Genomic DNA, 71,303 nt, shown 5'->3' with positions numbered 1-71,303 from the left:
GCGGTGGAAAACCAAGAAACCGATCACGACACGGCATAGCTTTCTTTGAAATTTCTGCGCCCGTTTTTTGTCTTTGGGGACTGATCTTGTCCTCCTACCATCACTGACAAGGAAATTGCCGCTATATTCTTTCGAGCCTTCCATTGGTAGAGAGAGAGACGTTATTTTCTCTTTTATCAAATGTTTCTGCAAGAGCCACCACCAGTTTTGAAGCTTTAAGCTGTAAGTAATGGTTGTAGTTTTGTGCTTGTTTTCTTCTCAAAAGTCTCGTGTGGGGCGTAAACCCTTTATGCGAAATTGAATGTTTTGGTTTCATGACAATCATTTCTTGTTCTGGATTTGAAAGAGAATCACTTTGTCCTATCTCTAGACTGGAGAGGAACTTTTCCTCCTCTTTTCCCTTTTCTTCTTCTTCGACTTCTCTGTTTTTGTTATGGGTTCTGTTCTGTACTTACTTTCCTGGTAAAGTTGATTCTCAATGTCTAATTGTTCCACAAAGCTTCATTGTTGACTCTATTGGCAGAATACCCATTTGCATTTGCTTCTTCTTTGGTTGGTCATGCTTGGGATTCCTGTCTGAGATAGTATAAAAGCCTATAAGATTTCAAACCTTCCCTTTATTTTGTTTTGGGTTCTTTGAGTGATTTCTTTCCCCCATTTCCTCCATCCCCATCCCCACTTTTTTTTATAGAGAACTGGAACAATGATGGAAGAAAGGGAAATTCTTAAAGCAGAGGACAGTCTTGCATTGCCACCTCCTCCACCTATAACTGTTGCAGTGGCTATCAGTGGAAGTAAACAAAGCAAATGGGTTCTCAAATGGGCACTGGAGAAGTTCATTCCCGAGGGGAGAATTTTATTCAAGCTGTTGCATGTTCGTCCAAAAGTTACGGTGATCCCTTCTCCTTGTAAGTGATATCCTTCATAGTAATTCTCCTAGAACATAAAATAAATTAATAAGTAAAAGAAGAAGAAGAAGAAGATTTTTTTTCTTTTTTGAGAGATAATCTATAGGGTCTGTTTGAAAATTTTGTTGAACTAGAAGATTAATAAACAAGGGGTTCATTAACCCAAAAAAAAAATACAGGAACTTATGGAAACAGTGACAGGTTGACCCTAGGTTTCATCACTGAAAAGGAATGTTGGATAACAAAGTCTGTACTGCACACTGAACAATTTTAGCCTGAAAGCACTCAAACTCAGATGTTGCATGTGGCAAAGATTTACAGAGTAACATAACTTTATTGCCAAGTGAAATAAGGAAACATGGGGAAATAACCAATAATCCAATTGCGTATAAAGTATAAACCATGGGAAGAATCCTCCTATGTATTGACAAAAAGAATGTTGCAGCATAATCATTTGGGATTAAGACACATTATGCTATCCACAATGATTTGGTAACATTACCTTTTTTAAGGGCATAACATATCCTATTTGTTAAAGTGTTTTGTTTGTTCTTTTGTGTGTGTGTGTGGTAGCCCATCATAAAGTTAATAAGAAGCTGCTCAGGTTCCTGTTTCTATGTACGTGCTCATACTGTTTTCTTACCAATCTCAAAGAGTAGGAATTCTACCAACATGGGTGTATTGTAAATGGATCTAAAACTGAAGTATGGCTCGGTTTCTTATCCTTAATGTTTCTCATTTGCTTCTACCATTAGGCAATCACATCTAATTGTGAACGGAGAACAGATATAATACAACAAACACAAGTCTTAGCTGTTTGTACTGTTTGACTATATTGAAAAGTTTTCAAAGAATAAGACAATTAAATTCAAATTACTTATTTCTAGTGGGGAATTTGGCAGTGGGATCCCTACTTATCTCTCAAGTACGAGAAGATGTAGCTACTGAATATAAAAAGGAAGTGGAAAGAAAAACAAGTGAGCTGCTTCTTCCCTACAAGCAAATGTGTGCAAGAAGAAAGGTTGAAATCTCTCTCCCCAACCCCCCCCCCCCAACCAAGAAAGAACGATGAATATGTGGATTTAATTTTTTTTAATCATGCTTGCAGGTGCAAGTAGATGTCATGGTGATTGAAGCAGATGATGTCGCACGTGCAGTCTCTGGAGTAGTTGCCAAGTTCACAATCAGCAAGCTTGTCATAGGAGCATCCCTTAGCTTGTTCTCAAGGTAACAACACAGGACCAGTTTGTTAGGAATTGGCCCTATTTTATGGGCTTAAGTCACTAAATGACACCAAATATGATTATCTCTATATATGTTTTTTTTTTTTTTTTTTTTTTTTTTTTTTTTTTTAAATAATATGTCTTTATTACCTTATATTTTTAAGCCACGTTATTGAACCCTCCAATCTAGATTCATTTCTCTTACTTGTTTGATCTCATCAAAAGAAAAGAAAATATTTCATAATTTGCTTCATGAGAGTTGCCTAGCCATTTTCTTGTTTTGTACCAGAGGATGTCAGAGGCTAATACTGGTTTCTGTCAGGACATGCCTTACCCAATCTTACCCCATTTTACCAACACAGAGACACCATCCATATTCTTTTATCAATTATAAACCATATCTTTTGGTGCCTCTTTATGTTTAAGTCTTTAAGTCTTTTGATGAATCATAATCGTATCCATCTTTACATAATTTTAGTGACACTTTTTTTTTATTTTAATATCAGCCTATCTCATCATTGTATTGTCTCACTTCCCCTTAGTCTACATATTTTGCTCGTAACAGTAAATATGATTTTGGGGGTTGGGGAGCATTAAAGAAAATTTGTTGGTTTTTAGAATCTAGGAAGGCGGAAGGATAAGTATGGAAGAATTGGTTAGGTTTTAGACTCTAGGAAGGCGAAAGGATAAATATGGAAGAATTGGCATTTAGGGTATCTTATTTTATAAAACTTTGTTAGGTCAGTCGAGATTGCAATTCGTGTTACTTCCAGTATATCTTCACAGAACTAACACAAAAGATGTTGCTCGCTACCACTGTCTAGAGAAGTTAGCCGAAAGTATTATTTATAGATCATATTGAAACAGAAAGCATACAAATATTTACTTTTGGTGGTTTTTGTGACAAGTTGAGCATGATTAGCATCCCCATTCCCCACTTATGCTTGAGGAGAGCATTATCCAGTCTGCCGTATATGTTAGGGATATTTTTGTATGTTGTTGATTATTATTTTTTTTTTTTGGGTCCTATTTCTCTTTACAACTTACATGTCTTTAAACAGTATTTGCTAATGGTATATAAGATGGGCTAGGGACATAGGATGGATTTTATTCCTTAATTCTTGATTTCACCCTTTGCTTTTCTAACGACAGTTGTCCTATTATAGATATAAAGTTCTAAACTTCTTATCTGTGAAGCTCTGATGATTCTATATGCCTTATTCTCTTACTTTCATGAAAAAAAATGTTTACAGGAAATTTAAGGGTCATGATTCATCCTCAAAAATCTCGGAATGCACTCCCACATTTTGTACAGTCTACGTTGTATCAAAAGGAAATTTGGCATTTGTGCGTCCATCAACTTCAGTGTCAAACGTGGGTACTGAAAGTGAAATTAGTGATTCAAGTGAATCTGACAACAGTTCAAGTTATGCTTCCAGCTTAATGACAGGTATGTATCTCTTCCACTTAATGTCTTCATATTAGATAAACCAAATATAATTTTGTTAGTTCTCATTATACATACGTACGTGCATCTGTATTCTTGGTATCTTTGCATAATGCATGTCGATTGTCTTTGTTGTAGCTACCAGAAAGTGTTCCTTAGCACATTTGAAACCTTAACATCCTCGCTTTCATTTGGTTATAGATTGTGTTCAGACACACTCAGACATCACCTTTGGTTTGTTTATACATAGATGATAAGGTTCATAACATAGTTTGAAGGATGGGTTTTTTCCCTAGGATGTTTATGAGGAAATCTTCCTGTTTTCCCTATCATCCTCGACACCGTAAAGGAGTTCCAGAATTACAGTGTTCAGAATATTTGTGGTGGGAAATACATCATCATCAATTTCTTGGCTTAACTTGCTGTTATGAATGAGAATTCTTTATTCAGTTATGAAGATATGTCCCCTCTGGTGCCTTGCTGTTAACATACATTAACTTTTGTTCAAAATTATAAACAACTTATTTAAGTTGGTTTGTGTTTAAGAATGTTTGTTACCAAGCTGGAAAAAAATAACAGAATAAATGTTAAGCTGATTTAATGCATTGCTGCAAACTTGCTTTAGCATTTCTCTACTCTTTTGATATTTGGCATGGGAAGATACCAGTCTTCTTTTTGTCATATTTTTCATTCCTGTCTTCCTTTTCTACAAAATAGAGGTTTCAAGCCTTTTCAACTATTAACCAGATCAAACTCTGTACAGGATCAACTCCAGACCATTCTAGAGGTTCATCTCTGGATACTAATGATGTGGACATTATGAGTTCATATTCGAATGACGCAGATATTCGAAATGATGGAAATAGATTTTCTAGTTATGAAAGCTTTCGGGCAGATAATGATTCACAGATTTCTGCTCGTGCATCCACCTCAGAAGTTCTGAAAGATTTTCATTCATCAGGAGCCCAGGTAATTTTATTCTATGTATGAAAATTCTTTGCAACAGTATTAACCAGAGAAGACATTAAGAAAGAGTAGGCCTTATCTTTCTTACCCATCTTATCAATGAGAGACAGGTGTATGAAAATGATTAATGGGATAATCATAACTCGCTCGCTCTTCTTCCTGCATTTATAATCAAAGTTCAATGAAAAAATTTCTTATCTATGTGCAGGTTGATATTAATCTTGAGTTAGAAAGGCTGAGAATTGAACTCAGAAATCTTAAGGGAATGTATGCAGTGGCTCAAACTGAGAAAATTGATGCTTCTCAGAAGGTAAGCTCAGGTCCCTATGGTGAAAGAACTGAAAAGGAATTTAATTTGAATCTCTAGAAATCTGGACAATGAATGAGAAAGAATCAGTCATTAGTCTTACTTATAATTATGCTCATGTTTATGATTTGTATCAGCTAAATGACCTGCATAAACGCCAGTTGGAAGAAGCTGTTAAGCTAAAGGAGATCACCTCCAAGGAGGAGGAAGCTAGAGAATTGGCAAGACAAGAGAAAGAGAAACATAAAGAAGCAAGGAAGGAAGCTGAGTACATAAAGAAACGTGCTGAAAGAGAAGCTTCACAAAGGAAGCAAGAAGAGATTAAAGCCAATCGCGATGCCACAGAGAAAAAAAAGCTTGAGAAGGCCCTTGCAAGTCCTGTTCAGCCATACCTGATATTCACATGGGAAGAGATTGTATCAGCAACATCATCATTCTCTGAGAATCTGAGGATTGGAATGGGAGCATATGGTACTGTTTACAAGTGTAGTTTGAATTATACAACAGCAGCTGTGAAAGTCCTTCACTCCAAAGAGAGTCGGTGGACCAAGCAATTCGAACAAGAGGTAGTGCAATTATTTTCAGAAAGCCCCAAATTGACCTATTTCTTCTATTATAATTATTTGATGTTTCTTGAGGTCATTTTGTCTGACACCATCATGTCTGTTTCAGTTGCAGACTCTTTTATCTTCCAAATTTAAGTGTATATTCAATGTTTTAAGTAGAATAGTAAAACTTTGAGTGGTGACAATTCAATTTGAATTATCTAGCGAATATGATTTTTTACCCAAAAAAAAAACTAATAATAGGAGGTTGTCAAGAAAAGGCTTGAATTGATAAGTACATGGGAAAGGTGGTCATATCAAGGTCGTTAATTCCTTAAACGACGTAGTGTTTACTATTTGATTCAACATTCTGAAACCACATATAAGCTAGTTAACTGTAACCACATATAAGCTAGATAAAAGTTTTCAATTCTTTTACTTCACATATTGTGGCTCAAAGTCATAAGATTCATCAATATTAAAGTTATAAATTCATAGTTTCAAGACAGAGCATCAGAGGATCATCTAAAGGGATTCATGCACTTGAATTATTTTGGTTTTTGAGGGCTTTGCCTTTAGTGCCTTTACTTTATTCTGAACAGAGATGTTTCCATTAAGCATTTGGATAAACATTCATGTATTTTTGTTTATCTAACATTCATGTATTTTTGTTTGTCTGCTTTCAGCTTGAAATCTTGAGCAACATCCATCATCCCCATTTGCTGCTTCTTCTTGGTGCCTGTCCTGATCACAGCTGCCTAGTTTATGAGTACATGGAGAATGGGAGCCTGGAGGAGAGGTTGCTTCAAAAGGATAATACACCCCCCATCCCATGGTTCGAACGGTACCGAATAGCTTTGGAAGTAGCTTCTGCATTGACTTTCCTACACAAGTCAAAACCAAAACCAATCATCCATTGCGATCTGAAACCAGCGAACATCTTGCTTGATCATAACTTTGTTAGCAAGATTGGTGATGTAGGCCTTTCCATGTTGCTTCCTTCAGACTATTCTTCAGTAGCTACCATATACAGAGATACAGGCCTTGTTGGGACTCTTTGCTACATAGACCCTGAATATCAACGAACTGGGTTGATCTCACCCAAGTCTGATGTTTATGCATTTGGAATGGTAATCTTGCAGTTGCTAACAGCCAAACCTGCGATTGGCCTGACTGGCATAGTGGAAGAAGCTGTAGAAAATGGTCGCTTGATGGGCATTTTAGATCCGGAGGCTGGGGAGTGGCCAATTGGAGAAACACAAGAATTAGCTGTGTTGGGATTGAGATGTGCAGAACTACAACGTAGAGATAGACCTGATTTGAAGACAGAAGTCCTTCCAGTTTTGGAGAAATTGAAAAAGATTTCTGACAAGGCCAGAGATTTGGCACCAACTGTCAGATCATCCCCACCACAACATTTCATCTGCCCAATCCTTCAAGTATGCCTCTTGCATATTTCTCTCTCTCTCTCTCTCTCTCTCTCTCTCTCTCTCTCTATATATATATATATATATATTTATATATATTTGCTATTCTGCTCATTTTCATTGATTGGAGTTTGACATGGGAAATTTATTGTTTTCATACAGGATGTAATGGTTGAACCCTGTGTTGCTGCAGACGGCTACACATATGACCGCAAAGCAATTGAGATATGGCTCAAAGAGAATGAGAACTCACCCATGACTAATTTACCTTTACCCAATAAGAATCTTTTACCCAATAATGCACTTCTCTCTGCAATTATGGAGTGGAAGTCTAGAAGATAATGGCACCTGACCCTCCTTCAGCTGAAGATCCATGAGCTTTCTGTGGTCTTGAAGATTATTTTTTCTTTCCTTCAAATTTGTTGTAAATAGATAGTTGTATATAATTTTTTTTTTTTTTTATATGAGAGTTGTAAGAATATTTTGAAAGGAAAATGTGGTTTTAATACACATGTCCACCTAAAGTCTTGATAGGGCTGTGGTGCTCACTTTTCAATCTCAACTACATTTTACACATTGTGATGACTCATAAGTGGTAATGATGTATTGCTCATGGGAGCAAAGAAAAAATTTGTGAGATTTTGAAAATGCAGGTATAGACATTGTGAATTTATTGAAAAGTTAATGGAACTCAATAATCTAGTAACAACCACTTGCTGAATTTGAGTTCCTTATGGATTTTAATCATTTTGTGCATTCCTTGGCAGAAGATTTTTAAACAAAAGGCTTCAGTGAGAGGTGAGTGTAGAAAGATTCTCATCAAGAAAGAAAGAAAAAGAAAAAGAAAAAGAAAAAGAAAAAGAAAAAGAAAAAGAAAAAGAAAGAAAGAAAGAAAGAAAGAAAGAAAAAGAAAAAGAAAAAGAAAAAGACAGAAAGAAAGAAAGAAAGAAAGTAGAAAGATTGTCTTGGAAACAATTCATGGAATAATAATTATTGGATGAAGTAGTTGTTGGCTGATGTGGCAATCACATCAGCATGATAGGGGCATGGTGGTTATCCATCCATTCATGGAATAGTAATTTTATATCAAAGCTTTTGTTTGAGAGGGTTGGGAGGGCTCAACTCCTAGAGCAAATCACGAATTCTTGAACACCGGAAGCGTTCTTCCTCCCGTTATATATATGGAAAAAGATTCTTACCTGATCATGCAGTCTATGTCTAGATATAGGATTTACGAAAAGATCACCTTGCCCCTAGTTGGCACAACCCCATTTAAATTTCCTTATTGTGTCACGAGACAAAAACAATCTTTGTTAAACTGTCAAAATGTGTTGACAATATAAGGGTAAAATGGTAATGTTCCATCTCTTCTTCTTAACCACAACCTGTTACCAATCTCTTCACCAAACCAAATACCCAATAATAGAATTAACTTCCCCCATCCTCGTGGATAAAGTTTGTCCAGGGCAAGTCTTCGACCATTCCTTCCATGCAAAAAGAGGAGGCCCTTTTATTACATAATCTACTACTTTTGCTAGGTCAGCACTTGCATGGAATCTAACAATAATTCTTGTAAGGTCCAAGCAATCATTTAATATGTTAATGAACTGAATGATTGTATTCCCATAACAGCAACTAAGTCATAGGATAGAAATCAAATTTCATAACTCTGTAATGAAAGGGAACACATGTGGATATACTTTAAAACAAAGAATTAAACATTTCTATAATAATCTGTTTGATTATGCGCCTCTTACTCCTAATATGTGTGCAATTCTTATCCTCATGGCAAAGATGGAGATGCTTTCATATTTCGAAAATGCATGTGCGAAGGTACAGTTTGCTCCCTTAGAACATTTTCCAGCTGGTCGTAATTGCATAGTTAACCTTGCACGGGTCACCAAATGTATATTTTAAGCTCTTGTAACATCTTTTCACCTTGAAATAGTATATTCTGATGTCATCATTATACCTCTATCAATGGAGCCATTGATTGAATTCAAGCAATAGAAATCTTGAAAACATGATTCTCGTCTCGTGAATCAATCAACTTGTAGAGTTTGAAACACAAAAGAGAACTTCAAATCTTGAAAAGCTGAGTGAATGAAAAAAGAAAGAAATAGTAGCGTTATCAGCAAAGTACAGTACTAGTATGAAATTAACTCCAAACTAAACCTAGCCCTTTAGGCCCTTAGCCCAAGTTTGAGTTAAAGAGAAATCTAATAAATTGAAAAATTAAACAATGTGCATATAATTGCTTACCATACACTGCATAAATTTGAAGCAGTTTCTTAGTTTCTTCCAATATCTCGTATATTATATTAGAAAAATGGATAAGTAGATCCATAAACATCATGTATTTGACTCTCTTCATTTAAATCACAAGTTCGGATTTTACTTTGATGGGTTACTAAAACCATGTCTATCTTGATAACAAAGGACATACAAATGGTGATTTGGAATGGATAACGTTTATGTATATATAATGCATCTCATAATAATTTCATATTAAATGAGTTATGCATGTCCAACACGTGAGTGATCAGCTAAATTAGTTATTGATAAAGCTTCTCTCTCACTCATAGATTGAGTAAATTTTCATATTATTCTCATGCAATGTCCAAGGTGCTTTTTCATACGTGTGCGAGGAGCCGAGTGGAGTACTGTGGAGCTGAGCTGTGAAACCCAAGAATACGGCATATAACAGACTCGCCTGGGAGATCGGTGAAGTCCCCACCAAGAATACGGTAACTATCAGGGTGTTTGGAGATCGATGGGGATATGCAAACTTAAGTTCTATATCACCTAGGGGGAGATTATTGGGTTATTTGATAACCTCTAGCCTCCTTAACATGGTACAACGTGTTTTAAAGCCTTAAGGCCTATGGGCTAAAGAGGACAATATTATCTAAAGTTAATGGAATTAGTGCATTCCAAATGCTAGGACCGGGGCATACGTAAACCTGATCCAACCTCGTAATTGATGGTGAAGCTATATGGGCTGGGACTTCTATTTACATATGGGCCTTTTTTTCAGGGGGATGGCCCTTTTGGGCTCAGCTCTGTGGTACAGACGTGTCTCCACGTAAAGACGTGATCATATGTACAAGAGTGTTCTAAGGCACCAATTTAGAATCTTTTCTTTTAGATTCTAAAAGGTCAAATCCTCACCATTGAACTCCATTCCTTTAGAAGGAGTACATCCCTTCCATTGTAAGGAAACCCTACTAGTCTTAGCGTTCGCACGCTCGTACACAGCTGGAGTGAAAATACCCGGAATGAAAACATCCAAATTAACCATCCATGTGGCAGAAACATGGCAGTGGGCCGAAGCCATATAGTTGAGAATAGTAAGGGATGGGGAACTAGAGCTCCACTTTCAAATATCCATTTGCTACATGGATCTTTCAATCCAATTATCCAAATGTTCTCGGATCTGAATCGATCGGTTCTATGTATACTGAGTCCGACCATATTAGGCCGAATTATGGCGAGTCTCATTGATTCCCGGCCTATTTTGGCTGGTTCTTAGATAATTTGACTTGAAATCGAATCGAAATTGATGGAAACTGATCTCGTAACTGATTCCAAGTTTTAAAGCGTTGGGTAGTTTGGAGTCCTTTGTAGGGTCCATAACAACTCATTCAAGCGTACCACCAATGATCAACATTTCGACCGTTGGATAGGTGCACAAGAATTATATATTCTAATTCAATGGTTTGAAGTGTTGACCTTGTTCATACACAACATTGTATGAAATCTTTCACCTTAATGATTTAAGATACTTCTATATATTTTATTATGGGAAGGGTTTTCATGCACAACCACATAAGGTGGAGACAAGTTAGAAGTGTCAAATAGGGGGCTTTTAATCATTTCGACCCCCCCTCTTGTAAGAGAGGAGAACATAACCATGCACGAACCTTTCGCCTTTTATTATTGAAATAAAATGCAGGGATTAACTTTTCTCATCTAGTGAATAATGAGTGTCTTACCAAAAAAGAAAAAAAGAAAAAAAGGAACAATGAGTGGTCTCCCTCCCAAGCTGGACTAAATAATATCAAATAACTAATGGAATTAAATTATGGGATAGCAAATGCTACTTGGTCATTTCATACAAAAAAAAAAAACGAATGCTACTTGGTCGCATAGTCCTTGGACCATTGGCAGGGTGTCACATGTTTTTGACCATCAAAGTGTCACATGTATTTTACCACTAGATCGTCACATGAAGCTCATTATTCAACCACCAGAGTGTCGCATGTTTTTGACCACTAAAGTGTCACACGACATTCATTTTTCAACTTCTAGAATGTGACATGTTTTTTTTACCATTAGAGTATCACATTTTTTTTTACCATGTCATATCATATTTCATATACTTGTTTTTTGGTTAAAATATTTCACATGTTTTTGATTGCTAGAGCGTTGTTTATTTTTTTAGATCATCAGTGTCATATTCCATGTTTTTCCTTCTAGTACTCTTGGGCAAGTTTAGTTTTCCCCTAATCATTTTGACAAATGAAAAATTATTTATTTGAATTTTGATTATTTTGCAATCTCAATCAAAGATGGACATTCTATAGGCATGTCATTTTGTCACATGGAGAATAGATAGCAATGGTTAATAGTGTCTTGAGGTAATGGGAGGAAGTTTAGGGCCCGTTTGATAACGTTTCTTCCGTTTCTATTTCAAGAAACGGCAGAAACATAAATTTCCGTTTCTAGAAACAGAAACGGAATTGAAGGTGTTTGATAAGTCATGTTTTTAGAAGTCGATAATAACCAGTGAAAAAATGACCACAAGTCGTTTCTAGAAACGGCGAAACAAGCTCAACTTGTTTCGCCTGGGTCGTTTCTTGAACCATAAATAAGTAGAAATTTCTATTTCTATTTCTGAAAATAAGTGAAACGAAACAGTTTTATCAAACGTTTTTTGCTCTGTTTCTGTAAACGGAAACGGCAGAAACGCGTTTCTTGAAACGTTATCAAACGGGCCCTTAATTATAGATAAAAGAAAGGTTCCCAAGCAATCTCAATTACATTTGGGAATCACTATGGTTGAAATTACATTAATACCCTTGCATTTTATCAATTAACCATCTTTTTATCAAACTACGGAATCTTTTCCAAATTAGGGGTTAATAAACCCATTCTCAGACCAAAATTAAGTATGATGGTGTTAACGTGAAACTCATTTTATTTTGCAATTTAGGTAGATTTAATGCCATCTAATCATATTTAACCCAAGTAACCCTACACAACATTTTGGTTATTTTACCTAAATGATTCCCAACACCCTCAAAATTATGGGGAATCTTGAAAGCCACAAGATAGAACCTTCCCGTAATTCTTACATATCAGTTCGTCATCATTGTGAACACCTCTGAGGTGACAAAATGAGGTGTTTACATGATGTTTCATATTTGAGAAACTTACCATGTTCTCACAAGGCCTCTACTAGATAATTCCATCTCCCACCCTCTCATGGGGTGGTTTCTCAAGAGGGTTTCAAACTCTGGGCTCTTGGGAAAACTCTTTCCCAAAAGTAATGTTTAAAGAGTTAGGCTTATCTCTATGGACATGTGTATATAGGAAAAAAAGGATTCAGTGAGGGATTGGGGCCCTTGCGCCGGACACATGGGAAGAAATGATTGACCCGCTTCCATAAAATGGAAGATGATATCTCTATGCATTCTTTCTCATGTGCTCACATTTGCCCTTGTGCATGCACATGAACTACACTCCTCCATAGGAAACATGTCCCCATACTTTACATATAATTTTCCATGGAGATAAGCTTTTACAAACGAGTTCATTTTATTTGGTCATGCTACTCCACAAGAGGCTAGGGTTTCGAAATCTGTTATTAAGGAATTTTTATGCACCATGTATGGTCAAGCTTTCAATCTCACCAAAGCTAAAGTTCATTTCAGCCTCAATGTTTCCCTCTTCCATGAAAAGGCTTCTCTTTGAAACATTTCTCTTTCAGTCATTATCATCAGCTGCCTCCTTTTATTTGGGCATTCCGTATTTAATGGAAAGCTCAAGAAGACCCAATGTTCCAAATTGCTTAACAGAGTTAATCTCCAACTTGGCATTTGTAAAACCAAACATTTAAGCAAGGGCTTGGTTTTTTCTTCTTCTTCTTTTCCCCCAACCATTCCTTCCAATTCCCATGATTAGGGTCAATCAAGGTTAGTACGACCTGGTTCTTAAAGCGGATCAAGGTTGGATTTTCAGCCCTTGAATTAAGATTAGGTTAGATTGGGTCGAGAACCAATTAAGGAGACATAGGATTGGGCTGGGGTTTTTTGAAAACCCAACCTGACCCATAAAAAGGTCGAACAAAAAATCTGACTTTTAACACCCTTACATGGGAGTTTAAATGAAAATATATGTAATTGGCATTAAATTGGAAAATTTCATGTAATAAATTCATATCATATAGGTCAGATTCGGACTTGAAATGGAGTTGACAATGTACTTGCATTTCATTTAATTACAGAAAATTGTACATAATTAGTTTAAGACATATAGAATTAGAATAATTTCTCATACCATAACATAGTACTCGTACTATTATTGAAGCTATAAATTTGATTAGCCATCTCTTTGAGTATATTAAATTTAAAGTAATGATTGAAATCATTTGTAAGTACTAGAATACCATCACATGGCTAGCTAAGTTAGAGGTCTAAACTAGCCTTCTTACTCATTGCACATGGTTATTATTACATATTTAAGTACTAATAAATAGAAGAGATGTCTACAAGCAGTCTTAATTAATGACTAATTAAATGTTAGTATTGAAATATGAATTGGGTTATGTTGAAAGGAAGCTTCGTAGCAAGAGACATGGAAGCTTCCTTAATTCTAACCATATCTTTAAGTACAAATGCATTAAAATCCCATATGCCACTCTCAAAGCTTTTGCCATTTATTGCCTCTTAACACTCGGAACCACATGTGCGGAATTGCGTGTACATGTGCATTTGCATGTGCATGTCTTAGGTTTTGATTTCATTATAGTTTTCTTATCCCTTTGTGCGTGCACTCATGCACGTTTAAGTTATATAATTTTCTTATCTTAATTATCAATCATTTACTTATTTGTGTGTCGGACGATATAGTTGAAAAATCAGGTTTTAACTTGGACAAATCATTTGAGCCAAGTAAAAAAGTATATATATGAAATCTGCTCTAAAGTCACGAAGACTCGTCTAAATTAAAAAAAAATGATTAGATCAAGATTGATTCAGTTCGAATTTTTATTGACTCGATGTTTTTGCCCAAACAATGTGAAACTTGGTGAGTCTGAATTTTTATTTTTATTTTGATTGGGTTATATATTTTTCATAGACCATAATTTGATTTACTACTAAACAACACCCTAGAATTTTTGTTTGTTATCTTTAATAGTAATCCCCTTTTTTTCTTCTCTTTTGTGACAACCATAATATTAGTCGGTACATTCTCATTTGCATAAGGTGAAGAAAGAAGATACTAAAAAAAAAAAAAAAAAGACTTAGACTAACACACCAGGTTTTGAAAAATGGTGAAGTAGTCATAAAACTTGGGGTTTCAACTAGATCTTATCAAACACTGCTATATTAAGTCCTCTTTCAAAAAATAAAAAACAAAAAAAAGGGAACATGGACTTTGTTTGGGAACATATAATCTGTATCCAAACCCTAGTTACAAAAAACACATTTAAAACATGTTTTTCATATACTTCCCAAAGCACTAGGAAATTAGCAAACGCCAACCATTCCCGTTTTGAACACGTTTAAAACATATTTTCGTTTTATTTATTTATTTTTTTTACATTTTTTTAAGACTTCAGACTTGTTGAACATAATGGTTACTTAACTAATAATATTTTTCTCCTCTGAACTCCGATTGACCTGAATTTTTCGCCAACATGAAGCTAACTTGAATGCCTACATTTCTCATGTATCACCTTCAACTAAAATTCAATACACAAACCTTGAAATTAAGCTATAAACTGATGCATTTGCTGAAAAGTGTTTTTAAAATGATGAGTCTCAACTTAACTGAACATGCATTACTTTGAAAGTGTGGTAACTATGTTGACAACAATGAACAACATCATATCTAAGCCTCATTACTAAACAAGACTTTGGACATTTTTTTTTTTTATTATGATGTATGAATTTAGAATTGGTGTTAGACGACATTCATATGTCTTAGAATTTATAATGAGTCATTGTTTTTTTTATTAAAATTTATGATGAGTCAGGGAATATATATTCATGTAATAATTACTTAATTTATATGAGTATATTGATGTTTTTTTTGTCCCCCCACCCCACCCCACCCCACCCCACCCCACCTTACCTTACCTTTTTTTAAAATCTATATGTTTGAAATATATATCGTCCATTATTTTTTTTTAGCATTCTCTATTTTTATGAACTGTTTTTTTGAATGTTTTTGTTTGGAAGTTTTCATCGTTTTACTCCTTTACAATTCGTTTTTGTTTTTCTGTCGTTTCCGTTTTTATTAACTATGGTTTAAACTCAAGATATGGAGAAATGACCATCCCATCCCAATGAAAGACTCAAATCTCTCCTTTAATATTGACGCTTATGTGTGCATTCTCATTGAGCCTCATACTGACACAGAGGCATGCTCGCGAAGAGAAAACTCTCCCCTAGTAAAAGATAAACCCTCAAGAAAAGGAGTTTAGATCACAACTCGTACTCTCAAGACAGGTGAAGAGATTCAAATTTTAGTGATTTAAAATCAGCACAATCTTATCTTATACCTTTACTGTAGGAGGTCATAACAAACATAGATCAACTGCACATGTAGGCTCCCAAGTGGGCTTCAAAGTCGGTCCCTAAATCCATTTTTTTTATAATGCAATAATGTTCCAGGGGCTGGCCAACCAAATTAATCAGATTAGAATCTCTTACAGCAATTGCATTGGAAAGAGAGAAAAATGTAGATCGTGCGATGTCGATTGGGTAGTTCAGTCGCTCAATGTGGGCCCCAATCAGTAATCATGAATAAATAAAAGATCCCACCAAATTCCCTTATACCATAAGTTATTAAAATCCAAGAAAAACCTGGAAATGATAACTTAGATTGTAAAGAAGCTTAGTAAATGATTAGTTAAGAATCCAGTTTTAGAAATTAATTAATCATTAAACCCTCATGTGCTTCTTCATCATTCCCAATTATATCATGGGGGAAATCATTATTAAAATCCCCATTATTATTAATATAAGAAGCAAATCAACCAAAACATGAGTACCAAAACCTTCCTATATCATACTTAACAATCAGATTAATTATTTAATCAATTAATTAATTAATTAATTTGGCCCATTTGTTCCAAGTACCCCGGGTATTGCCTCTAAGGGTTAAAAATGTAATTTGATGACTCTAAAATCCGTACTACTTCGCACGTGCAACACAACCTCTTGGTGGTTAGCTAATTGAACCGTTTAAATCGAAATCGATTAATAATTCAGTTTGGTTTGAAGTTTGAACTCATAAATCGTCAGTTTAAAATTGATTATAGTTGATATACTGTAAAATATAATTAATAGATACAAAGCCATAGATAATTTGTTTTTAAGTTAAGGGAATAACTAGACAACGGATCGTGTTTCAAACTTGGCATGGGTTTTTTTAGAAAATTAAAAATGAATTTTTTTTTTTCAGCTAACGAACTTAACCCGATTTTACGATTCAAGCCCAAAGGTTTCCTCAATTACATGCAGCCAAAAAAAAAAAAAAAACTATGGACCACCAAAGGATACATGGATATAACAGAGAATAATTGATTAAATTCCAAAAAAAATTTTTGATTAAATCTAATATGAAGATTTGGCAAATGATCAATTCAAATCATTCTCAAAGTCCCCAACAACCAGAAGGCCCAAAACCATCACCTTACCATTTTAGTTACACATTATAATTTCACATGGCACAATTGGCAAGCCAACTGCGCACCCAATCAAGCTTTAAGTTAGAGGACCACCCAGCCGACCTTCAGTCTAAAGTGTATAACACAAGTGAAGCCCAAGGGCTTAACGGACGGACACATGATGACCAGCTAAGCCAGTCACATGGCCAGATATTTGGGTCCCACTTGGCTCAAGAATATTCGTGTTAAGGTTAGATTGAGCCCGCACGTGCAAGCCGCGAATATCTTCACACTTTCTTGGCAAATGCACGTGAGGCAAATCACGTAAGGAACGGAGAGAATGTCGATAAGGTTTTGATCGGACGGTTAGGAACCATTTAAGACCTGCTGGGTGCTGGATTACGAGAAGATCGATGAGGAATGATTTGCGTCACCGACTTCTACCGGAAAAGAAGGCGAGAAGAGGCAACGCACATCGATAAATAAAATAATAAATAATTTCTGATTAAAAAAATCCAGACCATATGATTTGGGGTTTGGGCTGACCTTTGACCAGATCCACCAAAAACAGTGGCAACTTTGACTTGCATGTGCACACGTACGGGTCCCGAGATCACACGATCTCCTCGCTGTCGTTCCGACACTGTTGAGACACTGTGTCTGTCTCCCCACATGAATGTAATTTATACAATACTCAAGTTGGCATGAAGTTACTAAAATGCCCATTTGATTCTAAAACTAAGCTATCTTCAATGATGGGTTGGTGAGGACAATAATGATGATTATTGATTGGTGTGTCATGTATGAGTTGGACCAATCAATGAAAGTCTTGGGTGATGATTAGGACGGGTACATAATAACTAACATTTCATGTGTAATGGGGGACCATGAGAAGGGTAATTTAGTAAATAAACGATAACGACACCCAGGAGAAGAAAGGGAAGTAGGACCAAGGTCACGTGGAGATCACATGGGAGATGAGCCTCGTACGCACGGTAGCGGAAGGGAGGAAGAAGGGGGGCCCATGATAGGGTGTTGTCGGGGTAGGATAGATATAAGGTGATCCATAATTGGAGGTGGAACACGTGGGACAGCTAGCACGCACCTGTGGGGACACTTAATCATCATCCGACAATTTGCCGGATTTAATTAATTTAATAATGAACAATTGTCTAACCCAATACCCTTCTGATATAAATTTTCTTTTATTGAAATATACCTCTACCGTCCCGTCCCCTTCTGATACTCTACTGTCTTACCCTAATCGTTGATCTCTTCCATTCTCCACCAATAATGAATGCCGCCAGACACAACCCTGCCCTCTCTTCATGAACTTCATTATAGTGTTTCCTATTTCTCAAGGGTAATGAGAACGACACGTGGAATATTTCCAAACTCTTGGTCCCACTTGGGGGGCAAAGGTTAATTTTCTAATTAGACAACAATCATTATTCCCACTTGAGGACTTTTCCGTCAATTAACCTTGGGCATAGGTATTTTTTAAAGTAATGGAGAGGGGACTTCTTGCTCCATGAAAACCCGGGAAGAGAGAGAAAGAGAGAGAAAGAGGAATGGTGGGAGTCCAATGATTGTGAGAAGTGGGTGTCGGGGCATGGAGAGACAACATGACACGCACGGCTGTAGCTTTACGGGACCCACGTGTCACGTCTTTGAAAATCCTCCACGCACGTGTCGAGCACAACACGCGCAGTCCCACGTGATTTGGGGTAGGGTTTCCCTGGTTCTCCACGTGACCTCCACTCTCCCTTGTCCACTTGACTTCCCTTCTCAACCCACCCACCACTCGAAACTCGAAAATCGAAAAATCCCTTCTTCGACCCGGCTCACGGCATCGCTTGGCTCCCTAAAATTAAAACCATTAGATTGGTATCAAAACTAGGAGTATATAACGAGTAAAAAAGATAGAAAGCGACTCCGGTTGTCCACGACAACAGAACTAAAGCTGGGAGAGTTTGTTAATCACAGCCGTCCAATCAGTAGTTCATATGATTGACAAGTCCACAATGGACCATAGGCCCAGTAGCCATGGCATCCCAACTCAGAAGTGGTGGCCTACCAATTGAAGAAGCATCTAGATTCTAGATCCATGGACAGGGTTTGCGGGTGGAGTCAACAAAGTTTCTAACTTTTGGATAACTCATGCTCACTCACTATGCCAGCTGTTATATAGTGTTCTACCGTTCTGTGTGGTCACTTTCGTCATAAGGAAAAACTGAACCTCGAATCTCATCTTTTGATAATTGAAGTAGAATTTAATACCCTAAAAAATGTCAATATTCCCTTACATTAAAAAGGATCTAAATAGTAAATAAAGTAGAAAATCAATGGTATTTTGGATTAGAATTTAAGAAAGCTCTTTTAAGTCTCTTTTGTCCACTTTACCAAAACAACTATATTGGAGTCAACGGTCAACTAGAGAGAAGCCGGGATTGGTGTGAGTGCATCTCGTCCATTCATGAGATGCATGAGAGTGGCTAACCAGTGGTTAACCACGGTTAGGCAGTTGGGTTAGAGTCGGGTAAAGGGGCATCCATGATTGAGATAATTGGTGCCCTGACACGAGTCATGATTGAACGACATCTCTATATAAGGACTCTTCCCCACTGTACCTAAAAGCTGAAAATCCTTCCCAAGATCTCCATACCTCTTTTTTTCTCTTTCCCTTCCTCTCATTCTTTTCAAACCCTAACCCTTTTCAGAAGAAGAAGATCAAGACAGAAGAAAAATGATGGTTGAGAAGGAAGATCTAGGGTTGAGTTTGAGCTTGAGCACTACGGATAGTCGAAATCCGTTGCAGTTGAATCTCATGCCTTCTTCTGTTTCATCTTTGTCGCCTTCGCCGTTCATACTTCATAAGAACTCCTGGACTGAGGCGTTTACTTCTTCAGGTACATTATATTCATCCATGGATGAATCTCTCTGTGTCACTTTCTCACTCCATCGTTTCGATTTCCCCTTGCATGCATGTTAGATCTCTTTAAAGTTTGAACTCCTCTGTTTTGGTAATCTCAGATCTGGTGGCGAATGTGATTTTCTACTTTCTTAGCTCAAAATCGCACTTTTACTTCAACTATTTTACTTCCATCACTGCTGATTTTCGTTGTTCTCTCCATTTTCGAATCTGTAAAAAGCAGAGCTTTTAGTCGTTCATCGACTTTCCAGGCCGATACTGGACACAAATCCCCTGTTTTCTTTTGCCCCTTCCTTTCTCATCAGATCTATGATCTAATCGCCAGTTATTTTCAAGTTCCTTACACTCAATTATTGGAGGTCTCTTAGACTTAGCATGTTAATAACATTGTTCTGTTTCTTATTTTACAGATCGGAACTTAGAAATCTACAGAGGGGAAACAAGATCGTTCCTCAAAGGAATTGATGTGAACAGATTGCCATCAACCGGTGACTGCGAAGAAGAAGCAGGTGTCTCCTCTCCTAATAGCACAATCTCGAGCGTGAGCGGAAAGCGAAGCGAGAGGGATATAAATGGAGAAGAGAATGAGATGGAGAGAGCATGTTCTCGTGGAATGAGTGACGATGAAGACGGAGACACATCTAGGAAGAAACTCAGACTTTCCAAGGATCAATCCGCTATTCTCGAAGAGAGCTTCAAAGAACACAACACTCTCAACCCCGTAAGTATAAATCCGTTAAGTTCCCCTGTTTAGCAGTACAGCTTCTCCTTCTTTGTGGCGTCTAACCCTTTGGTTTTTTTTACTTTCCATTAACAGAAGCAAAAACTAGCTTTGGCGAAGCAATTGAACCTTCGACCTCGACAAGTGGAAGTTTGGTTCCAGAACAGGAGAGCGAGGTGAGATATGCTTCTGATGAGTTGATCAGTTCAGAATAGAGAAGCCATAAACCAACTACTGTAGAGTACTAATAAAGTGTAATTTGTAAATTTACAGGACGAAGTTGAAGCAGACAGAGGTGGATTGTGAGTTCTTGAAGAGATGCTGTGAGAATCTAACGGAGGAGAACAGGAGGTTGCAGAAAGAAGTGCAGGAGCTGAGGGCGCTTAAACTTTCCCCTCAGTTCTACATGCACATGACCCCACCCACAACACTCACAATGTGTCCTTCATGTGAACGCGTTGCCGTCTCATCGACTTCCTCCGCCTCCGCCTCTGCTGCTGCTGCATCGGCTCCGCCGTGGACGCCGCTCTCCACAACCCGATTACTCCGCTCTACCATCGTCCCATCCCCACCAACTCATGGTCTGCCTCTCCCATCCACCACTGACCCTTCGATTCCCCTGCTTCTCGATCGTAATTAAGTTCCATTTTAAGGGTATATTATGGTCATTTCGTATCCTCAGGTGATTTGGGATATTGTACGGAAGAGGAGGAAGCAGTTTTATTAGCGCACTCGCTCTTCGACGAAAAAATTAGGGTCCCTTCTTACGTGTTCTAATTTTTCCTCTATGGGGTATTTGGTTTTAGAGAGAGAGAGAGAGAGAGAGGGTGGGGGTTGTTCAGAAAAGAGGGCTTTTCGGTAAAGGAGGGTGGTGGTGGGAATGGGAATGGGAATGGAAATGGGAATGGGATTGGGATCTTTTCAAAGGTAAAAAAATTTCTGTGGAATTGTAAAGTACTTCCCTAATATTATTCCATGATGATAATGAATAGAATGGTTTCCCTTTTATAGATTTCATTATTTCTATGATTAGATTAGTGTGGGGACACCATATCTGGGATTTTAATGAAAGATGAAGTTTGATTATTTTTCATGTGCTCTCAAGTAATTCCAGTTGTTTAGAATTTTGGTCTGACTAAACTTTAAAAGAAAAAAAAAAGAAGGATGATGAAAGAACATGTCAGGTGTTCCTGCACGGCAATCAGGTGGGGTCCTGAGCGTGGGTTAGGTTTGTTTCATTTAACAATTTGGATTTGAAAATATTCTCTTTTATCTGTTTTATGATGGCAAAATCATGAAGTCCCTAGACGAACCAAAAGCGAAGAGAAGAAAAGAAAGAAAAGAAAACAGAATCTAGAAAAGAAAATAAAAAAATAAAAATTATGTCTTTTTGACATAAGAAAAGAAGGAAAAAAAATTCTTATTTTCTTGTGTATTTTCATGTTTTAGGTAAAAAAAAATTGACAAAGAAAAAAAACTTCGCCATTCTCAACATGAATTTTGAAATTCAAACTAAAATATTCTCTTGATTCATGACATATCAAGCACAATTAAGAATTTCTTAAACTAAGAAAATAGTACAATTTTTGTATTTTTTCTTTTCTTCTTTCCTCTTGACTACTAAATACAAGTCTAATGAATCTTCACGTCCGTGAACCTCACTGGTTTGTAGATATGGCAACTATTTTCTCTCTCTTCATTTAGTAGATGTCATATCAACGAACCATGGATGTTCACGTACATTCACTTATGTAAAGATTCACTACTCTCAACAAACACAACCCTAGAATCCAAGATGAGAATTCACAAGAAGATATAAAATAATAGTTTTAATAAGGCACTTAAAGTGAAAGTACAAGAATAACTAAAAAAATTATACCCAAAATAATATCATTACTAAATATGATAAGAATTTTTTCTATAAAAAAATATATATTAAGAAATTTGAAGTAGTTTATAGTTTATACAATCATATAAAGTAATGATTAAAGAATTTCCTTTTAAGTTTAAAAATTTTGGCTTCCTTTCCGTTTTGTTATTCTTTGCAACCAAACTGAACTAGAGTAATCCAGATCTTTTGATAATTATAAGGGAAAATATACAATAAAATATTTAACTCTCCACCATCTTGTCCTGCTCCTTTTCTTCTACAAGCAATGATGATTGATAATATAAGTCAACCCATACATAATTTCTCCAAGCAACGTAAGAGTATTGGAATTGAACATGGTTTTCTCACAGAGGGCCCCACAAAGTAACAGTAATGAATTATTTTTTTCAAGGTCATTCTTGAACACAGAATTTTTCATTTTGGCCCTTGTATAGATTTTTCCAACCATCATTAACTCACCTCCTCCTCCTTCTCCTTGTCCTTCCAGCAATGATGATAGGCAATACAAGTCAACCAAGCAACGTAATATTATTGGAATTGAACATGGCTTTCCTCACTCAGAGGGCCCCCCTTATGCTTCCCTTACCAAGACTTCAAATTCATAAATGTTCATGTTTTTTCAAAATCATCAACCCAGGCTCTCTCTGTGAGTATCAAAATGAAGATACTGAAATGATTATCTATCTATATATATCTCATCCCACATGGGTAGGGTTGATATCCTTCAACTAATTATTCACCTTCCCTTAAAATCAGAACTGCCATCACAGGACCACAGGAATTACTTGGATTCTTCTTACCAATCACATCATTCAATAACTCAAAAAAGGAAGCTATTCACAAGAAAGAAAGAAAACAAATTCAATTACTCAAGGAAATTGTGCTAAGCAGGTTAGTACATAATCAATCCAATCCAAAGGGCCAAATATCCAAGAGAGGAAAGCCACAATACAGAGTGTGATGGATCATTGATATTGATGAACTGAATTATTGGCTACAACAACATAGCCCAGTTCATGGTTGGAAGATGTCGGATCCATCCTTCAAGTTGCCATCACCTTTTCATTGATGTGCTTCAAGTTGATGTGATGTTAAAAGTGATTAGATACAGGATGAAACCCAGTCTCTGTTACTACTCAGATCTATAAAATAGATTAATGTGTGACCCACTAAGATATGTAGTGTTTCAAACCCACTGGACTTGTATTCCTTACTCTTTGCTGTAGAGTAGAAGTAGGTAAGTTGGACTCATCCAGGAGCTTAGTGTTAAAGTAGAAATTACAATCAAAATTAACTCAAGCAATTATCTGGGAATACAAAATCTATTGAGTTACCCAAGCATAAATTCTAAAAACTGAAAGAATAATTAAATCTGTTTCCAAAGTTATCAATCTTCAAATCACAGCCTATTTGACACAATTAGTTGAAGGTTATATGTAAAGAAGAGAGATTGATTACTACAAATATTTTCTTATCTACATTGTGTTTTAAGAATGTTAAGGTGCATTTAAGTGTCAAACTGTGTTAAACGTGTCTGGAAGGGATCACAATAAGCAACATAAACCAGCTCTTTGGGTCAGCTTTTCATGAATCCAGAGGCACTGGTCACATGTGGGAGCCAAACCTCTATAGAAGTACCATACAAGTACCTAAAAATTGTAGAAATGATAGCAAATGGTTTAATTGCGGAATTATGGTTTCACAGAAGAAGCAAGTATCAGTAAATAAAAAAGAATGACGGAACAGAAACGGTGTAGTTGAAGTTCAGTAATTAGGCATAAGTGTTGAATTTAGAAGAAGCAACCATCAGTGATCACACTATACAAGTATAAGAAGTTTTCTTTTATTCATTTTCAAACTTTCACTGTCATGATAACAAAAATGTACATTCTACTTGCATTGTGATGCTGAGTCTTGAGTACCAAATCCTTGATTGGAATCCACCCTCCTGCTGCTTCCACACTCAAAATGAAAACAACACTGCCTCTTAGATGAAGGTGCCAGCGAGCTCAGGTGACAATGCTTTGTAGTTACAATGACCTGGGAGTGGGATCAAATCTCACCTTCACAAAGGGCAGGGAAAAGAGGAAGAAGGGGGGGGGGGGGTCATCATAATACCAATATGAAAGTACCCAAAAAATTCCTCTTGGCTAAAATGTTAGCCCATCAGATTTGTCATATTCTTTTGGATGGAAGGACAAATACAGTAGTTGATTCACCCAAACAAGAAACAAAAAATGATCTAACAGATGAATAAGTACATCCATTCGTATATCCAAACTTAGAACATCTATATATATTGGGTCTTCTTTCCCATCACTATGCCTAGTGGAGTATAACACTTCACTATTTGCCACATGGCAATGGATGGGTTAGTCCATGTGATTGAGTATCAGATAAGCATCTCATTGGTACAATATCAGCTCAAAATGAATAGAGTAAGTAGCTAAAATTAGAAAAGATGCCATTTTGTATGTTATATTCATCTCTATTTGATTGCATTTTGGTAGTTTTACTAAATCTTTGACTTGGAGTTTTAATCATGGATTGTTTGTTCCATAAATTTATGCAAAAAATAATAAAATAAATAAAATAAAAATTTATACACATAAATAACATATTTAAATCTAGGCAAAGAATCCCCAGGGTAAGATCGATCATAGTCCATATGAATATTTATGTGTATATTCATTCACTGTATTAAAAAAGAAGCTGCAGAAGCATAGTTTGGAACGTAGCACTTCCATACTAGGTTTATCCATGTTGCCAAGCAAATCAAAGCTGCAGGTCAAGTTCTTCCTGGATTGTAAATGGGACTTCAAACTAGACCTTGATATTTAATTTTGAACCTTCCTCAGTGAAGCCTTGAGTGCGTTCTTAGATCCTAACATATTGGAGATCCAGACAATCGACTTCTGTCATTAAGGGTTGTCAACCAAGTCATATTGGATCATATTAGTGTCTATTCAAAATAGCTGAAGATAATAGATCATCTAGATGTTGGTCCTAGACCAATATGCAAACGGTTGTAATTTTGACCTTAGGGAGAAAATTGAAAGAAAGAAGAAGAAATGGGCAGATGAGATGAACAAGAATGGCATACATGTAGAAATCAATGGGAAGGGAGACCAGAGAAGCCTATTATTAGAACTTCATTGAAGGTAAACGCAGAACAACATTGTATGCAGAACGTGCACTATATTTGGTATCCTTCCAAAGGGCCTAGATTATGGAAGAAATATTTTAGAATTCTTCCACAATGTGGGTTGCTTACTAAATTAACCACGACCTCTTTAGCTGGAAAGCTGAAAAGATGGTTTGTGTCAAATCATTTCTCCGTGCACTCAGCCAAAAATATCGAAAAATATGCCACAGCTTTTTATTTCACTTGGTGTCAAACTGAAAAATCTAAACTCTATCAAGGCTTAATAACCACTAGATAAAACTACATCTTAGAAATCCACCTCATCACAAAATTTCCCCTTGTTTTCCTTTTTCTTTAATCTTTGAGCAGGGAGGAGTATTATGTACCTCATGACTGGGATTTCTGAACTAAAAATTACTTGTCATCATGCTCTAAAGCTTACAACCAATAAATAGTTTACATGCTCTAAACATAATACAGACAACTAAAAAAAAAAAAAAAAAATCTATGCCACTATCAAATGATCAAGCAACCTCCCAGTGATGATGCACATGAGCTGAGTGCCTAATAAACTTTAATCCACTTCATGCCCCACCTACCAAACACATGAGAGAGACAAAGAGAATTATTAACCCTCTCAACTCTTTCTCCTGTATTATGTGGACTATTCTACAGGTATTTTTTTCATATATAAAATTATAACAATGCCTAGTTATCTTTGTGATTTTTACTAATTACACACTCTAGATACTTGGTGCTTGTCACTGATGAAACTTCAAGAGGGTTTATAGGTACTGTTTCTTTCTCAACAGAAGATTTGCAGCAAAAAGAAAAGGAGGGAAGGTCACAAGTTTTGTTAAACCATTTGAACATAATAGACTCTAGAACACAGTAATGGAAGAGCACAGAAGAAAAGTATGAATGTGCACAGCAACCACTTAATTGCTATTTTTTAAGACACATCCAGATAGCTAAGTGATAAAATCCAACTAAATGAAAATGCACCTAATATCTAACCAAGACAACACAAGGCGTCGTCAACATCACATGTTCAGAAGAGGAAAATATGTGATTTTAGTGGTGGGGAACTGAATTCTAGGTATGTTCTCAAAGCCCTCGGCAATGACTAGTAATCATAAAAGGGGAAAGAAAATAGGTGTCCATCACATGATGATAGGAAAAAAAAAAAAAAAAACACAATTTTTACAATGCAAAAGGAAAATATGACGAAGAACAAGTATCTTTTGGTGGTTAAATGTGCAACTTCATAAAATTTTTAGAAACATTATAAATAAATAAAAACAAGGTCAAGACTCAAGAGCACCACAGTGTAAACTCCAAAATAGTTGTTTGCATTTTAGTGGCATTCATACACAAACTCATGTGAACTAAGCACATCTAATTGACTGACTTACTGTAGCAATTGACTGATTCATGACTCACTTGGTCCATATACCAACAGTTGATACACTGCTATTACCACCCAAAGTTGAGAATAAGACCACATTTTGCTTTTGGTTAAAAGCTGCCATGGCTTTAAACTAGATGGTATGCCTAAATACGATTCTTGTAATTGAACCCAGCTTACACTACCCACAATTTCACTTTGCCAATTGCAATAGAATTTACCATGCAATACAGAACAAATAACAGTCCAGAACTTGATAAACAGGAGTTTCCAAATATATACTGGACCACTCACCCCTCACCCCACAATGCAATAACCGAATCTTAGTTGGAAACAGAACCCACCTTTCAATTACATTTCACTAACTAAACTCTCTATAACTGTAAAAGACACAATAAGAGGAACAAATAATTAAAACAGGTATTTTGTCTGTTAAAACCATAAATCATCATCACCAAAATGCTAATAACAGATCAATACAGAATAGTTGTACAACCAATAAAATAGAGAGAGAAACAGGCTTACTACTCAGGATCCAATGAAGAGAACATCCCCGTCAACGTCTAAAAATTCCAAACCAAACTCTATTCAATCCAAAATTTAACCCAATCAAGGGAAAAACAACTTTTCTTGGGTAATTATGGGGGGCAAGAACCAATCTAGGGTTTCAGGGTAGAGGGATGGAAGAAAGGAAATGAGAAGACAATTTCGGTACCTCATACCTGCAACAGAGGGGAAAAAAAAAGAGAGTTTGTATTGATGAGAATGATAAGGAGTTGCATCTGTGTCTCCTACTGTTTGAGTAAGCTTTCGACCTTTCGGGACTTGTGCTCAATTCCAACAATGATTGCTTCTGCATTTTGTGCCCTCACGAACCCTTCTTGCCCTGCCATTCTTCCCACTCTCTGTTCTTTTCTCTAGGTGAGTTGAAGAGGATAAAGAACGCATCCTTCCTGCCAATATCGGGATTGTATTTGATCTGAATTAAAAAAAAAATTAATAATAATAATAAAAATAAAAATAAAAAAAAATAAAAAAATTACCGACACAAATCATATGTGTCAGTATCATATTGTATTGGTCACGATTGAAGTGGCTGAGGTACCTGCCAGGTCCTATTAACATTTGGATCTCACTGCCACTCGCTGTCAGCCACTGAGGATTTTTTTTTTGGTGAAAAGCCACTGAGGATTTGAGTTCGCTTAAATGGCGTAGCCTATCTCTAATTCCCTATTTTTTTTTTTTACTAAATATATTTTATTAAGTCCCAATAAAATAAGTTTCACCCGAGCATCAAAAAAAGAGATGTAGATATGGTGGGGGAGGTTGTGACTCTAAATCATGGTTCTGAGTATTGGTATTAGATCAATTGTATCAATTATATAGTATCGGCCAAGGCCCATACTGATATGTGATCGATCTAGATTAGTTATCAGTGTCATTTCAAAGGTGAAATCATAAAGAAAATGTACCTTTTATGAAAAGTAAAGACAAAAGTGATGGATCTAATCTAATATAGATTGGTATCATACCAATACCGATATTGATTCCCATAATTAAATCCTTGCTTTCAAATAGTCATAAGATCGATGGGAGGATGCATGAGATCCTAAGCAGTTTGCCACTTGTTCTCTGCACTAGTTTCTTTTCTCTTCCAACCATGGTTCTAAGTATTGATATCGAATCAGCCATATCATATTAGTATCAATTAAGACCGATACAGATACCTGACCAATCCAGATTGGTTACAAGTATTGGTTTAAGAGTAAAATCGAAACAAAAATATACCTTTTTTCTAATGAAAACTAAGGGGTAAAAGTGATTAATCTACAATGATTCGATCCAAATCAATATCGATAGTTATATCCTTGTTCCCAGGAAAACCGAATCCATCATTTTGGTGTGAAGTGTGAACAATAAATATACAGAATCACAATGATAGCATGATGTTTGGCTATTTAAATTTATCGCTCAAAGTATTCAGCACCCATCATTTCTTTCTCTCTTAATTTCGATGTATGTCCTTAAATATTTAGATGTTGCATGGAGAATTTCAAATAGAAAAGCTATAAGAGATTGGAAGAAACCAATTATAGGAATATATTTGGTAAGTGTATATTAATCGTAGTAGTTATCCATGTAACAAATTAAATTGACATATTTTTTAGGTAATATAAATTGATATTTGAAATGACATATCTATCACTTCATTATCACTCACTTATCCCTCTTTTCGTTTGTGACAGAGATCGAATTTTGTTGAAGAATTAAATCTATCTACCATGAGGCATTCACAGGAACCTGCTTCTTTAGGCTACAGTAACAGCAATGGCAAGGAGAACAATAATCTTGACACTTCAGTTATTAAGACCATAGCTGGTGTTTCTATTACCACACAGGGTGACACCTCCAAGCCAAGCAGAAGTCTGAAAAAGAACGAGAAAATAGCACAACAAGAAGCAGCAAGGGAGCAAAGAATACAGGATGAACAGAGCAGCATTAAGCGAGATCGCATGATTGAAAATGAGATGTTGGAGAGAAAACTTGAGGCTGGATTGATTCATTGTCTATATCGTGCTGTTGAGGATCAACTGGCGTTCTTCTCCATGCAGTAGTTATCAAGAGCTTCGACAAATGGTGGCCTCTTATATAAAGGAGCATGCAACTGATTTCCTACATTTTTGACACATTGCGTAAGAAAACATATCTTGATATTTCAGATGTGGCAAGCTTCTTTATCATTCAATTTTTTTTTTTTTTTTTTCATTGATGTAATTTTTATTTCTTTGTAAATAGAGGGTTGGTGCAAAGTAAAATGATTTTTTTTAATCAAATACGAAATAACTTGAAATTATGAAATAATCATGTGGTAAATGATTACAAAAAAATTCTTCAGGCTAAGAGTTTGGGCTATCCATAAAACCATCTTTTCAATATATGATTTAATTTTATGATGTTTAACAAGAACAATAAAAAAATTCATTCTTATCCGAACTTAATTGGTTCTAAAAAAAAAACAAAAAAACAAAAAAAAAAACAAAAACATGTTGACTACATAAATCCATGCAAATGATGGAAAAAGAGCAGCTCTAATGGAAGGAATACTATTATAAATGTGAAGAAATATTTTTCCTATGTATTGGGTTTCTACCAATATGAATCAGTTTTGAAATCATGATTGATGCAGCTCGATAACTGACCTTGTGGACATAACTGGTTCACCCTGTCACAGAGTCCATAAAGGCAACATTCAACAGTTGAATTATAAAATAATAATAATAATAAAAAGAAAAAAAAATCAACAGTTGTTACGATATCGATATATATCGGATTGTATTGATCTGAATCAATTTAAAATTCAAAAACATTTTCTTTTTCCCAATACCAACCATATGTATCAGTATCATATGATATTGGTCACGATTGACACCAGTATACATGGTTCTAACCCTGCTTAAATGTCCAAGCTGGTCTTTACACAAGTTTCTTTTCTCTCCCAACAGAAAACCCGATTTCATCAGTTTGGTGTGAACAATAAACATACATAATCACGATAATAGCATGATGTTTTTCTATTTAAATCTATCGCCCAAAGTATATTGAGAAGAACAATAAATCCTTGCTCCGAACAGAAAAACCGAATCCATCATTTTGGTGTGGAGTGTGAACAATAAATATTTGGAATCACAATGATAGCATGATGTTTGGCTATTTAAATTTATTGCTCAAAGTTTTCAGCACACACCATTTCTTTCTTCCCTTAATGTAGATTTATGACCCTAAATATTTACATGTTGTATGGAGAATTTCAAATGGAAAAGCTATAAGAGATTGGAGGAAATCAATCATGGGAATATATTTGGTAAGTGTACATTAATATAAATTGATATATTTTTAGGTGAATATAAATTGATATTAAATTGACACATCTATCCCTTTATCATCACTTATGACAGAGATTGAATTTTGTTGGAAGAATTATATCCATCTACCAAGATGTAAGGATCACCTAACAATGGCCTAATTGGGAATGGGTGACGGAGGGACCGTTTTGATTTGTTCACATCAAATCCTTTCCTAGAGGTTTTGATATGCTCACTTTGAACCCTCTCCTAAACGAAGACAACCAACGAACATTGTCTACAAAGTCCACTTTCCAATCGGAACTATTGATCTTATCCAAACTGATATATATAACCGTGTTACAAATTAAATCCAATGAATATATAGGATGGGGCTTAAACCCTATACCTTCCATGGAGATGATGGAGTTTCTTAACAGGGTTTAGTTACAGATTTCCTGGCGGGAATTGTGTCTATCTCAAAGAACTGCGCAAAGCCGAAATGAAAATAGAAATGGAAATGGAAGAAAAAGTCAAGCATCTAGCTTCAGAGATTATCTAAGAGATATTATCAGGTCTCCAAATAGAGTCTCTTATGTAGTAGTTCGATAATTTTATTTAAAAAAAAAAATGGATATATAAGATGAAAGAGTTTTCCCCCTAAATAGAATATCTAATTTATTTTCATTTCAATCCAATTAAATGAGAAGATTGTTTGACAAATTATCAGTACCGATTATCTAATTTTATTCAATTAATATTAAAAAGAGAGGGTTGGCTGAGAGTAATGTCATTTCATATGAAGAGGAAATAGAGATGTACTAGTCTAGCATACCTAACTCGGATAACCATTTTTCTATATTAAAATATTGGTTTCTTAATAAATTTAAAAAGGAAATGAAATTTTTTTATACCATAATTATCAAACATGATTTAATTAACTATTTAATTTTTGGAAGAAAGAACTTTGCCCTGTTACCTACTCCTAAGCACAAGACTGCAAAAAGACCATGTTGCCCCCACCTTGTATATTGAAGATGCTCTCGGACACCCTCACATTGGCCCCATGTGCTAGTGTAGGCAGCACCAGATTGGCAAGTTTCTTTCTCCCTTGATATTTTTTTTTATTTAATTAAGAATGATATACCTAAAATGTAATTTTTATTTCATTGGGAGAAATTTGGGTGTGAAGTAAAATGAAAATTTTGTAGTCAAATGCGAAATGATTTGAAATTGTGAAATAATCATGTGGTAAATGATTACAAAATTTTTTTCAGGTTAAGAATTTGGGCTATGGTATTGGTCACAATTGATACCAATATTCATGGTTCTAGACTTCTAGCCTTACTTAAATGGCCGAGCCTATCTCTACACAAGTTTCTTTTCTCTTCCAACAGAAAAAATGATTTCATCATTCTGGTATGAACAATAAAAATACAGAATCACGATGATAGCATGATGTTTTGCTTTTTAAATTATCGCTCAAACTGATATACATAACAATGTCATAGTACAAGTGCCACTACTACCATTCACTTATCTCTTCTCACCTATATGATGAATTTGGATGGAACTATTGGACTTTCCAAACTGGTATTTATATCAATGTTACAAATTAAATCCAATGAACATATAGGAGGGAAAAGTCCCTCCATGAGATTTAACCTACCATTCTGGAGTCTTAGCTCAGAAATTCACTACTAGAGTAGAATATTTAATTTGTTCTGATTTAATCCAATTAATAAGAAAATTAGTTGTCAAATGATCAATTGTATAATTTTATTCAAATAATATATAAAAAAGATAGGGTTCTTCGAGCAAATGGCATAGTAGTGTAGCAATGAGATGCACTAAAACGATATATTGTGTATTCAATAAAAAAAAATTTATATTAGAAGGCAATATGGTTATTCATATGACTAGGAGAGAGATAGACATAGATGTAATAGCGTAACCTATGACACCATTTTCCTTATTAAAGTATTTTTTTTATTTGATAAATTTAAAGAAAATGGCTATTTTGGGTTTGCAGTGAAATTTTTTTAAATCCTCATTATCGAACCTTATTTTATAAACTATTTAATTTTTTTTGAAGATAAAGGCTTGTCCATCTCTCAACATGATTTTTTTTTTTTTCCTTTTCCTTTGTAAATAGAGAGATTTGGATGCATAGTAAAATGCAATTAAAAAAAAAAAAAACTACTTAGAGGTTCGGATTCATAAATTCATGAAAGAAAAAAAAATGAGAAAAACATAAATGTGTGGGAAAGTTTTGACAAATCCAGATGTGATTTATCAGTCCTTGTCCTAGTTATTTAATTCTCTGAGCTATTCGCGAATAATTCGGACGAACAAAATTTTACCAAATTTTACGAATAATTCGGTCCGAATTCGAATAAAATAAAAAAATTCTGAAAATTTTTTGACTTTATAAATTTTTTAAAAAATTCATGAATAATTCGGTCGAACCAAATTTTTTTAAAAAAAAATTATCTTGAATAAGTCAATAAGCCTTAGAAATAATGTGATTATATAAATTTATTATCCCAATTAATGTTACTTTCCTTCTTGTTTTTAATAGAAACCGACAAAGCTTATTTCTTTCCTAAAGTAATCTCTCACCCCATTTTGGTTTGACTAAATCTTCCAGTTGTTATTCTCTCTCTCTAGTCTTTAAGGTGAACATGGATGGTGGGTAACGTGGGCCCAGCTGAATTTATCCTCTCTCTCTCTCTCTCTCTCTCAATTATTTGAGTAATAGAAAAAAAAAAAAAAGAAGAAGGAGCTAAATACATTATTTTTATCCTTAAAATTTAAAATTTTAATTTTTATATAATTTGTATGTTATGTACATATGATAATTGGTAGATAATATGAAAAAAGTATTACAAGTATTAAAAATAACATCCGAATTTTTTGTCCGCTTTTTTATTTTTATAAACGAATAATTTTTCAAATCCGAACCCAAATTTTATTATTCCCACTTTTTTGATCGAAATTTTGACCGAATCTTTGAATTAATAGAATGAATTATTCTGAATAATTCTTTATCCGAATAATTTCCGAATCCGAATTAAATAACTATGATCCTTGTGAGTGAAAAGAGATAGATGTAATGGAAGGAATCCTAAGATTAGTGTAAAGAAACATTTTCCCTATGTATCGGTCTTTCTATCGATATGTTTTAGTATCGATAGATACCGACATTGCTACAGCACTGACATGGATTGGGTGTATCAGTTAAAAGGTGACAGTTCTGAATTCATGCCTAGTTCAGCTCGAATTAATCGACCTGTATTAGTATCTTTTTTTTTTTTTTGGTAAAAGTATCAGTATCTGATATCAGTAGAAACTGATGTGAACACCAATGCCGATACCTATAACCTTGCTGTGAACATAATTGGTTCACCCAGTCCCAGAGCCTATAAAAGCTGCACCCCAAATTCATAGGGCATCCACAGAAACAATACAGGGTTACTGTAAGTCAGTTGGTTCATACCATTTCATGGGTCGTTAAGAGGGCCATAGTGTAAACTCCCAAAATAGTTGTTTATATTTTAGGGGCATTAATACATAAACTCATGTCATCAACCTAGGACATCTAATTGACTGACTTACTGTGGCAATTGACTGATTCATGAGCCACTTGGTCCATACTCCAAGAGTTGATACACTGCAGTTATTCTCTGCAGTGAGTGTCGCCATGCGGTGAATATTGGATGGTCAAGAACATCTGGGCATGCAGTCAAGGTCGTCTCAACCATCCGATGTTTACTGCATCAATGCATTCACTGCAAAGGATGCTTTTTGCACTGCTATTTTTTTCTAAATACATTTCATTAAGTCCCAATAAAAGAGTATACAAAAGGGGGAGGTTGTGAGTTGTGACCCCCAATCATGGTTGTAAGTATTGATATTGGATCGGTCATATCCATTATATCGTATTGGCCAATACCAATATTGATACTTGATTGATCCGAATCAATTATTAGTATCGTTTCAAGAGTAAAATTGTTTTATTTTTTTTTTAATAAGGGAAAAAGTGACTGATCTGATCCGATCCGAATCAGTATCATACCAATACTGATATCAACCCATAAGTAAATCCTTGCTCCCAAATAGTTAAAAGATCAGTGGGAAAAAGCATCAGAACCTAAGAAGTCTGCCATTAATTCTCTACACTAGTTCCTTTTCTCTACGCTAGTTTCTTTTCTCTCTAAACCATGGTTCTAAATATTGATATGATCTCGGTCATATCATATTTGTATTGGCTGAGGCCAATATTTGTATTTGACCAATCCAAATTAGTTAGAAGTATCGGTTTAGGATTAAAATTGTAACAAAAATATACCTTTTTTTTTTTTTTTTAAATGAAAAATAAGGGTAAAAGTGACTGATCTTCAATGACCTGATTTGATCCCATCCAATCCAAATCAATATCGACAACTAAATTGTTGCTCCCAACAGAAAATCCGAATTCATAATTTTGGTGTGAAGTGCGAACAATAAATATACAGAATCACAATGATGGAATGATGTTTTGCTATTTAAATTTATCGCTCAAAGTATTCAGCACACACCATTTCTTTCCTCTCTTAATTTCGATATATTTCCTTAAAAATTTAGATGTTGTATGGAGAATTTCAAATGGAAAAGCTATAAGAGATTGGAGAAAATCAATCATAGGAATATATTTGGTAGGTGTATATTAATGGTAGTAGTTATTCATATAACATGTTAAAGTGACATATCTATCTCTTCATTATCACTTACTTATCCCTCTTTCGTTTGTGACAGAGATCAAATTTTGTTCGAATAATTAAATCCATCTACCAAGAGGTAAGGGTCATTTGATAATGAATGGATTCAGAATGTACGGGTAATGGAGGGACCGTTTTGATTTGTTCACATCGAATCCTCCCCTGGAGGTTTTGATATGCTGACTTTGAACCCTCCCCTAGACAAAGACAACCAACCATCATCGTCTACAAAGGCCACTCTCCAATCGGAACTATTGAACTTGTCCAAACTGATATACATAACCTTGTTACAAATTAAAACCAATGAATATATAGGATGGAGTCTTAAAACCTATACCTTCCATGGAGATGATGGAGTTTCTTAACTTGATACGATCGCAGATTCCCTATTGGGAATGGTATCTATCTCAAAGAAGTGCATAGGGCCCAAATAGAAATGAAAATGGAAGAAGAAGTTTAGTATCTAGCTTCAGAGATTATCTGAGACATTATCAGGTATCCCAAAGAGTCTCTTATGCGATTCAAAAGCATGTGTAAATGTTGGTTGAGTTTGATAGAAGAAGACGCATCACTCGCTAATTTGCAGCTTAAAATATCAAAGAATCGACCAAACCGACTAATCTTTGGGAAAACTCTTGTAATGCAAATAACTTAAGTTTCTGATAATTTTATTTAAAAAAAAAAAATGTAGATATAAGATGGGAAAGTTTTCCTCTCCAATGAATATATGTGTGGGAAAAGTTTTCCACTACAGAGGATAGTTAACCTATCAGCCTTAAATAGAATATCTAGTTTATTTCGATTCAATCCAATTAAATGAGAAGATTGTTTAACAAATGATCAATACTGATTATCTAATTTTATTTAATTAATATATTAAAAAGAGAGGGTTGGCTGAGCAAATAGCATAGTAATGTCATTTCATATGTAGGAAATAGAGATGTAATAGGCTACTAGCCTAGCATACCTGACTCGGAGAACCATTTCTGTACATCAAAATATGTTTTTTTGATAAATTTAAAAATAAAGTGGCTATTTTGGATTTGTATGAGTATATTATTAGTAAGAAAAAGATTTTCTACGATTTCGTTTGATTGCAAGGAAAATAAGAGGATGGAAGTGAAATTTTTTTAAAACCATAATAATCAAACATGATTTTATAAACTAATTACCTTTATAGAGAAAGAACTCTGTGCATTGGATGTTGCCTATTCCTAGTCATAGAAAATTACAAAAAGACCACGTTGCCCCCACCTAGTACACTAAAGATGCTCCTACACACTTTTCCATTGGCCCCGTACACTAAGGTAGGCAGCACAAGACCGAAAAGCTTCTTTTTCCCTTAATTTTTTTTTTTCATATTTAGTAATAATACACCTAAGATGTAGTTTTTATTTCTTTATAAATAGAGGAATTTGGATGCAAAGTAAAATGAAAATCTTTAATCAAATAGGAAATGATTTGAATTTTGAAATAATCATGTGAGAAATTATTACAAAAAATTTCTTCAGGCTAAGAGTTTGTGCTACCCCATAAACTCATCTATTCAGTATATGATTAATTTATAAGGATCAAATGTTTAATAAAAAAAAAAACTGAATCTTATCCGAACTTTTTTGGTTCTATAACAAAAATGGGAAAAGGACAAGTATACACCTAGGAATTAGGTATGTTAGCGTTCGCTGACCCTTAGATGAAGCATAATCGATCTCATTCGTTTGTATCTGTTGTCTTATTTAAGTTGCCCACCATTGCCGCTCTACAGTTCCTAGGTTTGCAACTCCCCAATGCTGGCAAGTTGAGAATTAGCGGCAGCGGCTGCATGTTCATGCTCTTCAGCTTCAGCACGCTTGGCCTCAGTGGCTCACGCACCGACTCTCCAACGTCGCAAGTTGAGCAGATGCAAGTTTATAAACCGGAGAGGGTAAATACGAGAACAGGGGATAATGACTGGCCCTGATCTTCAACACAACTCCTCATCCCCATCATCCTCATCCCACTCTTCTTCATTATTGAAAGCCACAACCACTGCTTGATTTGGATTCCACGGCGAACCACCAAAGGAGTAGGAGAGACTGAGCTAGGATCGTTCTTGAGCCTCCATTAGGGAATTTACTAAACCTAGAAAACTTGGAAGCTACTGGAGCAGCAACACTGGCGACCGAAGAACGAGAAGCAATATGATCGAGAGGTTCAGCATTGGGAACATGGTAAGATACGGGAGGACCTTGGTACTCAACAGCAATGGAGTAGTCAATATGATCTTCGTCAAGCAAGAAAGAAGAACCGGGAGGGAGCATTTTAAGTAGCACCTCATTCCATGTCTTCTCTTGCTCTGCTCCACTTGCCATTACTAAAAGCTTCTGAACAAAGATTAAGCTTCAAGAATCAAAAGATTGTTTTGTATCTAAATCCAATAATCTTCATGGGAGAACGAAGATTTAAATCTAGGGGGTTTCAGTGGGAAACGAAGGGGAAAGCTTTCTCTGCAAGAACAGAGTGAGAGAGCCAGCGTTGACGTGCGTGGCACTAACATCGGGGGTGACGATTGACGGGGAAGGGGACTAAAGAATTCAAAGTTCCGGTGTAGGTGAAACCAATGGATGGTTGGGAATAAGACGTAGCAGCCGTAGAGTGAAAGTATAAATCTTTTCCCTTTCATCTAATGATTATATCTCTGAAGAGCAAATCTTATGGTTAAAATTGCGCTAGCATACCTAATTCCTAGGTGACCAGCTAGCATACCTATCCCTCTCTCAAGAAAAAAATTTGAAAAAAAAAAACTTTAATGGAACCAACTGACTTGTATCCATGCAAATGATGGAAAAGGGGCAGATGCAATGGAAGGAGTCCTATTATAAGTCTAAAGAAACATTTTCCCTATTTATTTGGTATTGATATAGATCAATTGTATCAGTCGTAAAGTGAATCAGTTATGAAATTATGCTTGATGCAGCTCAATTTTAACCGATCTGTATCAGTATTAGCATCATACCAATGTCAGTTGTGATCGAGACGAACACCTATGCCACAGAGTCCATAAAGGAAAAAATTCAACAATCGTTATACAATATGATACATAACAGATTGTATTGATCTGAATCAATCAAAAATTCATTAAACATTATCTTTTTATGGATACCAACCATATGTATCATTATCGTAAGATATTGGTCACTATTGATATCGATATCTTAATTCTACAGTATATTTTCTTTTCTCTCCCAACAGAAAAACCCATTTCATTTCGTGTGAACAATAAATATACAGAATCATGCTGGTAGCATGATGTTTGGCTATTTAAATTTATCACTCAAAGTATTCACCACACATCATTTCTTTCCTCTCTTAATTTAGATGTATGTCTGTCGTTTAGATAGTTAAAATGGTGAAATTTCAAATGGAAAAGTTAAAATATTGGAGGAAACCAATCATGGAATATACTTGGTAAACCTATATTATTCGTACTAGTTATTCATGTAACAAGAATGGATTATTTTCGGAGTCAAATGGTATCTCATACCTCCCAGACTTGTGATTTTGGATAAGATAAATGAAAATGAATGAACAAGTGGGGGATAGTTGGAGCTCGAAGCTTTAATTCATTGACATTGCAACTACAAATGACCAAACGGAGGATAGCTATATTTGAAGCTATTGTTTGCTGAATCTGCGACTGTAAAATGAGTAACTAGAGGATAATTGAAGTTTAAATAATGTCCATCAGTTTTTGAAGCTTCAGTAATTTCACCCATCTCAAGCTCCAACTATTCTTGAGACTGAAGCTAGCCTCACCTTATAAAATTACAAATGATATATGAGAGATTATTGAATAGCTATTATTATGTTCCTGTTTCAGTTTGGAATGATTATGTTGTAAAGAATTGAAATAGAAAAACAATATTTTGTGGTGTTTAAGGTAGAACATATTTTAGAATTGTATGGTTCTCCAAGTAATGTTGGGTGTGGCTTTTGGTTTTGATGTTTGAAATGTAATTCTTTTTTTTTTTTTTTTTTACCATATGTAATTCATGAAGAAGCTTATGTATCCCAGTTAAATTAAAAAAAAAAATATATATATATATATATATACTTTGGATTTTTGTTTTAATATATTTTTTATATTATAAATTGTTTCTTTTTTTAATGAGTAGCAATTGATATCTTTCATCATCAGAGAGATTTTGATCAGCTCAGCTCATGCTGTAAGGCGTAGGGTTAAGTCCTGCAACAAGGGTAACCCTCATGTTTAGTTGTCATCGTTGAATTTGGAACCATAAATAGACTTCTGATCATAAGTCGAAAGAAGGTGAGGATGATGTCCTCCTCTCAGAATTGCTTGAACCGACTCCTTTAAGCCCGACCTAGACTGACCCCTTTAATACTCTTTTACATACTTATTGTTATCTGAATATTCATCTTTTTCAGGCATAGTTAATTGATTTGAACTTGTTAGACTTGGGTTGTGTAAGCATAGTTTAATTAATTTGAGTTCGAGGGTTAAAGACCGAGTACCTTAGCTGTTTTGCCTATCTTTAATTGGCTTAACCAATTTTAACTATGGGATCTTTCTTTGCTATGCCTTCTTTACCTCATTTTATTAATATTCCTCTTTAAGCACATTTAAGAAACAAATTATAAAATGACTTGTTTAAAGCCTGTTTAAAGTTAAATGGGTTCTATAGCTTGGTTAAGGCTCATTTATGGTAATCAAATTAGAGCCTGAGATCAATCAGACCGATTATCAACTGACCTAATTATCAATTGTACCATGTTCATGTTAGCTAAGCTCGTTTAACTAAATGAGACATTTAGGATACAACCCTAAATATTGGCCGGCCCGACTAGGTCCACTCGCTTGACACCCCTAATTGAGACCGATATGAATACCTAAAACTTTGACTGAACATAGGTTCACCAGTCCCAGAGTCCATAAAGGCTGCAGCCCAAATTCACAGGGCATCCACAGAAACAATCCAGGTCAATTGGTTCATACGATTTGATGGGTTGAAAAGTTTCCACAAAATCAGGTAAAGGAAAAGACCAATTTTAACCCGCTTAAATATTAGGTGCTCAACCAACCTACCATATAGGTTGATTTAATTAATCAAGCCAGTGAGTGCAAAATGGTTTAGGTTGGTGTATCTAAAATTTGGATTTTATTTCAATACCATCACAGAAGCATGACTAGTGAACCATCCAAGGACTTGTTAGCTACAACTAAACTCTCTAGAGTCCTATTATCCTCCCTTATTAGCTGAGGGTTTTAAAGAAAAAGTCAAAGGAAGGATAGTTGGCACTTGGCACCTAACCCTTGACATTTTTTATTTATTTTTAGCTACGTGAAGAACCCCTCGAATCTACCTGCTTTTACAGGTTGAAGGGTAAATCCTGATTATACGCAATTATATCCTACATGTGTCATAAATCAATTGCGAAGAAACTCGAGTTGGAGATGTCTATTAACACATTACGATTTTGGACTAAGGGAACGATCCCCAGGGTGTATCTAACCCTTAACAGTTACCCCTGAGAAAGACATGTAAATGGTACAAATTATTAGATAAAGGAAAACATAATCTCAACAAGTAAAACTATGGATTTGTGATAAGTTTCAATAGACGATGATTTCCTATCGGGTCAGCAGGAATGTAAACAAATTCTGCTTTGGTTAAGTGATCAGCCAAATCCCAACTTTCCTCTCCAAAAACAGAGATGAAAGGTTCTTCATCCAAAAAGTCCAAAAGCTCAATTCAAGAAGTGTATCAAATATATTGCAAAGCTTTGGTACCAACAGAATTGTAAGCTTATCCTCTTGAGCTTTCCAATTCTTCTGATTCATCATCATCCAATCAAATATGAACCTACAGAAAAAAAGTTCACACACAGCACATGTTCAATGACAAAATGACAAAGCATTCTCTGACTTTTAGAGAGAATCCATTTTTTTAGGTCTTGTGGATTGCTTAGCTTTATACACCATTTAAGCTAATTGCAGACGTGTAAATGGCAAATGGGATCAACCCAAAATGAATTTATGTGTTGGACTGAGTTGGGTATTGGTCAGATAGATAAGGAAACCATAGCCTTAGCTTATCCAAACTTGTAGGAAGACATGGAAGAGCAGGTGAGTGTGGATAGAAAATTAAGGAAGTGGTTGATGATTTGTACCAAGTGGATATGTCATGTGCTTCTCTATCTGTTAGAGTATAATATTAGCACAAAGTGAAACAAAAGAGCCTCAAGGAATCAGCTCCCCTTGTTCCCAAGTCTTCCCTAATCCCTAACCAACTTTTGGTCCCAAAAAATTCTTCTCAAGGAGGATACCTTGTCACCCTCATGTCACCATGATTCACTTTTTTTTTTTTTTAAACAAAGAGTATCTGAGTGAGTAGTTCCGCAGACCATATTGACCCACAATCATATGGACTGAGTCATACGGGGTTGAATGAGAATCATTCTGCTTTTACTAAAAGCAATGAAGAGCACTAAACATTCTCGTGTGAGTGGGCCCCAACGAGATAAGAGGAATCGAATTCAGGACCACATGCTTCTTGGGTTAAAATTTCTTGCCAACTCGACTACCCCTTAGGGTTCACCATTACTCTCTCTCACTCTCTCTCTCCTAAATTTTTCCATCCTATGAGGACTGGAAAGATGGGTATGTAACTCTTTGGAGCTGCAAAAGGACAAGTGTACAACTAATTGTATATGGTTGTCTTCAAATCTTTAAAAAAACCATCTTGCACTCTAGCTCCCTCTTTCTTGGTGGCTTGTCTTCCTTTCTTTGAATATTTTTTGAGGTGATTGATATATGCTTCACTTCTCCAAGCAAAGGGCATAAGAACATTAGAGGGGATAGAACCAAAGTTGATCCTGAATAACTAGTAATAGGGCATTAGGGATATCTATATATTTTTTTCACTGCGTAATTCTCAAGAGCATCTAACATGCTTTCTTCCCAAAAATCCATTTCAAAAGTGTATCTGGAAAATGGAGATAGGGAGGAGAGGCGTTTTCTCTAAGCACATCCTTCATTTTGAGAACTATTGCCCCAAAAAGAAAGAGTTTCCTGACCACATCTCACACAACTTGGCTGCACTGCCCCTGTTTTTTCCACATGTATCCCCAGTTTATCCCTGTTCTTCTGCATACATTACAGTTTTATGGCTTAATGACAGACAAAAGGGAAAGGATTTCCACAATGCCAATGTGGAGAGAATCTCTCATGCCACGCCAATGACGGCATAGAGAATAGTATAATTCATATGTGACCCACAAGGTTAAGGTAAGAGAGAGAGAGAGAACAATTAAAAAAAATATATATGTGAAGACATTATTCTCCTGGCACAAGGTGAACTGGTGAAGACAGGAATCCTTAAAAATTGTAGTTAGTTATAAAAACAACACAGCCTTATGGAAGAGGCTCAGTTCACTACAAAACTCCTAAAGTTAGTGCAATGAGAAACAGTTCTTTGATGACCCCTCTAACACTGGGTTAAATCTGTCCAACCCTAAACTATGAACTTGAACCAGATTCCAATAAACCAATGGGAAATAGAAAAGCTATTAGGTATAATAAGTGTGTGGCCCTTTGGGCCCCCATTATTTTCAAACAAATAACCCCCAAGTCCCTCAGAGGGTCCCTAGTCTTGACCCATGGTGGGTCATGTACCCAAAAAACAAAAAGAAAAGCTTGCCAAATAATATACACTACTAAATCCTTATAACATTCCTGAGGGGGTAGGGTCATTTTTGTCATACTTCAAGGAATTCTAGTTTTTTCCCCCAAATATTTCACAAGTAGTTGGAGATCTAGAATATCACCATTATATTCCTCTAGTATTTTATAAATAAATGCTCCTGTCCCTGTAAGATTTGGAGAAGAGTAGAGTAGCCATTACAAGGTATATGATTTTCAGAAAGAATGAGAAGAAAGAGAAATGGGATTCTTGTGTTTTCATTTTCTTCCACCTGTGAAGTGTGAACAGTGATCCTGTCTTAAAGAGAGGACATTTGTGTCATTCAGTTCCAAGCGGTAAAAAGGAACAGAACCAAAGCTTGAAATATGATCTCTCAGCTCTTCTCCAACTTTCCTTTTTTCTTTCAATGCTTTTCCATTTTCCTTAGACCATAAGTCTTCTTTGTCTTCTTCTTCTTCTTCTTCTCACTCATTCGGCACTGAGAAAACCAGATCTTCTATCTGTTCTTCAATGGAGGATGCATACTATTATGGCAAATCCCAACGGCTAGTTTCAGACATGGGCTCTCCAACTCCACAAACCCAACCAAACCCATGTAAGTTCTACTGGCATTTCCTGTGTAAAGCTGTTTTTGTTACCAGTTTGCTCGTTATTCTTCCACTTTTCCCTTCTCAACCTCCCGAGTTCGTGACCCATTCTGTACTAACCAGAAACTGGGAGCTTTTTCATCTTCTATTCGTTGGAATTGCTGTATCTTATGGTCTATTCAGCCGAAGAAATGTCGAAATGGAGAAGGAAAACCAACCAAAAATCGATAGTGCACAGAACTATGTCTCTAGAATTTTTCAGGTTTCATCGGTTTTCGATGATGATGTAGATAGCCCATCTGGGTTTGATGACAACAGCAAGGTTCAAACTTGGAATTCCCGTTATTTTAGAGGGGAACCCATGCTTGTAGTTGAACAAGAAAGTTCAGTTCCTGATGAACAGAGTCACATCGTTACCAAGATCAGTAACAAACCTCTGCATTTGCCTGTTCGGAGCTTGAAATCAAGGATTTCAGACTCAGAGGATCTTGAATCCTCTAAAGAACCCCGTGTGTTCTCTGGTTCTCTTACTAGGTCCAGTTCTGGTTCAAGAAGTTCTTCTAACGGATCTGTCAAAACTAGGAATGGGGAGACGGGGGCTGTGGATCCTCCGCTTTTTCCTGTTCGGTGCTTGAAATCAAGGGTTTCAAACTCGGAGGATCTTGAATTCACTAAAGAATCCCGCGTGTTCTCCGGTTCTCTTAGTTCTGGTTCTAGAAGTTCTTCTAATGGATCTGTCAGAAGTAGGAATGGGGAGATTGGGGATGTGGATCCTCTAGATTTGGAGGAGAGATTGCAGGAAAATGTTGTGCTTCCTTCTCCAATTCCTTGGAGATCGAGGTCTGGAAGGATGGAAATGAAAGAGGAACTTGAAGTTGTCTCTCCTCATTCTCTTCCTCCCTCAGCTGATGAAGCTGAAATTGAAAGGGACAGGCTCCATTCTCGGTCTTTCCGGTTGCCCATGTCATGGTCATCTCAGCCTAATTCGACATCACCCTCACCAGAGAAACTCTCTCCTTCCCCTTCTCTTTCACCAGAATTGCGAGCCAAGAACATGGAAGATTCAGTGAGGAAGAAGAGTTATTACACATCTTCTACCCCTCCTACTCCACTACCACCCCCAGTGAGTCACAAATCCCCACTGATCACATCAAATCCTAGTCCAGTTAGTAACGGGTATTCCTCTCAGAATATGGGAATGGACAAAAGTTTCAAAGATGAATTGAAGGATTTAAGGAGCAGTAGAGAGGGTGTCAGGAGAAGAAGTGATCCTGGCGTGGACACCTTAAGGTCAGAAGTGAAATCAGCAGCCCGTACTGAAGGTATATCCATGGCCAAATCTGTTAGGACATTTAGAACGAGTGAACCCATTGCAGAGGGCAGGAAAACCAGAGAATGCAATGGAGAGCAGATGCTGGAGAAAACAGGAAAAAGATCTAACGAAGTTGAAGCAATGTTCATGGAGACAACAGGAAGAAGAGCGGGAGGGTTCACACAACTGCCTATCAATAATGAGAAACCAGGAAAAAAATCTAAGGAAGTTGAGGCAATGTTCATGGAGACAACAGGAAGAAGAGCGGGAGGGTTCAAGCAACTGCCTATCAATAACGAGAAACCAGGAAAAAAATCTAAGGAAGTTGAGGCAATGTTCATGGAGACAACAGGAAGAAGAGCAGGAGGGTTCGAGCAACTGCCTATCAATAATGGGAAACCAGGAAAAAAATCTAAGGAAATTGAAGCAATGTTCATGGAGACAACAGGAAGACGAGCAGGAGGGTTCGAGCAACTGCCCATCAATAATGAGAAATCAGGTCAAGAGAGTCCCCGCCAAATGCCCGAGTCACCACTTTCCAAGTATCCAATGGAAGAGAAGAAAGAATTCTCAGACAAGGTTATTATAGAAAAGGATGAAGACTCGGATAGCGAGGCTGAGGCTGATGCTGATGCTGATGAAACTCAAGGAAACTCGGACAAAGAAGAAGCTGCCTCTGACACTGTCACTGATGCAGTGGTTGATACTGAGGTTGATAAGAAAGCTGCTGAGTTCATAGCGAAGTTTAAAGAGCAGATCAGGCTTCAGAGGATTGCATCAATCAAGAGAGCAAGTGGGAAGGTCAGTGGTAAAACTTCTTCGCGGTAAACCCAATGCCTCTTCTGCTTCAAAGAAATTTGTAGTTGGTATTTCTCTCTTCGTTTCCTGTGTATGTTTTCATCTCTCACTTGGGTATCAAGGTCTTTTTGGATTTACAATCTGGTATATTGATAAATGAGAGTTTTCAGGCTTAACAGTCTGTGTAACCAGCAATATCATTGGAGAAGAGTTGCTATTTTTTCTTCATTGTCTTGTTGATGTCTGTCTCAATGCCTTCCAATCTTTGTCTTTGACTAAACCACATCTTTTTTTCAAATTGTGTGGTGGTTTATTCAGTCTCCCACTTCGAAAATCATCATGTTCAACTATGATGCCTGAAGATGTTGTGGGTGTGACTGTGTCTGTGTAGTGGGCATCTTTGGTAAGAATTATCTGTTCAAAAACATCATAATTATCATTAGAATGATGGAGGATTGGAGCTGTCATGGTATCATAAAATTGATGTGAAGCTGTCACTGTTTCATAAAATTGATGTTTAGGGCAATCCATTTAACTTCTATCGGCTGGCTGTACAAATGACTCATTATTAGGTTATGGACGTATACAGTTGGGATAATGTCATGTATCCTTCGAGAATTCACTGGGCAAATGTTAAATGTCATATACAATTGGCCTTATTTTCAAGGAATGACAAATGGGGTTGGTATTACAAGTTCTTTTGTAGGAAAAGTTGGGTTTAATTCAATTTCTTCTAATCTCATGTATGTGATGCATTATTAATCTTACTGTGATGAATTATAGCTGGGACAACTCATTTATTAACCTTGGAATCTTATGCAAAAGTTTTGATACTCTGATCCCCTTGAATGTATACCTATCCAGGATGACTGGAGGGATTCTTACCCCTATTATAACCAGAAAGCAAACAGGTAAGCAATAGCAAGAGTCATCAACACTGACAGACCCAGTTAAGCTACAATTTCCCTTTTATGGCTAGGTGGTCATCTTCATTCAGTGTCTCTCAACCATGACCATGGAGTGCTTGGTTCTTTGTTCATGTCAAGACTTGTAAGTCGTTAATGTTCTCGAGGAATAACAATCTCAGGAAATAATGAAGATTTCATTTTTCCTGCCCTTGAAAGTTCTAAACTGGGTCAGAGGAATAATGTATGCAAGTTGGGCAGTCTCTTATACGTATGAGGAGAAGAACAAGTCATCTTAGTAAAGGGAGCCAAGCAAGACCCATGTTACAGAAAACGAATCCAACCAAACCCAACTCTAATCACACCTTTGGCTGATTGCATTATTAATTCTGCAATGTATACAGTCTGTTGAGATCTACATAACTGATGTGAAAATTGGTGAATCTCCATGGAGGAAAAGAAAGCATAGATTTACTCCATAATTGGGGCAGAGCAATTGATGTAAATGTTGAAAAGGGTAGGGGAGATTTGTCAAAATTAAGTGTGGTGGGGTCCAGATTTGGACTCTGAATCGTTTTGGGCTGTGTGAAATAGGAATAAAAGAAAAGAAAACAAAGAAACTTGCCTCGGTTGTCCAGGACTTTGCTCTTTCGGTGGGACAAAGGAAAAAAGCATAGTTATCAAAGAAAAGAAAAAGTAGGTAACAACAAAAGCGCAAATCAGAGAGAACAAACTAATGGAACCTCGTTTGCTTCCTCATGTGGGTTTGCTTCCTCTGTTTCTGAACATCATTTTTTGAAATTTAAAAACTTTAGGGAGCCTCGTTTGCGTGCATAGATTAGACTGCATGTGGATTTAGACTAATCCCCTCTTTGAACTTCATAGATGGACATGCTCAGCTACTAGATTTGCTTGTGGGTTGTGTGTCTTATGGCTTTGGGGGGGTGGGGTGGGGGCTCATGGCATGGCACAAACATTGCTCCCAGAGAAAACGGGGTTTGCCTCCCTCATGTTTCAAAAGGCACGCAAAGTATCATGCCAGAGCATATACCAACCGTGCAGTGAGCTCAGGCACGGCTGGGATTCTAGCCTTCAAAATGACATGCATGCATTGGGATGGTATTTTCACAGAGACTTGAATCTGAAACCTGTCAATACCTGGAAAAGTGGCCATTGTCTTGCTTTCCTAATCCCAAAATGTTGGTCAAATCTATGTTCGTCACAGTTCGAGGAAGGGGACCCTCTTGGATTTCTGAATGAAAAGAAAGTTTTTCCTTAGCTCAAGGGTGGATCTTTAAGCTGAAACATTCACCATGAAGAGAGGATGAGGTGGTGGTAGATATATCCATGATCAACCCTTTTGAACAGCCACATATAAAGTGTCAAGTCTGAAATTTTGTAAAAGTGCATCTTGTTGTAACCAAAGTGGTGAAAAGAGAACTTGTAATTTCTTTTGATTACTCTCTGTCTTCTTAATCCTAAAAGTTTTTCAAGTTAAAGGTAAAAAAAATTAATTAATAATTTAAAAAATGATTTACTATTATGTCATTCTTGAAAGTCAGATTTTTTGAGTTAGTTTTTGTTACAAATTTATTTATTTATTTTATATAACATCAAATTTGTTTCTCTGGCCAACACAACAAATGTGTTTTTTTGTTTTCCTCACACAATAATAGATCGGGATGCTACATACTTGTAATGTTCCAAGTTTATTCTAAAAAACTCAAAATTTCTTTTGAATTTTGCCATACAAACCCTTAATTGTTTTTAAAGGTATTGGAATGTTTTGACTTTTGATATATATATATATATATATAGGGAGAGAGAGAGAGAGAGAGAGAGAGAGATCTTTCAAAATTCTATTGGAATGCCCAAATTTTCCCAAAAGATGAAAAGAATCCCGTTACTGTAATGCCCAAATATTGTTGAGGGGTAGATCCCATTGTCCACTGTTGACACGTAAAATTTGATTCGAAACAAAGTTTTGCCAAGAGTTAAGAAATTTGAAATTCAAGACGATCACATTGTGCATAATATTGGTCAATATACCTCTGTTATGCATTGATATATTCATGGGATGCATGTCAATACATGAAAGGATATTTGATTAAATTAGATTTTAAAAATTTAAACACGATTGATTCATATCATGTACTATATATATATATTTTTTTAATAAGCCGAATATATTAAGACACCATAATACGGGGAAAAGAAGTAGTACAATAGTTAGAAAATAATGAATTAACTACAAAAGATGGATGGTTATCCTCCCAAGCAGATATACAATGATGGTGAGAAGCAAAGGAGGCTAAAGCATCGGCAAGTGAATTGCCTTGACAATAAATATGGACAACCTTAACTAAGACAAAAGAGGAGCAAAATCTTTTGCAGCCTTCAATAATAGTAGCAATCCTTGAAGGAATAGTAAATAAACGACCAGCAATAAAATCAACAAGAAGCTGGGAATCTCCTTCAAGAATGACATGAGTGAAGTTATTATCTTTGGCCATCTTTAACGCCAAACGAGCTGCAAGTGCTTCAGCCACATAAGCGAATGTTTTTCCAACATAAAATGCAAAGCCAAAAATAAATCTACCAAAATTGTTGCGACATACTCTACTGATACCTGTTGGACTTGGGTTTCCCAAAGAAGATCCATCAAAGTTAATCTTAAGGAAGGGATTCATCGGAGGAGACCAAGAAACATGAATGGTATGACACTGTCTAGAGATCAAATTCATAGATTTGAAATATTCAACAGTCATTTTCTTACTTTTGAATATGATAGAAGAAGACAAGGAAATATCATTTTTGTACAATGCGGCATTAAAAGATGTCTATAGATGCCAGATGATAGTAGCAAAGTAAAAGCAAATCCACGCTCTAGTATTGACCTGATTATTCAAAGTGAATAAGTTGAAAAACCATTGTTGAATTAATTCATTGGAAGTTGGAATAGAAGCAAGTCTTGATAATTTCCATACTTCATAAGCATGAGTACAAGTGATAAATATATGTTTGAATAGAAGCAAGTACTATATATCCAACTGTTAGAATATTTTCTATCGATGGGTATCCAGGCCTTTGGCCTGACTATTCTTGCGGGTCCATATTGATGCCACAACCGCATGGACCAGGTCATACTGGGGTTGAATAAGAACCATTCAATTTTCACTGAAAGCAGTGAAGAGCATTAAACACCCCCGTGTGAGTGGCTCCAGGGAGGTAAGAGGATTTGAACTCAGAACTACACGCTTCATGAGGCGAAGTCCCTTGCTAACTCGGTTGCCCCCTTGGAAACAAAGATACTTCAAAATTCTTTTACCTACAATGAAGTGAGAATTCAAATTCTATTGCAATGGACAACGTTTTCTTTTACCCACGGTGCAGAAAGTCAACCATGGGTTCCAACACTTGGGTGAGACTTTGGGAACACTATCAAGGGCATTTCAGATGTTCATATATAGGGTGAGGTTACTATGGTACTCCAATGGTAGTGGTTGGATTCTCTTCACCTACTCTAAAAAACAACTTTCACCATTTCAATTATCCAAAATTGGCCAACAAAAGCAATTCAAAAGACAAATCTTGGCGAGAATTGCAACTAAATACTTAAAATGAATTAAATAGGACATGATTGGTGCATGGTTGCAAGTTGGTTATAGAAGAAGAAAGGCATATAAAAAAGGTGCATACTCGGACAACTACTTCAGAAAAAGGGGTACATTGTGTCAATAAGGGATGGTGAAGGATACCGTTAACTACTCAAATTGAATTAGTGAGAAGAATGACATTGATTGATGATTATAAAAAGGGTCAATTGGATGAGAGGTATCCAACGTCTTAAAAACTATATTTGGGATACCCAACACAAATGATGATAAGGAGATAACATATGATGATGAAAAGACTAAATACTTAAAGTTCTTTAAGCTACCCAAAATATTTTTATTTAAAAAATATGATTCGACATCGCGTTTTTGCATTTGATTTGAATTTCTGGTTGTTGATGTTGCATTTATCATGACAACCAATATGGTGCAAGATGATTTAAAACTACACAATCAATAGGATTCATTTATAATGTTTTAAAATATTTAAATGTTGGATTTGGATAGTGATTATATAATAAAAAATTTCAACCATGACAAACACAATTAGCACAACCTAATCTAAGAAAAGTATTCTAATTAGAATTATGCAATTCAATCATTATTTATTTTTTTAGACTTTTGATTTGCATTACGACCATTCATTTAGCATATAATGGAAAACAAAATAGTAAAAACTGGTGTGTGATTGGATCATTTCATGTGGCTTCTAATTAAGTTGCACAAAGAGGTTTATACCACACATTTTTAAAGTGAAATAGTTTGCCTCATGCATTAGTTTTTATATAGTTTCATATAAACAACAATCTTTGGCGTCTAGGAGAGAAGATTAATATATTTTTTGTTTAAAAAAAAAAAAAAACTATTATCGGATAATGGAGTTTGTATCTTATTGTTTGGTAGACATAATTAACCATCAATGGATGATTTGAAATTTAGGGACTATACCATCCAACTTTCAACCCTTTAAACAGATGAGGTACCAACTATATACCATATCACCACCTATTATTATTGGATTGACGGATTTTATGTAGTTAACCCCCACTCCACTATTTCTTCTCACTCCCCACCCTTTCCACGTCTCCCTCTATCAATGGGCCCAAATGGGATGTGAGGATAAGTTGGTGTCTGAATAGAAATCTAATGTTGACCTACACTTAACTTTCATAATTTTGGGAGAAAAAGAAAAAAAAAAAAATTAGATTACTTAAAATATATTATTGTATTAATATGGGGAGGTTTCCCATGCTAGCAATGTAAGAATGAATTTGCATGCTACACCAATGAGGGGTTAGAGAATGGTATCATCTATAAAAGATTCACATAGCGAAAATACAAGAGAATGTGTCAATGTGGATCCTACTATTTATTGTGTGAGGAGTTTATATTCAAATTTGCACAAGGGATACACATGCTTCCTTTTCGCCTATTAATTTATATTATTTAATTAAAACATAAGTGGTTCTTGTTTACCCACAAAAAATAGTGTCACGAAAATACAATTAGTAACGATAATGACAATCTTGGTACTAATAAGTGTGGCTCCTCCTGCCCCGCGTGGGCTGTTGTCTTAGCTTCACTCTCTCTCTTGCCCCTTGTGGGTTTTCTATGGCCCTCAAAGGGCCACATTCTCATGCGAAACGGGGGAAAATTTTGATAATAACAATTTTCTTTTTACTAGAAAAAAATTACGGGAAAACTGTGTCAAAAAAATAATTTGAAAATGATTTTCCATTAAGCCATTCTAAAGAGTCGTCTTCATCTTGAGAGTCTCATTTTTTGGCTTGGTTTTTGTTTCAAATTATTATTATTATTATTATTATTATTTTAGAGAAGAGAGAGAGATTCTATTGAAATACAAATTCTGTTGATAGATGAAGAGAATCCCACTATGGGATGCCCAAATATTGTAGATCCCATTGTCCTTTGTTAACATGTAAAATTTGAGTCCAAACAAAGTTTTACCAGGTGTTAAAATGTTTGAAAATGAGTATGGGATAGTGCACAATAGTGGTTTGGATACCTCTATATGCATTGATATACATTGGATGCATGCCAACACATAAGAGAGTGTTTGATGGAATTAAACTTTGAAATTTGAAACATGGATGATAACATTAGTTGGAAACAAATAAACTTCAAAATTCTCTTTACCTACAATGAAGTGAGAATTCAAAATTCTATTGCAATGGACTAAGTTTTCTTTCACCCACAGTAAAGAGAGTCACTCATGGGTTCCAACACATGGATGAGACTTTGGGAACATTGTCAAGAGCACTTTGAATGTTCATACACTGAGCAAGGTCACTATGGTACTACAGTGATAGTGGTTAGATTCTCTTCACTAACTCTGAAGGACAACATTCACTCTTGCATTTATCCAAAATTGGCCAATAAAAGGCAATTCAAAAGACAAATCTTAGTGACAGTTGCAACAAAATACTTTAAATGAGTTAAATGAGATATGACTGGTGCATGGTTACAAGTTGGTTCTCATTAAAGATAGAATAAGAAAGGTATATAAAAAAAGGTGCATACTTGGACAACCACCTCACAAAAAGGGGCACATTGTGTCAATAAAGGATGATGAAGGATACTGTTAACTACTTTATTTATTATTTTTTTTTAATCAAAGTGCCCGTGTCAACTTACGTGTACCTCAACTAATCTTTGAAGAGTCAAATCTGAGACCATGCGCTTATCTATACAATCCTCAATTCTCCCTAACCATCTATATAATCCACGAGTGGATCGTTAACTACTCAAATTGAATTAGTAAGAAGAAGAATAATATTGATTGCTAATTATAACAATTGTCCATTGCATTAGAGGTATCCAACATCTTAAAAACCATCTCTGGCTTACCCAAACACAACAAATGGTGCTAAGGAGTTAACATATAATATATGACCATGAAAAGACCAAATACTAAGTTCTTTTATCTATCCAAAATATTTTTATTTGAAAAATATGATTAAATATCGCGTTTTTACATTTGATTTGGATTGCGGTTGTTGATGTTGCATTTATCATGACAAACAATATGATGCAATATGATTTAATACTACACCATCAATAGGATCCACTTACAATGTTTTAACGTTTTTAAATGTTGGATTTGGATAGTGATCACTCAATAAAAAATTTAAACCATGACAAACACAGTTAGTACAATTTCATCTAAGAGTAGACCGTCATGAAATTCTAAAGTATTTTAATTAAAATTATACAATTCAACCAATATATGTGAGCATTTTTTTAGACCGTTGATTTGCATTATGACCATTCATTTAGCATATAATGGTAAAACCTGATGTGTGATTGGATAATTTCATGTAGCTCCTAATTAAGTTGCACAAAGAGGTCTATGCCACACATTTTTAAAGTGAAATAGTTTGCCTCATGCATTAGTTTTTAAATAGTTTCACATAGACATAAATCTTTAGTGTCTAAGAGAGAAGATTAAGATTTTTTTTTTTTTAACTAAAAAATAAAAAAATTATAATCAGATGATAATGGAGTTTGTATCCTAATGTTTGGTAGACATACTTAGCCATCAATGGATGATTTGAAATTTAGAGACTTTACCACCTAACTTTCATCTCCTTAAACAAATGAATTACCAACTATATACTAAATCACCACTTATAATTGGACCACCGGATTTTATGTGGTTAACCCCCACTCCACTCTTCCTACTTACTCCCCCTCTCCCTCCCCCCTCTCCCTCCATCAATGGATCCAAATAGGATGTGAGGATAAGTTGGTGTCCGGATAGAGTAGAAATGTGAAGTTGATCTACACTAAACTTTCATAATTTTGGTGGAAAGGGAAAGAAAATTAGATTAATAATTAAGAACCTAAAATATAATATTGTATTAATATGGGTAGGGTTTCCCATGCTAGCAATGTAAGAACAAATTTGCATACTACACCAATGAGGGTTTAGAAAATGGTATCATTTATACAAGATTCATATAACCAAAATACAAGAGAAAATATCAATGTGGATCCCACTGTTTATTATGTTAGAAGTATATTCGAATCAATACAAGGGATACAAAATGGTACTCACTTACCCACAAAAAAAGGTGTCACGAAAATACAATTAGTAACGATAATGATAATCTTACTACTAATAAGTGTGCACCTCCTACCACATGTGGGCTGTTGTCTTGGCTTCTTTCTTATGTGGGTTTTCTGAAATATAATAATTCGCCTTTTTTAGGTTCAGAAAAATCTATTAGGTTTTATTATGTTCATTCATTAAAAAATAAAAAAATATAAATATTTCCAAGAACACCATTCTAGATTACATTTCATTGACCGCAATCAGGTGCGGCGGCAATCAAATTTTGTCCAAAATTATGAGGCTTTATTATCAATTGGTTTCATGAGTCATCATCCATTCCTCCCATGCCTCAAGGATTTTTGTGGGGTCCATATCCTACTTGGCAAGAACCTTACAGCCTTTTTCTGTTCAGCCCATTTTTAACCAATGAAATTGGTTGGGCGGTGATATATACCAAATCGACAGCTCCACAAGCAGCTGCTGATGATGATTGATGATGTCAGCATTGGATCACCCATGATGTTATACTGACTTGTTCCGTGGAACAAAACAGTGAGTGAGTGCTCGTTCCACGTTCTAACATGCGCGTGACACGTGTCCACACAAATCTAATCCATTCAAATTTCATAATCTGTGTGCTGACAAATCCCACGTTACATGGAAGGATAGGCTTTCTACCACGTGTCATTCTTTTGTTGGTTCTTATCCTTACTGATGTCATGACAATTAGAAACCATCGGATTGGTATTAATGAGGGGACTGAGATTCGTCTTTGACAGTTAAAAATGTGGTAGCTACATGGAAACGCTTTCATATTGGATTTCCGACATTTTAATGTGGGTCCCAACGTAAGCGCAGTGACAAAAAGGGTAATAAAGTAGTTTCACAGTGGGTGGAGTTTTCGCATTCCCAGTCTCACGCCCTTTCCGTTTCCGTTTGTCTTTATTTTATCATTTTCGCTTCCCTTCTTTGTCGAACTGAGAGATCGAGAAGAGAGAGAAAGATAAGAGATAGAGAGAGACAGACAGAGGTGTTGTAGTCGAGGGTGGTGGTGGTTGTTGTGAAGCGCTATTTCGATTTTCAGTGTTTGTTGGGAAAGAGAAAGCAAGAAAGATAGGAGTGAACCTAACGGAGCAAGAAAACTAGGGTTTTTTTTTTTCTCTTTTCTTTTCTTTTTAAAGCTATTGAGGTTCGATTCGATCGGTTGAGGGACAGATAAGGGATCGCTTGTTGACGGGGACTTTTTTTTTTTCCTTCGGTTGAGTATAGATCCGGTGCAATCTGGCGACGAATATGCTCGGTTTCCGCTTCGATCTATCTTTAGTGAATCAGAATTCGATCTCTTGTCGAAGTTTTAGGCTTCATTCGTTGATTCCGTTGTGATTTGGCTTCGGTGTTGTGGGTTTCTGACGTTTTTGACGCAGAAAAGAAGCTTTCTTCGAGGGGAAGAAAAATTGGTTCCTGGGAATTGTGAGTTTTATTTCTTACATATTTGTGAAATTGAATATTGTGAGGTAATTATTTTCTGTTCATGAATGTGGGATTTTTTTTAAAGATTATATGCAATTTGTGGATGTGGTAGGGATACTTTTTGGTTTTGGGATAATCGGAATTTGATCGTCGTCGGTGGATTGGGTCGGAGGCATGTATATTGAGGAATTGAAGGAAGGGGAGGTGGAAAGTGGGGAGGAAGGGTTGGTTGCTGATGTTCCCCATAGTGAAATTGCTGTTTCGGAGGCAAAAAGGGCGTTGATTGGTGTTGGAGCTCGTTTTCTTTTCTACCCAACTCTGTTTTATAACGTTGTCCGGAACAAGATTCAGTCGGAGTTCCGTTGGTGGGATGGGGTTGATGAGGTAAATGATACATGCATCCCATTTTTCCTCTTATTTGTTTATTCGATCCTATCTCTATGTTCTTGTTTCTTTCTCTGTCCCGAAGCTATTTCTTATTCTAATGGTATTTTTTGCCTAGCCTGCAATTAGCATTTATATTTGCTCCTTAGGGCCTACGAATTCCTATTTGATATACGAAGGGAAAAATTACAAATTAACCATTTCTTTTCAAAAGAAAAGGAAATGAAGAGGGTTGGGGGTGGGAAAAAGTTAATTATCTAATCGTATTGATAATTCAAAACCATGAGTGAAGCATGGAGGAAAAATCAGTTAAGGCCTTAAGGGATCCGATTCCAGATGATGGTTTATGTTGATTTATAGAAGACAGGACTTCAAAAGTAATTGGTCGGGTCTGCACAACATGCTAATGGCCTGATGCTAGAATTGGTACTATGTATGCATAAGAGACAACATGTCTATTGCCAGAGATTGCCCCACAAATCAATTAAATCAACAGCTGACAACTCTATCTTCTTTGATGAAGATTTTTCTGCTTCATTCAAGGTTGGCCTTTCAATGATGTGAACATGGAAGTATGAAACTAGTGAATGATTTAAACAAACTTCGCTACCAACAAATGTAGTGGGAAGCTTGACTCTGAAATTAATGTATTTTTGGCTGCTACTCTATTATTCGATCTATGGTTGGAGTCTGATTTTCCCATTTGATATGGCTATTTTCTTAATGGGCATCCATTCCTCTCAAGCATCTATTACGGGCTTTTATTACCTTCTTTTTTCATTTCCATGTCTAAAGATTTCAAGCTTAATTTTTGTTGTAGTGCATATTACTGTTTTTGTAGGTTTATGCGTAGCAAGCTCTTCAGTATTTATGGGGTAGTTGAAGTTTCAGTCATATATGCATTGTGTGTTAAGATTATCAGTTTCATGGTATAATCAATCTCCTAGTGGTTGCTAACAAATCATTTTTTTTTTCAGTTTATTTTGCTAGGTGCTGTTCCATTTCCTACTGATGTTCCCCGCCTGAAACAACTTGGTGTTTGTGGAGTGATCACGCTGAATGAGCCATATGAGACATTGGTACCCACTTCACTGTATCATGTGAGTATTTCTTCTTGGTATTTTATCTCATTTTTGTCTGATGCATAGTTTTCTTTGTTCCAAGTTTTTATTAAAGTAGTTCTACCTACTTCTAAGTATGATGTGTACTATGTTCCTCCAAATGAAGAACCTGTATTCTTGTTGGGAAAAAGTTTCATGATGTCATTCCTTTTATGGGTGCTTAATATTTGTAAAATCATTTTATAGCTTAAATGACATAAAAGGTTCATCTGGACTTGACCTGGGATTGGCAATGGCTATATAAGTTACTGGATACAACTCACTTTCTCAGTCATTTTGTTTTTAGAAGACTTTTTCTAGAAAATTATTTAAGAAAAAGGCACTTAGTTGTAGAGCCCTGCCTTCTCTTGGCTAAATTTGACCTCTTACAAGTTGTAACCATATTAAATAAAGATTCGGCAATTGTTTGTGATGCATGCTGATTTTTAATGCTTAAATCTAATAGAATGCAACATGACTATCCATCATTGATGTATATATGGGTGATGTGGGTCCTTATCCTGGGATGCTACAAGTAATTGCAATCTACTTATGATTGGTAGGATGCCTTGCTTCAGGCCCTGATATTTTATTGTTAAGTAATGTTTATTTTACTTGTGTTTGTGGTTTCTTTGTTATACCATCAGTCATGATTGTCCAAAGTTTTTGTTCTTGATTAGCTCTATAGTTTATATTTAATTTGCCCACAGCTTTTTCATATGCATGTTGGGGATTCATGTAGTAGCCATTCTACACCAATGCATCACATATCATGAATGTGCTGAGTCTTCCAACATTAAGGTTTGTAGACAGCCATGGGTGTTCCAACCTTCTATATGTAGGTATTTGTCTTGCAATATGTAGGTTCATGCATAAGTATGTGGATAACCATTATAGGCGCTGTTTGGGAAATGTCTAGGGGACCCAGGGTTATCCATCTAGAGGAGACCTCCACATTGGATTGGAGTTCACTGATTCAAAAGTTCCTGAGAAGAAGGCTTTGAGTGGGATACCATGTTGATGCAGTTAGGCGTGGGAAATTTTGAAATTAATTTAGTAATTTTTGTTTCCTTAATTATTAGTGTAGGGTGTGTGGTCAAGTTTAGTAGGGATATTGAATTTTTATTTCAGTTGCCAAATAGGTTAGTTTCCATTTTAATTAACTTCCAATTTTATGCTTTGATTCTCTTTATATATCCATGTAATGGAGGAGAATTCAGATTGGAATAATTGAATGAAATTGAAGAATTTTTGGGTTTGAATCCATGACTGCCGACCCCTCTTCCTCCCTCTCTGAAATCATTTAATCTTTTCTTTTCCCTTCTCCTATTTCCTCTTTATTTCTTTTTCTTCATCTCTATTATTTTCTAGTTTTTCCCTTATCTGTTCTGGGCGACAGTTGCAGCCCTAGTTTAGAGGATCGATCTCCTTCTCCTTTAAGCGATTTGAACTGAGACTTTGGTAGAGAGTTCCCTACCAGTAGGCGACACAAACCCAAGAGCGTCTCCTCCAAAGCTTGGTTTTGCTGTGAAGAAATCCAAACCAGATTCAGATGAGTTTTACCACCGCCAAGCCCAGTTGCAAGTTTGATTCACATTCAGATCTGGGCTGTCAAGGTCTTGTGGCGCTGGATTCATAGACGACCTGATGCAGCAACCTTTCCTTTGAAGCTTTAGGCCAAGCCCAGGCCTAGCTGAGAAGCCTTCTCGAACTGAAGTTTCTCCCCATTGCCCGCCCTGTTTTGAACCTAAGGAAGAAGACTACTTCTATCGTGAGTTGTATCTTACCCCAATTTCTTTTATTCCTTTATTGCCCTTCCCTTCACCTGGTTATTACCTTAAGTATCAGTTTTTACCCATCTTTCCAGGAATACCCCTCCCCTCATCTCACGTTATTCCATTCACTTGTCTTCCATTTATTAGCTTGGTTTCCAATAATTACAATTCGGCCACCTTTTATTAGAAACACCAAATTAATTTCCAGAACTGAGTTTTTCTTTGGGATTAATTCTAGATATGTCCCCATTCAGCTATTTCACTCTAAAAGTGTTCTAAATTTACCAGAAATTACAATTTTTGCCATTGGTTATTTGCCATTATTTTATTGAGTGTCCAAGTGGGCCTTAAGCGATCCGATTTCAGCCTTTGGAACCCGGATCCGCATCACAAGTGGTGCAAGTTTATTTGGGGATCCTCCTAGATGGCTGACCCAGGGGTCCTTATAGCATTGTTGCTGAAGTTTCTTCTGTTAATGATTTCAGCGTGTTTTAAAATCTTATTGGACATGCATATTGAGATGCTCAGATTACTGGGTGTATGAGACTCATTTAAGTTTTATGGTCTACGTAATGTACATATTGCTTGTGCATGACTTGTTATGACTTTTTTATCATTTCTTTGGTACCTGTTGTTCTGTAATGATAGCTACTATTATGTTCATTTATTTTTCTAAAATATTATTGCAGGCTTATGGCATTGAACATTTGGTAATTCCTACAAGAGATTACCTTTTTGCTCCGTCATTTGGAGATATATGCAAGGCTGTAGACTTCATACACAGTAAGTCCTCTATTTCTTTTTCCTCCCTCCCCACTCGTTACCTTCTTTCCTTTTAGTTTTATTCATACTGCATACATATATTTCTCAAATTTTCCAAATTAACCTAAAAATTTCCATTAGATTGGTGTTACTCTCACTCTTTTTTTTTTTCCAAATTAACCTAAAAATTTTCCAGTAGCTTGCGACCTTGGAATTCACTAGTACAGAATAAGTGATAGTACCAGTGAAAATAAATTGTTGATAGATTATCCACTAGACCACTTTATTGGCATGTATTTTAAAACAGAAGACCATTAATTTACTGAAATCCTGTTGGGATCAATCTTTGGGTCCCACTATTGGAACATCATTAGTGATCCTAAATTTCAACCCAAGTATGCATGTTATAGTTAGCTCTCTCTCTCTCTCTCTCTCTGTGCGTGTGTGCATGTGCGTGGGAGGAATTAAGTGAATCATCCTTCTCTTGATTTGGATTTTGAATGAATTTGCACTTAGTGATTTCTCTCTTGCACCAAGTTGGCCTGCATGTTTTGATGTAATTTTTTTTGTTTGTCTTTTTTGAAGAAAATGCTTCTTGTGGGACAACGACATATGTTCACTGTAAAGCAGGCCGTGGACGTAGTACAACCATTGTTCTTTGTTACCTGGTCTGTACTATATCTAGATATCTTTATACATGTCTAGTTAATTTGAGGTTTACTGCATGAATATTTTGCATTTACTTTCCTGTTGGGTATGCAGGTGCAGCACAAACGGATGACACCTGATGCTGCGTACAAGTATGTGAGATCTATTAGACCAAGGGTGCTCTTGGCACCTTCACAGTGGCAGGTATGATGATTCTACTGAATTCTCAACCTCAAATTTCACTTTTCATGTAACTGAAAAGTGTATGGTTTCCTTCAACTCAAAATCATACTCATGGTATGATTCTAAAAAAGGGTGTACCCAGTGCATGATGGAGGGTCATAATGTACGCAGCCTTACCCCACTTCGCAGAGAGGCTGTTTCCGACTCAAACCTGCCACCACTAGGTTGCAATGGACCTCAGTGCACTGAGGTCCACCCTCTCATGGCATGATTCTGGTGTTGCTATTTTTGAACCATGCTTCATGTATATGTGAGTTTATGAAATCAGTCTGCTTAATATGCTGCATTTATTGAAATGGTTTCCCTTTTAACTTTTGTATCATGCTGCATGTTATGTCCTACAGAATGTTTGATATACACATACTGGTGCATGTTCAAGCAGGCTGATCAATCGTGACAATCTTAGGCTTGTCTTGGTTTGCCACCTAAAATGAAATGTTTTCCCTTTGGTATGCCTTAGAATCTGACTGCATTTGGTGTTGGTGGGAGATGGGCTCATTTCCACTAAAATAATACATAATAAACGTGGCTTCATTCTGTTCAGACCTAAAATTATCTTGTTTGTAGTTTTTCTTGAGAAAGTTAATTCTTGTTTCTGGTACTATAAACCCAATATGAGCCAGAAGGGGAATTGTTGAAGCATCACCATGTGCCGTTTTTCAAAATGTTTGGCCGTTTTTTTTAGTGTCCCATTCGAATTCTGAGCCGTTTTAAACACACTGGACCAAACAAAGTTTTTTTACCATTCCCGTTTTAATTAACTATGGCCAGGACAGTTACTTTTGGATCTTCAAAGTCAGGATCATCTTTTTAACTTGTATGGGTTATAAATGGTGTTAAAAGGATAGGCCTATAAATTCCAATATATGGCATCTATTTTCTTCTTAGCTATAATTGGATTGACGAGTTGCAGGCTGTTCAAGAGTTCTACCGTCTCAGGGTGGAGAAAACCTTTGGTGGTCCTCTCACCTTGTTCAATCCAATGATAAAAGCATTAGCTTCCCCAGCCTTGACCAAGGACCTAGAAGCCTTTGATGAAGGCTCTGTAGTGGTCATAACAGAAGCTGACCTTGATGGATATGATGAGAGCCGTGATTCTAGTATTGTTGGCAATGAAGTGTGGGCAGAGCTGAACCTAGTCTATAGGGTTCAGTTTGCTGGTCAGGCAGCCCTGGCAAGGCTTTCATGTCTTTGGCTTCGCTGCCATGCACGACAGAAATTGGCGGGTGAGAAGCTCAGCAGGGAGAGCAGCAGCTGCTCCATGGTAGCCGATAAATTGCAAGGACTGGGCGTCGACATCCGCGTCTATTGAGAAGTGCTGTTGAAAGTGTAAAGCGATTTTATGAAAGTTCTTTTTTTCTTCTTCTTGAGGTTGCTGTTTTATTAGACGGGCAAATAATAAAGTCATTTCCGTATTTGCTGTTAATCCGAGACATGGAATCAAAGTCAGCTATAGATTGGCCGAAAGTTGTGGAGTCGCTTTTCTGCGACCCATCCCCATGTTTGAGTTATAGTGAGTTGTACGTGTACATATTTCATAAATGATTCTTCTCTTTCTCAAAGTAACAATTGTAAAATACGAAGTTTTGCTCGAAGGAAGGAAATATTAAGCATTAGCTCTGCTAATCAGAAACAACTGTGTTGTTATAGGTATGCAATATAGAACAAAATGAACACAGGGACCCTCCCCAAGAGTAATTTTAATGTTGCTTTATAGACTTGGGGATGGCAGAAGCAGTGTACAGATGTAGCAGATGAAGCAAATCATAGGCTGATAGTCACGGAAGGTCTTGTTCTTTATGAGTTAAAACTCCAGTGGATGTTTGGTGGGATTTCAGGAAGCTTGGCACCACAACTGATTTGGTGAATCAATTTGTTGAAGAGGGGGGGCGGGGGGGAGGGGGGATGGGAAACTGTTTCAGGTGGTTTGGGCGACTTTGGAATGAACTGCTTTTGGTCAAGATGAGATTTCACTTATTCTGCGACACAGTTAACAGGTTATGGAGCATGATTCTGCGACAAATTCAATAGGTTATGGAGCATGATTCTGCGACAAATTCAACAGGTTATGGAGCATGATTCTGTGACAGTAACAGTTTATGAAGCTTTACCCCCAATTGAACTCGTCCATGGGCTCCAGCTATCCTGAGGGAAACTTCGGGTGAAGCTTCATAACCTGTCTGGGTGACTGGAATGTACTGTTTTTGGTCGAGAATGAGATTTCGCTTATTCTGCGGCAAATTTGACAGGTTATGGAGCATGATTCCGCGACAGTAACAAGTTATGAAGCTTTACCCAATAGAACTTGCCCATGGGCTCCAGCTATCCTGAAGGAAACTTTGGAGGGAATGGGCTCTACAAAGGTTTCAGTTATGGGATTGGCCTATTTCTGATACTGCCCGAGATGTCACAAGTTGAACATGATCAGTTGATTCCAGAACGATTTGTTGTGACCTGATTGCATCTCCATTACTGAGTTTTAGACTCTTGAAAGGTTCAGGGGTTTACTATATGCGTCATATGTGTTGCTTCAGATGAAATGAATGTTTGAAGGCATACTGGCAATAAGATCCATCATTTTTCTTTCGTCTCAACAGCTCTCATTTATTCAGAAACGGAAATTGGTCCCACATGAAAAGATCTCCACCACCTCTCAATGACATGTTTTATAGATTTTTTAATGTAAAGTTTAGATGAGGTACCCAATGTTTAAGAAAATTAATTGGGGATATTTTATGTTTGGAGTCCTTATTAGCCAGCTCTGATTAAGATAAAAAATAATTCTACTTTACCCTCCCGGGGGACCCCACCCTCAGCATCTCTCCCCCTCCTCTGCCCTGTACTCCCCCCCCCCCCCCCCCCCTATTCGATCCTTCCTTGCATCCCTCTGCAGTCCCACCCCAACCCTCTCTCCAAACCCTGCTTAACCCCCTTACATTAATTACTATTCTTCCGTTGTCACCCCCTATTCTATTCCCTACTATAGTTCCATTTTATTATGATTGCCAAAGAGAAAAGAAAGCCAAAGAACTATACAATTAGAAAGCAAAAGCGAAGGAATCATGTGACTGAAATCTAAGAATGCTAGTCTCTTCATTGAGAGGTGGTGGATGAGAGAATTGGTCATTGACAAAGTCGGAAATATTTTCAGTTGAGAAACCTAGGGTTGTCAAATGGTCAGTTTGGCTTAATTTCGATTGGTCTAATCGATTTTGATTGAGGAGCGTGTGGGTTCAAAACCAAATTGTTAAGGAACTTTGATTTCGATTGGTTTTGATTTTCTAGTATCCAGTTGATACAAAAACATAGAAATATTAGTGTGAACTTGATCAAATTTGAAGTTGGTAGACAGTCAAAATTAAGTGAGATGTACTTAAGGTATTTACAAACAAGTTATATGTACAAATAACCCGAACCCCTATCAAGTTGGTCCAGTACACATCATAAAGACCATATATAACTTGCATACTATAGATTTTAACCATTGGAAAAGATGATGACTGGTCTAAACCGTTCCTTCGATTGAAATTTGGGCATTTACAAGTTAGTAATCCTATCCATAGAGAATTGAATCAAATCATAACCATAGTGCATCATTATACAATAATAACTACTTGTATGGGATATTCTATGGTTAGTGTTTCAATTTGGCTCCAAAAAAACAAAATTTCAATGGAAATTCAGACTAAGTAACTTGGAGTAGAGAAATTGCTTGACATTTTTGTAAACTTTTATGAAGATAAGTTTATATTTTTTATAACTGAACAAGATCGTTATTGACCTACCGTTCTTCCGAATTGGGAATTGCTTGTCTTTCATCTTCCAATGAATATATGTATGAATACAAAAGTTATCAATAAATATAAATATTAGGGAAATTATCTAGTACCACCCCTAAAATCGAAAATAACTTGGAGTAACCCCAAAAAATGAAAATAATGTCTATCGCGCACTTAATTTGTAACACCGTTAACTGAAAATGAGAAATGTCTCTTTTACCCTTATACTTAAACTCTAAATAGAGTCCATTTTCTTTCGAATCATTACATGGAAGGTCCAAGTATCAATATACATGTTAAACCGACCCAAATCGACAAGAAACCATTTCCAAATCAGATCGATTGGTTTGGTTTCATATTCAGTCTTTCCTGAAACTGCCTACGACCACGACGCCGTGATGAGGACGCAAATGGAGCTGCTGCAAACTCTGGCCAAGCTAAGCTTAGGATTAGAGTGATTATAATCAAAGGGGTAAAGAAGAAATTAAGAGCTCCAATTATTGCAAAAACCCAAACTGTAATCCACAGGAAACATATCCCAAGCATCAAGTTTATACGGTGATCGATTCTGCAAAAACCCAAACTGTAATCAAGTTAGAGCGATCATAATCCACGCTAATTTTATACGGTGATCAATTCGTGTAACTCCTTGAATTCAGATTTGGCAATGTTTGCTGCATCAATTAAAAGAACCCACAAATGAGTTCAAAGCCTCCCAGTTGGGCCTCAGTCTTGCTTCTGTTGATGCCCTTGGCTCTTCCCCTCGAAATTCTTCATCTTTCACAACTCCCAGTTTCTTGGTTCAACTTCCGTCTTCCATCAATTGGAGGGATAAAGGTGCAGTCACGAAGGTGAAAGATCATGCGAGTTGTGGTATGGCTCTGTGGCTCTTTGTTTCTCTTCACTTGCATCTTAATTATGATGTCTGCTTTGAGTACCCTTTAAAAAATATTTCTGGTTTATGCATCCATGCTTGATTCCTTACTTCATAAACAAGTATAATTACTAAGGAAAGCATTTCATTGAGTGGTTGGCTTTTCAGTGTCTCCACAAACACCAAACTGGTCCAAAAACTGAGTTGTTCCTCCTTTTTGGTCATTGATAACCCTAACAAGTTCATTTCCTCTAATGTATATTGCATCTGTTAAACAACTTCTCATACCGTATAACAAACCATCTCACTTACTCCAAGAGTTGTAGAAAGAGGCGTTGAAGAAGGGGGTTGTGCAGGAGGTGGCTATGAAGGAGGAGCTTGTGAAGGAGTGGGAGCTTGAACACGAAAAGGTCAAACTCCTTGAATTACAATTCTCAAAGGGTTCGACGGGTTCAGATACCGTAGCTTGGAGGTTGTAAATTCCATCGATGATGATTCTGGAACCATTTTTTCCTACAAACCCATATTCCTTCTCCTTCTCACCTTCCTCTTGCCTCACTGCAACTTCTTCGTTTTCTCGCTCCAGTACCCATCAAATTTTACAGAAGAATGTGCAACATTACAAACTCTTACAAAGAAAAACAGAATAACGAACAAGAGAGAATTCAAAAACAAATTCTTAGATGTTCTTAGGTGTAGTCTATGCAGGTGAATGGAGCAGAGCAGCAGGTATGACCAGAGGTTAGGGATATCAAAGCAGCAATTGTCTACTTTACTAATTGGGGCGAAGGTCATTATAGTGACTTAACATATCCATAAGGGTAGATTGGTCATTTAGCGAAAAAATAACTGATGACATCATCACTTAACGCCTTAAACTTAATGGAATGGGTTTTTTAGATATAATTTTACAAAGGTGAGGGGTCTACTCAACATTATTTTCATTTTTGGGTGTTACCAGATAATTACCCTAAATATTATTAAATAAGATTAATTATACTAGGGTCTTTTTTTTTTTTTTTGCAAGTTTTATTCGGTTCAATTTTTAATCCAGATATCGATCAATTTGATATAATACAGTTTTCATCCGATTCGTCATACCCTAGTCCAAAACCAATCAATTCGATTTGAGTTTTTTATCGATATAACTTATTCGAGCTAAATCTTCACAACCCTAAAAGAACCCAAATATAATATTTGAACATGAGGTTAAGGGTGTCAATTTCAAACTGAAACTGAATACTGAAACCGAGGCCAATTAATCGGACCGAATCGAATCGAACCAAATAATTTGGTTCATATTCGGTCTGGGTATGTAAGTATTGCTATTCGGTTCGGTTTAGGATGTTAAAATCATCGGTTTGAAACCAAAACAGAACCGAATTACTCTTAAAAGTTTAGACAAAAAAAAAAACGCTACTATCGCTAAGACTTTGGAGGGATTTTCCATATTCCCTTTTGAGTTTTTGACTCTTAGAGGAGGCTGGGCGCATTGGGCATGCTATTATGCTTTTTTTTTTTTTTTATTCTAGCTTAGATCGTATTTGAGAATGGCATTTACAATTTTATTCTGTAGGTCGTAAACTGATACATGTTTTGACTATGCTATGGTCAGATTTTGATGGGTTTTATTATCTTTAATAGGTGATTTTGAATGATAATCTGAATACCTTTTATAATTGATGGAATGTGAAAGACAAAAATTAAAGAACCGAGTCGGTAACTTGAGCCCATTATGGCCTTTGGTTCATCACAATTATGGTTTAAAAGTGGAACTGTTTTTCATAACCGAATTAAAACTGAGGTACAGAACCGATTAAAACCGAATATCAGAACCGAATTAGAACCAAAACCAAACCAAATCGAATTGAATTGATTTGAATATCTAAATACGAAACCGAGTGGGTTCTCGGTTCGATTATGATCCACCATATAGTCATTTGGAACCAAATAACCGAAACCAAACCAAATAATCAAAACCGAACCGATTAACACCATTGCATGAGGTACCCAAACATTGTTTTCTCAAATTTTATTTTATTTTTTTACCACCAAACATAGCCAATTCTCCATTTTCTCTCACATTGTTGGTCAAAATTTTCCCTTCCAATTTTCTAATCTCCCGTACAGCCCAAGGATTCTTCCTCTCCAGACCGGCTCGCTTAGAAACAAGGCTCCCGTCGAAAGGGAAAAAACCCTCCACTATAAAAGTCGCGTTAAATCTCAAAATTCTCCGACAGGCTTTTTCATGTTATCTTCCCTTGTCAGGCTTCCCTTGTCCGTAACTGGTAGACAAGCTGTCGTTGTTTCTCCTTTTCTCTTAGACCCAAGCGGCACTTCCCTCTTACGCCTCTCTTCTTGTACTTCTGCGCCGCAGGCAATGGGAGAGACTCCCAAGCCCAAGTCAGGACCCAAGTCATCCGCCCCCAGCTGCCCCAAGGACGAAGCCTATCTTCAGAAAGTCATCCCCAAACGCATTAGTCTATTCGAAGAAATCAAAGCCCAGCAAATCGCAGAGCGTGAGCAAATTGGTGGTGAACCCATTAAGTAAGAACCAAACCCAAGTAGCCCTTCTCACTTCTTTGGATTTTCTGATTTCATATGCTTTTGAGTATGTAACGGCTATGACTATCATTTTTCTGATCCAACTACTTCATCCAATGGAGAAACTACGTTTTTGTATTGGGTAATGACTAATTTTGGATCAGTCCTCCAATTTGCAACTCAAGTTTAGTTTTTTATGTGCTTATAAAGATTATAGAGGAAATTAACTCAATTCAATTCAGACCAATTCAGACCAATTGTATTTGCTTCTTTATTCGATGGTATTAATACGAACGCATCTTCTGTTGGGAATGCCATCTATGTAGTGGCAATAAGATCTTCTTTCCTTTTTTTGTTATCTCCATTTTGAAATCTATTCTAAAATTATCTTTTAGGTTTTGATTTGTAGAATTACTCTGCCAGATGGCTCTGTCAAGGAAGGCAAGAAGTGGTTATCAACACCTTTGGATATTGCTAAGGATATATCGAAAAGTTTGGCTGTAAATGCTGTCATATCTCAGGTGCATATTAAATGTTTTGTGTTGTTGGTCTCTGAGTCCATTACCTTTACTTTCATGTCCATTTCGGAGTGAAGATGGGTAATAGATTTACAGAGAAGCTCTTTGTGACGCTTAAACAGTTTGCAAGTTAATGGATTTCTCTATGCTCATTTTTGCATCTTGTACTATTACTATTGGATAAAGAAAGGTTGTATGTAAGGTGTCAACTTTTCAATAGCTATATTAACTAGCTCATTCACTTTAATCTATTGATGTTGTAGGTTAATGGCATTCTTTGGGACATGGCAGGACCTCTTGGAGTAGACTGTGAGTTGAAGTTGTTCACATTTGAGACTGATGAAGGGCGTGACACATTTTGGCATTCCAGTGCACACATCCTTGGGGAGGTGAATTTGCTATAGAATTTGTATTTTCCTACTTCTATTATTAAAATTGGCAAGCAAGTTGTACATATGTTTAAATCCTTTAAACAGTAAGTTTTATGGATTCCAAAAATAAAAATATAAAAAAGTGGGGAATAAAACCTTATAGCTTACTGATATTTGTAGATACCACAATTTTTCATGTGTCTGTTTGATATGCTTATTGCTTTTGAGTTAGGATAATCTTATATTACTAAATTAAACTCAAAAGGACTTCATAAGTAGAAAGAAAACAGGAAGGAAACTCCAGAAAATGAGAACAAAAAACTCTAGGATGAAAGTATGTGTGACCTATACTCTCTAATTTGTTATTATCCATATAACATTAATCCATATAAATGAGTTTTTGTCTGTATGTACACTTCGTTATTCTCTATCACTATGTTGATAAGGTTATATTATTGTCTGAATAATCTGTTTCTTTTCCGAGAGATCTTGGCTTAACTGGACTACTGGAATTTTTTTCTCTCTCTCTCTCTCTCTCGCTTTAATTATTATTATTATTTTTTTATGGCAGTCTCTTGAGCAGCAATATGGATGCAAACTTTGCATTGGACCCTGTACCACAAGAGGGGAGGTAATGTATAGCACAGTTATTTCAGAATCTTTTCATGTATTGATGTTAGTAGTTCATATGCAGAATTTGGCTATTGCTGGATACTCAAGTCAAAATTTTCTGTTTTGTTTTGATATTTTCATCAAGTATTAGAAACCTTTTGAGAAAAAAATTGATGAGGTGTAGTTGAAGTAAACAGTAGTGATGAGTCCATTCTTCCACACCCATTCAGATTTGAACCCGTACCAAACAAGCCCTAAATTAAAATGACCTGAATTCATCAAATTGACATTGAAGAAGAGAAAATAAGTTTGAACTAGCTGAGGGAGGATATGACTTGCACAATTTTTCCCTCTCATGGGTAGCCCTGACAGTCTGACTGTCCAGCTGCGTTAGTGTCTTAGTGGAATCACAAAGTTATAAAGATTGGTTATCATCCTGGATGGTTCTTCAGTGATACTGGTCTGGATTGTTATGGATTCGATGATCCAAAAAAGGATTTACTGATCCAGTAAGAAAAATACCGATACTGCTACTGGATTGGCCATTCAACAACATGCTCTAGATTGGATTGCTCCCATCTGTTACTGATATGGATTGAAGGATCTAACCGGTCCAATACTGGATTGGCCATTCAACAACATGTATTGAAGTTATTCGCTTTCCGCAAAACCAAGTAATGGGTGCTTTACCAAAAGTGCTCTGGGAAAGCTGTGTAGAGCAGAGTCACTACCTAGTCTCATTGTTCAGGATATGGTTCTTGAGATTGATGCGTTTGGAGAATTCATCAGGCAGTATGAAAATGGATTTCCAACACATACCTTAAAACTGCTTGAAGTTGTAGTGCTTTCCCTTGGTTGATTTCTTCTTTGTAAAAGCTGATGAAGCTTGTTGATTTCGGCCTACTTGATTTTATACTAGCTCCTTTTCCTTCTGTGTTTTGGGTAAACATCCTTTATTTGGTATAGAATAGCTTGCCTTGTTGACACATGAGTTTACATTGATTTATATTTATTGTTATTTTTTTTTTTTAAATGAATATGCTTATATTATATCCTATGCTTTGTTATTATTGTTGCCTTTCTCATATTAGGTCGTTAATAGTATAATTATATCATATTGAATTGATATGGCTTCCATGTTGCATATAACCATAATTACATAAACCTATTACATATATTCATATACTGCACGCCTAGCACCAAGGCTGGCTCCCCTCCAATTCCTTGGGTCGCCATGGCAACTGTGGTTTGCTATGCACAGTTTGGAAAATCACCTATATGTCATGTAGTTTCTAACAAAATCGTTTAATTTCCTCTGACAGGGATTCTACTATGATGCATTTTATGGTGGCTTAGGTCTGAATGAGGATCACTTCAAGCAAATTGAATCAGCGGCAATGAAAGCTGTTGCGGTATGCTTGCTTTCATTTTGTCTGTCGCCATGTTAATGGAGATTTTTTTAGCTGCCTTCATGTGATATAGTTATGGTATGCTTTGATGGCTTTTGGTCAGAGAATCGTGCAACAAGTGCATGCTAAACCTTATCATGGAGGCTTTCTGACCTTACCGCATTCCATTGGAAACCTCAGTCAGCTGACTATCTATTGCAAAGGATGGAATGGAAATTGATTCCATATTTCCATTTTAGGAAGTTGTGTTTTGTAGCCATCAATTTAATCTGTTAGTTAAAAGAAAAAAAAAAGGTGGAAAGAGCTGCATGCTGAACCTAAAATGATTTTCGATTAAAACCCATTGTACTCTCCAGAGATCGATTCTTTGTAAGAAGAATAAAACTGTAGGAAATGC

General features: G+C 36.2%; 6 protein-coding genes and 2 long non-coding RNA genes across 11 annotated transcripts in view; 7 read left to right on the top strand and 1 right to left on the bottom strand.

The window, feature by feature from the left end:
- The first annotated feature begins 30 nt into the window (after positions 1–30).
- LOC122068059 (U-box domain-containing protein 35-like) lies at positions 31–7,397 on the top strand. 2 transcript variants are annotated; one of them, XM_042631889.1, is made up of 10 exons: positions 31–222; positions 692–908; positions 1,811–1,929; positions 2,017–2,135; positions 3,385–3,581; positions 4,342–4,547; positions 4,753–4,854; positions 4,989–5,417; positions 6,083–6,835; positions 6,986–7,397. In XM_042631889.1, exons 2-10 carry the CDS (start codon positions 704–706, stop codon positions 7,163–7,165), a joined length of 2,310 nt encoding a protein of 769 aa, XP_042487823.1. In that variant the 5' UTR covers positions 31–222; positions 692–703; the 3' UTR covers positions 7,166–7,397. The 2 variants fall into 2 exon arrangements, with proteins under 2 accessions (XP_042487823.1, XP_042487824.1); XM_042631890.1 differs by lacking the exon at positions 31–222 and having other exon boundaries at positions 328–908.
- Positions 7,398–19,349: 11,952 nt separating this feature from the next.
- Positions 19,350–21,385, top strand: LOC122068054 (homeobox-leucine zipper protein HAT4-like). Its single transcript, XM_042631886.1, has 4 exons — positions 19,350–19,633; positions 20,067–20,377; positions 20,474–20,553; positions 20,651–21,385. The coding sequence occupies exons 1-4, from the start codon at positions 19,471–19,473 to the stop codon at positions 21,015–21,017; spliced, it is 921 nt and encodes a 306-aa protein (XP_042487820.1). The 5' UTR covers positions 19,350–19,470; the 3' UTR covers positions 21,018–21,385.
- A 5,844-nt stretch (positions 21,386–27,229) lies between these two features.
- Positions 27,230–27,986, bottom strand: LOC122068055. Of its 2 annotated transcripts, none has more exons than XR_006136960.1 (2): positions 27,927–27,986; positions 27,230–27,774 (listed from the first exon to the last, which is right to left on the bottom strand). It is a non-coding gene; the product is annotated as an uncharacterized LOC122068055 (long non-coding RNA). The 2 variants fall into 2 exon arrangements; XR_006136959.1 differs by having other exon boundaries at positions 27,230–27,800; positions 27,927–27,968.
- An 849-nt stretch (positions 27,987–28,835) lies between these two features.
- Positions 28,836–29,541, top strand: LOC122068076 (OVARIAN TUMOR DOMAIN-containing deubiquitinating enzyme 5-like). Its single transcript, XM_042631923.1, has 2 exons — positions 28,836–28,928; positions 29,068–29,541. Exons 1-2 carry the CDS (start codon positions 28,836–28,838, stop codon positions 29,434–29,436), a joined length of 462 nt encoding a protein of 153 aa, XP_042487857.1. The 3' UTR covers positions 29,437–29,541.
- Positions 29,542–30,574: 1,033 nt separating this feature from the next.
- Positions 30,575–31,174, top strand: LOC122068057. Its single transcript, XR_006136961.1, has 2 exons — positions 30,575–30,683; positions 30,778–31,174. It is a non-coding gene; the product is annotated as an uncharacterized LOC122068057 (long non-coding RNA).
- A 12,151-nt stretch (positions 31,175–43,325) lies between these two features.
- LOC122068072 (serine/arginine repetitive matrix protein 1-like) lies at positions 43,326–46,051 on the top strand. Its single transcript, XM_042631920.1, has one exon. It carries the CDS (start codon positions 43,637–43,639, stop codon positions 45,851–45,853), a length of 2,217 nt encoding a protein of 738 aa, XP_042487854.1. The 5' UTR covers positions 43,326–43,636; the 3' UTR covers positions 45,854–46,051.
- Positions 46,052–55,343: 9,292 nt separating this feature from the next.
- LOC122068067 (phosphatidylglycerophosphate phosphatase PTPMT2-like) lies at positions 55,344–62,361 on the top strand. The gene is made up of 7 exons (XM_042631907.1): positions 55,344–55,887; positions 56,000–56,271; positions 57,249–57,371; positions 59,836–59,929; positions 60,494–60,576; positions 60,671–60,760; positions 61,713–62,361. The coding sequence occupies exons 2-7, from the start codon at positions 56,062–56,064 to the stop codon at positions 62,109–62,111; spliced, it is 999 nt and encodes a 332-aa protein (XP_042487841.1). The 5' UTR covers positions 55,344–55,887; positions 56,000–56,061; the 3' UTR covers positions 62,112–62,361.
- Positions 62,362–67,669: 5,308 nt separating this feature from the next.
- Positions 67,670–71,303, top strand: part of LOC122068061 (threonine--tRNA ligase, mitochondrial 1-like) — a 5,470-nt gene continuing 1,836 nt past the window's right edge. For both annotated transcript variants that reach the window (XM_042631894.1, XM_042631893.1), the window contains exons 1-5: positions 67,670–67,999; positions 68,406–68,517; positions 68,778–68,903; positions 69,457–69,516; positions 70,820–70,909. In XM_042631894.1, the coding sequence (XP_042487828.1) occupies positions 67,701–67,999; positions 68,406–68,517; positions 68,778–68,903; positions 69,457–69,516; positions 70,820–70,909 (687 nt within the window). In that variant the 5' untranslated portion in view covers positions 67,670–67,700. The remainder of the gene's footprint in view (positions 68,000–68,405; positions 68,518–68,777; positions 68,904–69,456; positions 69,517–70,819; positions 70,910–71,303) is intronic.

This window comes from Macadamia integrifolia, unplaced genomic scaffold (assembly GCF_013358625.1).
Source record: "Macadamia integrifolia cultivar HAES 741 unplaced genomic scaffold, SCU_Mint_v3 scaffold337, whole genome shotgun sequence".
In the NCBI taxonomy this organism is placed as follows: domain Eukaryota; kingdom Viridiplantae; phylum Streptophyta; class Magnoliopsida; order Proteales; family Proteaceae; genus Macadamia; species Macadamia integrifolia.
This window is presented reverse-complemented; position numbering and strand designations above follow the sequence as displayed.

Excerpts from the sequence above, each read along its gene's own strand:
- LOC122068059 (XM_042631889.1), top strand. The coding sequence starts at position 704 with ATGATGGAAGAAAGGGAAATTCTTAAAGCAGAGGACAGTCTTGCATTG. Across the intron at positions 2,136-3,384 it reads TCCCTTAGCTTGTTCTCAAG|GAAATTTAAGGGTCATGATT; the intron begins GTAACAACACAG and ends AAATGTTTACAG. Across the intron at positions 4,548-4,752 it reads TTCATTCATCAGGAGCCCAG|GTTGATATTAATCTTGAGTT; the intron begins GTAATTTTATTC and ends ATCTATGTGCAG.
- LOC122068054 (XM_042631886.1), top strand. The coding sequence starts at position 19,471 with ATGATGGTTGAGAAGGAAGATCTAGGGTTGAGTTTGAGCTTGAGCACT. Across the intron at positions 19,634-20,066 it reads TGAGGCGTTTACTTCTTCAG|ATCGGAACTTAGAAATCTAC; the intron begins GTACATTATATT and ends CTTATTTTACAG. Across the intron at positions 20,378-20,473 it reads AACACAACACTCTCAACCCC|AAGCAAAAACTAGCTTTGGC; the intron begins GTAAGTATAAAT and ends TTCCATTAACAG.
- LOC122068076 (XM_042631923.1), top strand. The coding sequence starts at position 28,836 with ATGTATGTCCTTAAATATTTAGATGTTGCATGGAGAATTTCAAATAGA. Across the intron at positions 28,929-29,067 it reads CAATTATAGGAATATATTTG|AGATCGAATTTTGTTGAAGA; the intron begins GTAAGTGTATAT and ends CGTTTGTGACAG.
- LOC122068072 (XM_042631920.1), top strand. The coding sequence starts at position 43,637 with ATGGAGGATGCATACTATTATGGCAAATCCCAACGGCTAGTTTCAGAC.
- LOC122068067 (XM_042631907.1), top strand. The coding sequence starts at position 56,062 with ATGTATATTGAGGAATTGAAGGAAGGGGAGGTGGAAAGTGGGGAGGAA. Across the intron at positions 56,272-57,248 it reads GGTGGGATGGGGTTGATGAG|TTTATTTTGCTAGGTGCTGT; the intron begins GTAAATGATACA and ends TTTTTTTTTCAG. Across the intron at positions 60,577-60,670 it reads CCATTGTTCTTTGTTACCTG|GTGCAGCACAAACGGATGAC; the intron begins GTCTGTACTATA and ends TTGGGTATGCAG.